Source organism: Desmodus rotundus, chromosome 5 (assembly GCF_022682495.2).
Source record: "Desmodus rotundus isolate HL8 chromosome 5, HLdesRot8A.1, whole genome shotgun sequence".
NCBI lineage: Eukaryota > Metazoa > Chordata > Mammalia > Chiroptera > Phyllostomidae > Desmodus > Desmodus rotundus.
In genome coordinates, this window is record NC_071391.1 from 29,720,532 (window position 1) to 29,792,620 (window position 72,089).

General features: G+C 39.4%; 1 long non-coding RNA gene across 1 annotated transcript; it reads left to right on the forward strand.

Annotated features, from left to right (window-relative positions):
* The first annotated feature begins 2,692 nt into the window (after window positions 1-2,692).
* LOC123479577 (uncharacterized) lies at window positions 2,693-22,030 on the forward strand. The gene is made up of 4 exons (XR_008427029.1): window positions 2,693-2,816; window positions 3,500-3,630; window positions 17,359-17,451; window positions 18,993-22,030. It is a non-coding gene; the product is annotated as an uncharacterized lncRNA (long non-coding RNA).
* Window positions 22,031-72,089: the final 50,059 nt, after the last annotated feature.

The window sequence follows — 72,089 nt, forward strand, 5'->3', positions numbered from 1 at the left end:
AGTATTAGATAAAATAGTCCATGATAGGTACAGGCACCTAATAAGCTTTCAATATAAGTTAACCGTTACTTACATATACATATAAATGAGAAAATTTCTAAATATATATCAAGATGCAGTGTCTGACAACTTATGTGCACTTAAAACAAAATAAAATATTTAAAATTAAAATTGACATGAAAATTCTGTGATTGGGATCACTCATACACACATACACGGCAGCTGCTAAGAAATGTATGATTTTGATAGGCATACATTACGTGCACATAAGTAACAATGAAGACCAATAATCATAAGACAATGTGAATAATCATATACTGAAATGTGTGAGATCTCAACTCTAAAAATGGGTAGTGAAATATGCAGCTTACATTTAGTAGATATAGCCCACAGTAAGTCAGCCCCCTAAGAACTGAGACCACATGTCTCCCATTCTGTATTTCCTATACAGTCCCTCAGCAGTGCTGATCACAGATCCTTGTTCAATATCTAATAACTGAATCAATGAAAAACAGTGGTTATAATGTCTATTGTAGCACCATGAGAGGCACCATGTTTATGTTACTCTATTCAAGAGAAAAGCACAATACAAATTCTAACTACAGATGATAGAATGCATTTATTATCCACAGACACTCAGAGTAAAAGGAGTTAACAGAAACACAGTGATATGTCAATATTGTCACAAGTTTTGTTTGGACCCACAGAATTTAAAGACATCTCAAAGAAATGCTGGTCCAATGTGCTCGTATAAGACAAAGAATGAGATCAAGAGAGAAGTGATTTACTCGAGTTTATCCAAGATTAAATATCAAATGGAAGGTTTCTTGTTTCTCAGCCTTGTGTTTTGCTTCGTTTTCTGCTAGGCCACTCTGCCTCATTCTGCTTTTTCCATATACTTATCCCCCCACACTCCACCATCTCTCTCTCTCTCTCTCTCTCTCTCACACACACACACACACAGTTAAACAGTTGCTTTTAGTGAATTTTATTTTTATCTTTTTATTCAAGATTTTCTCATAAATTCGGAGAAAATAATTCCTGTATATTACCCATCATAGTGTAGGGCACATGAAATGATTTCAATAAATGTTTATTTGAATACTGATTTCCTCTAATGGAATTAATAAAGTGTTCCAGAAGATAAGATTTTTGAGGTCTGAAAGAAGGCCAAGAGTAGAGGATATTTCAATTTATATAAATTCAGCAACATTTTCATAACAAATATTTACACCGCACTTATCATATTATGCACTAGGCACAGAGTGGTAGGCAAAAACTTACACTGCCCCTGTTCTCACAGAAATCTTGCGGAGTCTACAATTAATTAAATAGCCATTCCAGAATGTATAATTACAAATGGAAAACGGTCTTCTGAAGTAAGTAAACATGGTTTTTTAGAAGCTTACAGTAAAGGAACCTTCCTCCGGGAAGTGGTGCTTCAGTTTAAAGAACAAAGAAGAGCGAGGGGATGGCACAGTGAATGCAATGACATTCGATGTGAAGTTCAGGGAGGAGGCTCTCTGATTAGAGCGCTGGGGGTGTGGTGGTAAGGAGAGCGGTATGAGGAGGGTGAGGTTGCAAATAAAGATAGACGGAGGGGGTGTAGGCCAAATTATGAAGGACCTTGAAAATACAAGGAAAGAGGGATCGTTACATAATAGTAGTGAACATAAAAATAATAGAAGATATGTGTGCATATGTGCAGGGTTGAAAAATAGTAAATTTAGAGCTGCGAGTAGGCAAAAGCGTTTATTCTTGTATGATTACTTAGTAATTATTTTTATTTTCCATATGAACAACAGTAAACCTACTTTTGCTCATCCTGTATATACTTATATAATAAATAATATATATGTACATGAGCCCTATTAAGTACAAACGTTATATCCTTTAAGCTAATTGTCTGTGTGTTTACAAATAAGGAAACTGAGACTCGGAGACGCAAGAACTCACTGGACTATGCCAGTCCATCAGTGCTGACTTCAGCTTGTCTCGGTCTGCATTGGAGCGAAGGTTTTCCAGAGAAGTGATGACAGATGACGGTGGCTTGTAGAACGCGTTACAGGAACCAGAGCCAAGGGCTGTTTCTCAATCCAAATATGAAGAAATCTGGGCCTTAGACCAGAGTATTGGTCATGGGAACAGAAAAATAGGGTCAAAATCAGGGGGGAAACCAAAAACAAAAAACAGATGACCGGGTGGATTGAGGAATGCAGGCAAAAAGTGAGTTAACTACGGCCTTAATATATTGAATCTGGATGATTTGGAATAGGAGGTGCTATTGTCTCTGGAAGGAAATTGTGATAAAAAGCAGATTTTCAAAGAGGCAGGTGTTAAATTAGGGGAAAGAAGTCCATTGAAGTTTTATACAGAGATTGAGCTAGTAAGAATGTAAAACTGATTTAAAAAATAAGTTAGTGACTCAACATTCAAACTTGTCTGAAACGGGCTTTCAAATTTATGACTTAATGCTAAATGTATTCGACTAATACATATGTTAAAATGCACACTGCACGTCTTACTTTTGACTAATGAGATTTCAAATCCACCCTGATCCACTCTCGTTTACAAAAGGAAATTAAAAAATTGATTGGTTACTTCCTCTGCTCCGTGCGGACACCTTGATTGGCCAGCTGCTGGTGGCTAGGCAACCAGGCGGAGAATCTTTGGAACAAGTAGCAGACTTCATCACAGCAGGAGCCGTGAGGCAAGAAGCTCTGGGATCAATTAAAATGCCAGGCTTTTCCAGGCCGGTTTCCAGCGCATCTGTGCATGATTCCACATAAATTTAGGGAATTAGAGATCAGACAAAGGTAAACATTTCTGTGCTTTGCTTAGCGTTGATTTAGAATGAGAGGATGAAATATGCCACAGTCATTCAGTCTGGAGGGGTTTACACCTTCAGCTGATTTTTTGCCGCTCAATTGCTTTATTATTTTAGGTATGTTGTAATCGAAGCCTGCTTAAATCATCTATGTGTTCCTTTAAGGAGGGAAAGAGAGAAAGAAACAAAGGAAAAGCCAGTTCTTCGTTTCATAGACTAAACAGTAGAATATGACTCATTCTTTCTTGTTATAGTCACACCTCTCAAAGAAGAATTTATTAATGCTCTTCATTTTCAGTCTCCTGAGCGTGGGTTAGATAAAAAATTCATTCATGTCCCCTTCGAGAAGGGGGGACGTTTTCTCCCTAAGAGTCTGACCTTTGCAGAACCTTCTCCCCTTCGTTGGCTGTTTTATCTCTCCTTTGGAGTCTACAGTTCTGGCTGTTTCCCTAGTACAGAGGTCTGCCCTGCACTGCCTGCCTGTCGGGGAAGGGGGAACTCCATGAAGTTCTTTGTACCTGGGCTGAGGTAAGGGGCTAGAGGTGAATCTTGGAGGTAGTAAGCAACATAACAAAAACAGTTCACACAGGTAGGGAAAAGGCAGGCAAGAGGCTGGAGGGCACAGACAAGACAAATATCACAAGTAAAATAAAATTGTTTTAAATCCTCCAGAGAAAGACAATCCTCTGATATCACAGAGGCAGCACGGAGTCCCCTTTTCATTAAACAGCATGACAGAAGAAGCGGAAAGCCACCAGCTTTGGCCATCAATGTGATTTAGAAGTGGGGCTTCAAGGTAACTGGTGAGTGAACTTGACTGACTCACTCTGTCCTAGCCTCCACAGCAGTCTAAGTGTTGGAAAGGAAGATGTGCAAAGTTCTTTTCAGATTTATAGTTGTAAAATTGGTTCAAATTTTTAATTAGTTCTATAAATTAGTTCAAATTTTTAATATGTTTATTTAGACCAAGAAAAGAAATCACACAAATTGCAAATCTGTAATTTGTATGTGAAATACAATTTTAGAATTATTAAATCTTTCTAGTGAGTAGAGCCTTTTATCATTATGAAGCAACCCATTCCAATATAATGCTACCTTAAAGTCTGCTTATCTGATAATAACTACATCAGCTTTTTAAGTTGGTTTTTCTATGGTATATATCTTTTTAAAAATTCTTCTATTTTCAATCTTTTTGAAACTTTATGTTTTCAACAGTTCTCTTATAAACAGCCTATAATGGATATTTTATAAATTCTGTCTAAAACATCTTTGTCTTTTAACTGGAGCACTTAATTCAGAGTTTTAGAAAGGCAACATTTATTGAGCATCTAGGGTTGGGCCCAATGCTGTACATCTGTTTCATTTTCGAGTTCTCACAACTGCTGTGTCCTACGCTATGTGTATGCTACAGGTGAGGAACCCGATGTTCTGTATGTAACATGCCAAGGGTCACCCAGAGATGGATGACGAAGCTGTGTTTATGACTGTCAAGCCCATATTCTTCTGCTCCACCACACACAATTCTTTCACTCATAAGAAATCATATACAATGAGAATTGCTTGCCTAAACTTTGGCTTACGTTGAATAAGTCATTCATTCTGTATGTATTTAGGCCTAAGTGTACTCTAACATTAATCCATAATGACCATTTCCAGAAGAATAGAAAAGCTTTAAAAGATTTCAATTTAACTCTCTTTGGTCTCAACAAATAGCCTAAGAGACATGGCAATCTTCCAATAGAACGCAGTATGTGGGAAGGCTGGTGGTGGGACTCTTGAGGCTGGTGTTTCAGCTCGAGGTACCTTCAGAGTAATGTCACTCAGCTCTTGCCAAAGTACACAGTGCAACATTTTAATAAGAGAGCAAGTGGGGGGTTAAAAATCCAGCAACTTGTAAAGGAGTATTTTAATTTTCTGTCATCCACAAGTGTCTGTAATTAATACTGCTGAAATGCAGTTGGCGTATTTATGACTCGAGTTTCCTTCTTATATATCCACTCTCCATTTTTCCCTGCCTATTAACAATGCTCAGAGGCCTGGGAACACTGACGGCAATTCAGTGGAAACCGAAAAAATGTGTCTAAGCATGGTTTCCAAAAAGCAGCGATTACATCTGCATATTTTTTTGAGTTGATTTAAATATAATTTAGGAAATTCTTCATTTGTTTAGAAAAACTCTGCTTCTTGCCTTAAGGAATTACTTCTTATTGTAAATTCTGAATCTAGTATGAGATGAATGAGCTGATTATAACAGCATTAGCCACTGAGTCTTCAATGACTAGCCAGGGAAAGCCCACTATGGTTGTAGCTAACTTTGCACAAAATGAACATACAAAAATATGGAAGAGGAGACTTCTGATTTTGGCCACAAGAATAATCGATCTAACACAGGTTTTTTCCCCTCCTCAAAAACACATAATAATGCTGGATAAAATGCAACAAAAATAAGTAAATAAATAAAAGCTGGATTCTGAAGAAATAATGGAAATCTCAGATTCCAGAAAAAGAGAAGGGAAGTCATAGGGGAAAAGGTAAGAGAAAGCGCTGATATAGGTCCTATAATCTAGGTTCTAGGGTTTGTTCCTTACCTAGGAGCATAAGAGCTTAAAGCTGAAATTGGGATCCCAGCATAAAGCTAGGACACTACTACAGAAGCCTCCTTCATGTAAGTGGGACTGAAAAAAAAAAAAGCTCAGTCTCAGAAAAGGCAAGGAAGTCTGATTCTGACCAAAAGAAAAAAAAAAAAAAAAAAGAACACCGTAACATTAGAAACCAAAATTTGGGGCTTATGCCATATGTAAATGTAGCATCAAAATTTATTTTTCACTAAACTATGTACTAGTTCAGCTGCCATAGCAAAAGCATAAACTGAGTGGCTTAAATAACAGAAATGTATTTTCTCACATTTCTGAAGACTAGAAGTCCATCAATTTTCCATCTAATTCATTTTCTTCTTTTCTTAAAATTATTTTATTGTTGTTCAATTACAGTTGTCTGCATTTACCCCTCACAACTCCCTCCCACCCCAGCCATCCCCACCTCCCTCCCTTGCTTCCACCCCACCTTGGTTTTGTCCATGTATCCTTTATAGTTGTTCCTGAAAACCCACCCCCCTGCCCCCATTACCCCCTCCCACCTCCCTGCTGGTTCTGATTCCATCTAATTCATTTTCTAGTAAAGGTTCTCTTCCTGGCTTTGTCCTCACATAGTCTGGGTGAATGCACACAAATGAGAGAGAGAAAGAGAGAAATAACTTTATTTTTAAGGCACTAGTCCTATAGGATCAGGTTTCCACCTTTATAAACTTCTTTAATCTTAGTTATTTCCTAGAGACCCCATTTCCAAATATAGTCTCACTGGGAGCTAGAGCATCAATATATGAATTTGGGGGGACAAAAATATTCATCCATAACAAGCTATTCAAGCTAATAAATTAATGAAAATACTTCTCCCTGAGGATGAAAACCTGAGAGGCACCTGCCAAAAGCCTATAAAGATGTTATGTGGAGATATTCCTAACAGCTTGTGAACACGGGATGCCCACAGTGGTGGAGGGCAGGAAGTGGTTGAAGATGAGCTTACAATAAAAAATCAGGAGTGACATGAGAATTGATATGCCATATGAAACATTCCAAAGGTATGTTTAACCTAAGTATATATAAAATAATTAAAGATAATCATTTAAAAAATAAAGACCATAATAAAAATTATAGGATATTATAAAATAAAGATTAGATCTGAAAGCTAGTAGAACTTGTTTTAAAAGATTTTATTTATTTATTATTAGAGAGGGGGAAGGGGAGGGAGAAAGAGAGAGACAGAAACATCAATGTGTGGTTGCCTCTCACGTGACCCTCACTGGGGACCTGGGCCCACTGCCCAGGCATGTGCCCTGATTGGGAATTGAACCTGTTACCCTTTGGTTCACCAGCTGGTACTCAATCCACTAAGCCACGCCAGCCTCAGGTTGAAAAATGGTATAGTCAATTTGGAAAACAGTTTGGCAGTTTCTTAATGTCCGCGAACTGGTGAATGGAGAAACGAAATTGAATCTATCCATCCAATGGAATAATACTTAGCAAGAAAGAAAGAATGAGCTACTGACCATCTAGATCAATGGAGCAGAATGGGGAAAACAAAAATTAACCATTACATTTACAATCAGTTGATGTTCAACACAATTGCCAAGGCAATTCTACGGTGGAAATTCTACTGGGACAATTAAATATCTACAATATATGAAATTGAGTGAATAAAGAACCTTAATCATACATAAACCTTAACCCAAAATGGATCATAGACCTAAATGTTAGAGCTAAAACTATAGAACTTATAGAAGAAAACACAAGAGAACATCATGGGTTATGCAAAGAGTTCTTAGATAGGAAAACAACAGCAAAATCCATTTTAAAATGTATATACTGGACTTAAGACAACAAATGGCTAATGAGCATGTGAATAGATGCTCAATAGCATAGTCTTAGGGACGTGCCAATTCAGTAACACTTCACGCCCGCTAGAATATCTATAATCAAAAAGACAGAGAGCATCGAGTTACAATACTGGAACTTCCTGGTGGGAAGATAAAAATGGTATAGTCAATTTGGAAAACAGTTTGGCAGTTTCTTAAAAAAGTTAAACTTACTGACTTAGTTTGCAAGGGCTGCCATGAAAAAAAAAAAATACTACCACAGGCCAGAAAGCTTAAACAACAAAAATTAATTTTCTCCACAGTTCTAAAGGCTGGAAGTCCAAGATCAAGGTGTGGGCAGGTTTGGTTTTTCCCAATACCTCTCTGCTTGGCTTGGAGATTGCTGCATTCTTGCTGTGTTCTCATGTGGACTTTCCTTTGTCACGTGTGTCATGAACAAGAAAGCATCCTTGAAGAGAGTCACTCACACACATTTGTGTCTTTCCACAATGCCAGGTTTATTAGGGGAAATCTCCCCAATAAGCCAAAAGAGTCATATGCAGGTTACACACAGAAAGGGGGCACACACAGTAGAAGTTATCCAAGCCAGCCTCCAGCATGAAGTCCCAGTCACTAATGGCCTCCGCAGGTCTCAACGACACGCGTGTCTGGTGGAGTAGAGGTCTGGCAGGGCTTCAGGCATGATCTGTGCTCGAGCATTGGGTGATTGGAGTTCTGTGTTCTTATGGAGGTCAAATAGTCCATCAGGGGTGGAGGTCCCACTCATATCAGCATCCAGATATGAATCCTTAACCAAGTGTCCAGACTTGTGGTTTGGGGAATTCTGGGCCTCTTCCAAGGGCATTCCCATTACACCCCATTAACTTAGTCTTGACATAGCACTTGCCGTGACAGCCATGACAGCCGTGACTCCATATTGGATTGTCAAAGGGGTCCATAAAGTCTGCCCTGCCCTTCCTCTATGTACATGCATCCCTGGTGAGGATGCCCCTTCTTACAAAGACACCAGGCATATTCCATTAGGGCCCCACAGTATCTCCTCATTTAACTTGAGTTACTTCTCTAAAAGCATCATCTCTAAATACAGTACAGTCCATAATGTTTCTACCCCTAGTTATCTACCAAAAAGAAATGAAAATATATGTATACACTGAGACTTGTATGTGAGTGGTCACAGAAGTGTCACTCATACTGTGCAAAAACATAAAACAATTTTAATGTCCATGAACTGGTGAATAGAGAAACGAAATTTAATCTATCCATCCAATGGAATAATACTTAGCAAGAAAGAAAGAATGAGCTACTGACCCACCTCAACATAGATGAACCTCAAAACACTGTGCTAAGTTGAAGGGGCCATACACACAAAAGACTACATTTTGTGCAACTACATTTCCCTAAAATGTCCAGAAAAGACAAAGCTATAGAGATGGGAGAAAAAAAAATCAGTGGTTGCCTGAGGCTGAGTATGGAACTGGAATTAAACTGACAAGGTCACGAGGGAACTTTGGGGAATGGTAGAAAAGTGCTTAAAAACTGGGTTATGGCAGTTGTTGCACAACTCTGCAAATGTACTGACACTATTAAATTATGTCTTTACATTGAGCGCATTTTATGTTATGTAAATTATACCTCAATAAAGCTATCAGGAGGGAAAACATCTAAGGAAAGAAACAGTGTCAGGATTCATGATTGCGGTGGCCCGTGAATCCCCGCACTTTCTGCATAGTCACATTCCTTTATGGAAATGACACGTTTATTTTACAGATTTTTCTCATCATTTAAGAGAGAGCAAGGGGCAGGGGGGATGGGGATACCTGTAATTGAACAACAATAAAATTTTTTTAAAATAAAAATAAAAAGGCAGTTTGAAATGAACTGTTGATCTTGAGACCTTGGTTCTCAAGAGAAGTTGAACACAGTCAGACGTTCTATTATGGGAAAGCTTTGTTATTTGGAATCTATTTGCAGCACTGGTTTTGATTCAAGACCACAAAGCTAATTTCTTTCAAAACTTGAAAAGGATAGATGTTGTGAAACATTGTTTTCCCCCATGGTCAATTGGGAGTGAAATACAATGCACAGTTCTCATTTTCATTAAAGATTAAAGCTACAATAGAAATTTACTATAGATAAGATGTCAATTAATTTTCAACTGCATGTCAGTGATTGCACTAATTTATGAATTTTGCTTCCAGGATCCCCCAGCCCCAGGGAAAAAATAATGAAGAATGGGTTGTTCTTTATTCTTTGACTGATTTCTCATTTCAATTAGAATTCTTCAAGCAACTGTGGAAATTGTAATGTCACTCTAATGATTTCCCAAAGCCTAAAGTCTTCACAGTCCTTTTGGACCTGGTCCCATTTCCCAAGCCAGAAGTCATTTCCAGCATTATCCTAGGAACTTAATTGTACTTTTTGATTTGTACTACACCACTTAAAATTTCATACAATTTGGATATACTTTTGCATCGAAAGCCAATCTGTGTTTTAGGCCAAACCCTGAACTGCATTAACTTACCATAAACTCTGACCTCAGAGCTATATCAAGCCATAACACCAGTGCCCGGTTTGCAAAATCAAAGGAAGGCATGCAGTGAGAATGCCTCTCTGTGTCAGCTAATGAGGCATTATTTTCCAAAGTCAAAACCTCCTAGCAGACAGACGCTTTTAATCATCTCATTTTTATAGTCCAGGTTTTCAAGTTCAAATTATAATTGCCACAGGACAACCAGAGAAATCAGATCATTTTCTTTTTAATTTCTCAGAAATTTAAGGGGGGAAAATCAGACGGCAGGTGATAGAAAACCTTAAACAAACAAATAAAAAACTAGATATGAAGTTGTATGTATAACTGAAATAGACCAAAGTTGAACCCAGATTCACCTGAGTTTAGTTTCAGAGTTGCTTCTCATCAGTGACGTCACACTGAACAAATTATTTTCAATCTCTAGTCTGTTTCTCCATTGGTAGAAGAGTGTAATTATACCTACTTCTCGGGATTATTCTGAGGACTGAGTGAAATATCTGAGGAAATTCTTAACCTAAGGTATTTGAACACTATCAGGTTGACTGTGAAGTCCCTAAAACTGCAAGAGAACATTTTTATATAGAGAGTGCTTAGTTTTCATCAGTTCTAAAAAAAAATCACTGAGATGGGATATAATAAGAGTTTGGTAAATAAAAATTGGATAACTTTTGAGAATGTGATTATGATATCAGTAATCTCTTTTCTTCTTTCTGGACAAATGTTTACATTAAAATAGCAAATACAAAAAGATTGCATTCGGAAGCCTCTTTTACCCCACATTAATAGATGCACTCAGTGGATGAGAGGCGGTACGTCTTGGTGGTTAAAATGTGGGCTTTGGTTCTCGACCTGGCTCCCCAGTTTACTTCATTTGACCTTGAACAAACCACTTAACCCATATGTGCTTCAGTTTCCTCATCTGTAAAATAGGGACAATCATAATATCTAACTCGGAGGATTATTCTGAGCAAGAATGGGAAAAGTTTCGGCCAATGCCTGTCTCATGAAAGCACAAAAACTAAGAAGTAAATGATCTGCATTCTGCCTCCATGGAACTCAGGCTAGCAGAGCCTATTTAAATGACCCAGCCCAGGAGTTCCCCGACTCCCACTATGATTAGTTATGCTGGCCCCTGACCTTTTGCTATAGCTGATCCGACTAGGTGTGGAAATACTGCTATTTAACCTCTGTATTTTCCCTAAAAGATAATGCTATCTTCTCTACATAAGTAGCTTCTGTTCCTGTACTTGTTTATTGCCTCACAAACTTTTGCATAAACTTATTAACCTTTGAGCATGTTAGCAATTATTAGAAAATTTCAGGCAGACACAGCTTTATGCAGATGATAATAATAATTATTATTTAACTACTGCCATGTGTCATTCTTATGTTACAAAATTTATATATATGAGTTTGCTTAATCCTTGCAGCCATTCTTTGAGATAGATATCGTTATACCCATTTTACAGGTGAAGAAATGAAGCTGAGCTAGGTTAATGTGCTTTCTCAGAGAACAGCAATTATTTGTGGAGCCAAGGTTCAAATTCTAGTTGATCTCTTAATTTTTCAAGGTGGTAGTTTTACTTTAGGTTCTACAATCTAAGATATACCTTACAAAGTTCATTCCTATCATAAAATACTGCCTTAGAAAATTCCAGCAATATTTTTTTAGATGTCAGTCTTACTGTGAACAGGAATGTATTAGCATGTGTCTCTCTGTCTCTCTCTCTCTGTCTCATGCCTGTGGCCTTTCCCCACCCCCTTCTCAGGTACTCTCTCACTGAAGCACACCAGAGCCTTTCCCCTTCTCCTTTCCCCAGGCCCATACATCCTTGTTTTCTTTCTTCTGAGTTCCAAGGGCCCTCCTTTTGCCTCTGACTCTTGCTTCCTGAGCCAGGCAGCCCAGCTGGCTCCCTTCTCCCACGTCTCACTTCTACCTTTATGACTTTCTAAATAAACATTTGCTTGTATTTGGCTCTGAATTCTTTCTTAGCCAGAACTCAGGTACCAAGGTTGATGAACTGAGGTCCAATCACCACTAACATGCTGGTGCCGTTTCACTGCTAGCAGTGTCCCGCTTAGACTCAGCAGGCAAAGCTGTCTATAGTCCCCTTGGATATAAAGTTGTCCCAAACAAGGACAACCATAAAAATATAACAAAGAAAAAATAACATTAAATTACTAGAGAGAAGTATTAGTCAAGGTTCTCCAGAGAAGCAGAATGGAAATACACACATACACACACACACATATACATTTATATGTGTGTATATATACATATATACATACATTTATATGTGTGCATATATGAAGGGATTTATTGTAAGGAATCAGATCACAGAATTATGGAGACTGACAAGTCCTCCCTGCCATCTGTCATTTGCAAATTTGCAAGCTCAAGACCCACAACGGTATACAGTTCCAGTGGAAGCTGAAGCCTGAACACTGGGAGGGCGGGTCCTGTGCATTCTAGTCTGAGTGCAGGAGGAAACTGATGCCCATCTCGAAATCAGTCAGGTAGAAAGAGAGAACGCTCCTTTATTTTCCCCTTTGGTTCTATTCAGCCTTCCAAAAGATGAGATTCGACCCACCCACATTGGCAAAGGGCAGACTGCTTTCGGTCTGATTTCAATGTTAATCTAAGCCAGAAACACCGTCACAGACAAACCCAGAATAATGTTCCACCAAATATCCGGACAGCTGGTGACCCAGTCAAGATGACACATAAAAATAACCATCACATACGATCCTGCGAAATATCTGTTTTTATGATTGGAATAAACTTTGTAAGGTATCTCTTAGATTGTAGAACCTAAAGTTCTAGAGAAAAAATACCTAGAGGTAAAGTCCATACCCTTAACATAATTAACAGTTTTTAGTGAAATATTTTATTTCCAATATTTTGCCTCAGAAAAGCCACAATTAAAACACATATTCCCTATGTTAAACTCATCCATGTTGACTAAAGCTTGTTGATAATCCAGAGTTTTCATTTATTTTTTCTATTGTTTCCTCCTCTTTCAATTTCCAGTATCCAATAGAGTTTCACTTAGGTCAGTTTGGTCTAGTGAGTTATTTAATCTGCTAAGTTTGCATTAATATATGTCTATGGTTTCTCAGAGTTCTTGCAAATGGTTAAGCAATTTTCTAAAACTGTTAACCTATTGATTAATTTAAGACCCTCAAAAATACATTGTTACAGTTTTATGCATTGAGTTAATTTCAAAGTTAGTAACATAGAATTTAAAAATAATTTTCAATGGGATTATGTAAATAAATACAAAAACATGTAATTTTTATAGCATGTGCCTGTGAACATTTACAGGTCAAACTATTTAAAACATCCAAGATACGCCTCTTTGCATGTGAAGTAGTCCCCCCCATCTATGGCAATATATTCCAAGCCCCCCAGTGGATGCTTGAAACCAAGTACCAAACTCTATATATATTATGTTTTTTCCTTTACATACATACCTATGATAAAGTTTAATTTATAAATGAGCCACAGGAAGACATTAACAACATTAATAATAAAATTGAACAATGATAAAAACATGCTGTAATAAAAGATATGTGAACACTCTTTCTGTCAAAATACCTTGTACTGTGCTCCCCCTTCTTCTTGTAATGATGTGATGTGATTAAATGCCAAGCTCACTCCAAATCTGTGGAACTGTCCCCTACTTACAGTAAATGGCTTGGGGTCGCTCATTTCAGGGGATCCCTTGTTAAAGTCTTCAGTTAGGTGCAATGCTTTCTGGCAGCAACTCACTGCTGTCAATCAGAACACGTTTTCTGGTAATCCTTCATTCACAAATTTAATGCTCTTTACATTTTTTTGACTGTTTGATGCTGCTAAGTACTTTATAAACTCCTAAAATTGAGAATCTAAATGTAACTTCTCAGGTAAAATAAACACACAAAAACTTATTTAGCATTCCTATAGAGTACAAAAAGTATATTCTTGATAACTCAAATCTAACACACTATGCACATATTTTCCCATAGGCAGGGACAAGGAGAAGACAATAATACTGAATCTCAAGAGTTTTTGAATGAAATGTCCAACCTCATCTGCCTTTTACTTCTTAACTAAGGCACTTCTCACACTCTGTGATCATAACTTTTGCAATTTGACGCATGACAGCAAAACTAGCATGGATTTATTTTTCCTTTTCACAATTTCATGGATGGAAGATTTATTCTTACCATTGATCTTAGCAACCTCAGCAAATGATTTTTTTCTTTCTTTATTACACCCAGAACTTTTACTTTTTTACTTAAAGGAAGTACTTTATGGCTTCTCGTTGGCATATCCGAATTGCCAGCATCAGTACTCTTGAAAGTAGGGCCACTTTGAAGTAAAAAAGGATGACTTGAACACAGGCTCTGCGCTTCTGCAGAGTGGATCTGATGTCCAAGACGGTCAGGACGTGATGAGAGGGTGGGGAGCCAGGTGGATACACTGAACAGCGAGAGATGCACATCCCAGAGAGCACCGTGTGAGATTTCCCCTTGCTACTCAGAACAGCTCACAATTTATCACTAATGAATGGTTGATTTCTGGAACTTTCCATTGAATATTTTAAGACTGTGATTGACCTTGCGAAACTGAGACTTTGGAAAGAGAAACGGAAGATGAGGGAGACTCATGCACATTAGCAGTCTCACCTGGCTCCACCTAATAGGTTTAGGACTGGTTTCTCAGGGCTTTTGTTTTTACTAATACTTTTGTATAAAATATTTTTTCAGGCTATTTCAATCACTGACTCCTTCTTATCCATGAGTTCTTAGCTCAAATTTCACTTTTTTACTGAGGCCTTCCTAGACCATCCAATGGAAAAGCACTGAGCCTCTGTCAAGTAAAATTCACACATACTTCATAGTGTTGCTTCTTTATGTTCACTAGCATCGGAGTGCCTAATTTGTTGACGTAGTAAAACCCGCGGGCCCTAAAATGAAAGGACTTAATACCTGCTACACAGTAGCTATACCATAAGTACTGAATCCATAAGTGAGCTAATGGATTAATGCTTATGCTTTTGTTGCCTGAAGAGATCATATGAAAACTTTTGGGGATATGATCTAAATATTTTATTGCCTAAAATGAGTCTTTAAAACTTTTCTTCAATGTTAAGAGGGACTAAGTAAGTTGAAAGTCCCCAGGCCATTAGACAGAGGGGCACAAGCGTGGAACTGTGGTGAGGGGTGTCAGAAAGGGGGAGAAACAGAGCAAAGGTACGTGCTGTTAGAAGATAATTCTCCATGGGCTTGCCTTATTTTTGCACTGTTTGCAAGCAAAGGCACCGGCTGCCCTAGCACCATATTCACTCTTCAAGAATATTTGTATCATAAAGGGCCTTGGCAGATGGAGATAACATCTCCCTTCAGATCAATGGACAAGTTAGACAACTGCCTGGTATAGTAAAGGAAATGCCACCTTCTGGAGCAAAGGACGCAGAACATCTGGATGCTCAGTCAGAATACCTGGATATGAAATTGGCTCTGCCACTTATTTGTAAGGAATTTTGCCCACTTTGACTTTCTGATTTCTGATAATGTAAAATGTTTTTAACAAAATATGCCTGAACAGCAGCTCCGCGAAATCAAAAAGAAGACAGGATGACTTGCACCATGTAGCCCTTGACTTGTAGCCCTGTTGTGGGTATCCAATGCCCATCTGCTTCTTTTCTTTACTTCGCCTTCCTTCTCTGTATTCCATCCTGTGTTCCTCAAGTTGTCTTGAAAATATCAAAATGCTCACATTTCCTTGGGATATCTCAAGCCAATTCAAGTTGTAAAGAAACTATTATTGCAGTGTTATTCACAGCAAACAAGATTTGGAAGCAGTCTAAGTGTCCATCAGCAGATGAGTGGATAAAAACAAAAAACAAAAAAAAATGCGGTGGTACATTTACACAATGAAATACCACTCGGCTGTAAAGAAGAAGGAAATCTTACCTTTCGCAACAGTATGGATAGACCTGGACAGTATTAGGCTAAGTGAAATAAGCCAGTCAGAGAAAGCCAAGTACCATGTGATTCTACTTATATGTGGAATCTAATGAAAAAGATAAACTAATATACAAAATAAAAACAGACCCATAGATACAGATAACAGACTGACAGCTGTCAGAGGGGAGGGGGATTGTGGGGATGGGTGAAAAAGGTGAAGGGATTAAGTAAACAAACAAACAAACAAAACTCTCATAGTCACAGAAAACAGAATGGTGATCAGCAGAGGGAAAAGAGGGTAGGGGGAGGTAGAAGAGGGTAAAGGGGGATAAATGGTGAGGGAAGGAGACTTGACTTAGGATGGCGAACACACAATGCAATATACAGATGATGTGTCATAGAATCGTACACCTGAAGCCTATATAAATTTATTAACCAATGTCACCCCAATGAATTCAATAATTTTTTAAAAAACCGTTATTCATTTGAATATAATGAGCCTAAATATTACTGAACAAAGAGAAAGTAGACACCATAGAGCCCTAGATAGTCAAAGTCCAACTCTTCTACCACAAGGCCTGTGTTTCACCCAGATATTTCTCTGACTTATCAAATATCTATGGGGCACTCACCCAGTGGAGAGAGAAGAGGGAAATGTGTCCATGTCAAATAACAGAAACCCCAACAAACAGTAGCTTCAAAAAGTAAAGGATTTATTTGGCTCATACAAAAAGAAGCCCAGGCTGGTGTTAGTTTAAGTGCAGTGATGCTATCAAAGATTTTCCTAATCTGCCATATTCAACAGCCAGGCTCTCAGCATCAAGCTGTTCCTTCTTAGTAGCATCAGGTGAACTACTTAAACAGCCCACATTTAACTGCCCAGTAACTCCTAAACTCTCCCTTCAGAGTTCTTTAAAATTTCCTTAACAGGACTTTCTGATCGAATATCTCATGTCTTACTGATGTTTAGCCTCAGAGGAATTCTGCCCCGATGGACTGCATTTTAGTCCCAGGACACGGAAGGCTGCCACCAGACTTTTGTAGAGTTTTCTCTATCGGAAGGCCCTGGGCATCCCATGGGTGACATTTCTCATATCCCATTCTTAGGTAAGGATTAGGCACCAAGCTCGTTCATGTTTATGTGGCCTTCCTGGTAGAATGCTCATTAGATTCTTTGACTCCACTGACTAATATGTTTATTATGTTCAACTTCAAACAGACTGTCACAACTGATCTTGTCTTAGGTCGCAAGCCTTTTTCTTTCTCCAATAAGTCGAGAATGGTTTGCCCTATTCAAGAATAACAGTTACAATGAATGGAATGATGTGTGACTATATCCCCTACGTACAGACACCGCTAGGTGGAAATACGTCAGCCCTAAAAGTTGGGGTCACTCTAAGGGAGTAGGTAAGAGGAAAACGCACTGTGAGAGTATCTCCATCAGCCTCAGAATTTGCTTACATATCAAAAAGATGTTTTTCTTTTTCAGAAAACAAGAAGAATGCTGCTCCTAAACAGTCCAGGGTAGCTGCATACATGCTACAAAAAATCAAAAATTAATATCTTTTCCATTTTTCTCTACCACCATCATAACTCATTTCTCTTTCCCAACAGATGGCTGTTGATCCTCCAGGCCACCGCTTAGGAGGACTGGGAAGGAGCTGTCTTTCCAGAAATCCTCAGCCAAGTGCCACCTATATCTCTTTGGTAATAATGGTGTCACATGGCCACCTCTGGTTGCGAAATAATCTAGGAAATGGAATATTTTAGTAGCAAAATTTGGCTTCTGTAAGTAAGGAAGAAAGAGAGAATAGATACTGGGTAGACAACACAACATCTGTCACGTGATAAACTGGACAGTGAGGTTTCACTAACTTTCATAAAATACAACTGTTTCCATTTATTAGCTATTGTCACATTTTGGATTATTTTTTTACTGAATCCAATGAATGGACTTTAAGTCCCATTCAAGTTTTAAAGTTGAGACAAAAGTCCTATATTTCTTCTGTTACTCTCATCATTTTCCTCATATCCTGAACTCCTCCATTCCTGCCCCTGGGTCCACTGCCATTATGTCCAAAATCTTCAGCCACAACCCACTAAAACTGATAGCAGTCAAATGGTTAAAGTCACAGTTCCTAGAAAATTCACTTGTAGGTGATTAACTAAAGCAATCTGAAAAAGTAAGATATTTCACTGCCTGCCACATAACATTTCTCCAGCCCCAGCCCCTGTAAAAATAAAATATCTTTAATGGAAGCCAACTCATTACCCCATAAAATTACTACAACACATGTGCTTAAAAATGTAAGACAGATATTTTTAACTTGGCATTCCGTAGTAAACCACAAAAACATTCTCCAAGAAATGATTTCATTTTGTTGGTTTTATATTTAAAGTCACATCTTGGCAAGCAATCCCAGAGACAAAATTTTGATAGCAAGCCGGTCTATGGGCCAGGACTCAGACTTTTGGTCGTTCATTTGTTTGAATAGTTTCCCTGCACTGTGTACCTGACACGTTGAGCTGGGAATCTGGCTCTGTGCTTGCGGGCTGTGGATCTCCTCTTGCTAGCTTTCCCCTGTGCCCAGTGTAGTTCATTACTTTAGCATGTGTGCAGTGATAAAACAGTCTGATTCTGAGTTGCCACTCTGGCACGTAATAGCAGTATGACTCTGGACAAATTACATAGCTCCCCTTTGCTTCAGCTTACTCATATAGAAAGTATCACAACAATATCTATTCATAAAGCTGCTGTGAGGATTACATGCGTTAATATGTTAAAGTTCTTAGAATAGTACCCAGATTATAGTGTTATATAAGTGATAGCTATTATTATTATTATTATTATTATTATTATTATTATTATCATCATCCAGGTGGATGACAGGACATGCCCTAAACTAGTCAGCAAGATGACTCCTTAAAGTAAGCCTTTCAAAACCACAATGAAAGAACTCCATAGAAATATGCGCAGAAGGGAAGGGATAGTGATAGAATAAGGGACTCAGGAAGTTCAGCGACCTTAAAAAGTTACCTGGGATTCACATTCATCATTTCCTCTGGATGCTTAGGGATTATAACATTTTAGAGAATAGAAGAACCGCAGAGTTTTTCTTAGTTTCTTTATTTTACGAAGAAAAAGAAAACAGCTTTGTGAGTTAACACAAGGTTACTTAAGCAATTAGTGGAGAACTGGCGCTGTAATCCAAGTTCCCTGACGCCAGTGATCTTTCCTCTCCGTCAAGGCAAGAAAATTTCTTCATTCCCCTGGAGGCGAGAATGGGAAGAGGAAGAGAAGAGTAATGAAAGGAAACCCAGAGGTGTCTGCTTACAAAAAGGTCCATCCAAAGTTGGGAACGATTATGTAATATCTCGAAATTTTAGAAGTCTTTTGTTTGGCTCTCTACCGCCGTTTATTCAGCTAACTCTTTATCTCCATTTCTTACAGCGAAATTTGTAACTTTTTAAAACTAGTGTATGTGCAGTTGAAATCGTCCAGATAAGCCAACAATGGGAGTTAGGGCCTACCATTTGGAAGCCAAACTGTCAATCATATCTAGTTCCCGTCCTCCTTTCTCCGGGATCACAGCCACTGATTTCAGAATGAGTCCCAGTACCGCGATACACATTCGTGCCGCACGTTCCTTTCCCAGCGTGGCTCTGTCTTCCCACTGAGCGGCCTGCACCTGCCAGGCCCCTGCACAATGCTTTATCAGCAGCCTCATCAACCCCACTTGACCAATGAGATCAAGACTTAGAAGGTTCACTGATTCTCCTTCAAGATCACATGATAAAGAAGGGGAAGCCTGACTTTTTAAAAAGTAGGTTTTCTGGCTCATTCCCTCTTTGATTCAGTTAATCTACAATATTAATGTGAGCTTTCCATATGTACTGAGGATGCAATGGTAAAATAAAACAAAAGTCACTCAAGGTTCTTGCTTTTATGAAGCTTACCTTATAGCTAGGTCAGTTAAGTTTATTCCAACACACAGTAAAACTATTCGTTGCCATCCATAAGTTTACAAACTAGTCTAAAAAGCAAAATACACCTAAGGGACGAAGTATACAGAAATAGAAATACTTACAAAATAATAATATAAAACAAATCATAAATGGGCCAAGGTGAACAAAGTGGGAACCCGATGACCCTAACAGTGAAATACCTGAGAAAGGCCACTGGGGAAAGGTAACCTTACCGTTTCTCTCCCAGCCCCCTGCCCCAGGCACTTGTGCACCCCAGCCATGGCCACAGGCCACTGCTTGCCTTTCTTAGCACACCCCGTGCGATTTCACCCTTCCTTACTATTGTTCCTGTTCTCTCTACACCTTCCCCGTTATTTCTTTTTAAATAAGTGATTTACTTTTCATTTTACTCATTTTTTCAAGGCCTAGTTCAAAAGTTCTCAAGTCTGATAAAATTACTACTTTTTTATTATTGTTGTTCAAGTACAGTTGTCTCCATTTTCACCCCACCACACTCCCCTTGCCCCACCGATCCCCTCCTTCCACCCTCAAAACTACCCCCTTTTTGTCCATGTGTCCTTTATACATGTTCCTTGATGGCCCTTCCCCTATTATCCCTCTCCCCCCTCTGTTTAAGAATCTTCAAGTGGTGATTGGGGCATCTCCTCTGAGAATGTAAGACTCTAGGGAATAAAAAGAAAGCCAGTTTATAATATTTTGGCAATATTTTCCATCCACATGAAGTCAAGAGACTATAAGAGAGAGTGATATGTCTCAAGCTTGTTCATGAATCCAACAAATTTTTATTGAGCACCAACTATATTTTTTATAAATTTCTTTTCTTAATTGAGTCTAGAGAGAGGGAAAGGAAGGGAGGAAGGGAGGGAGAGAAACATCAAATTGAGAGAGAAGCATGACTGGGAGCTGGACCTGTAACCCAAGCCTGTGCCCTGACTGGGAATTGAAACCAAGATCTTTTGGTGTTGGTTGGATGATGGCCAACCAACTAAGCCACACAGACCAGGGCATTTTTAAAATATTTTTTTCTTTTGATTATAGAGAGAGGGGAAGGAAGACAGAAAGAGAGACAGAGAAATTTTTTAAATAAAAACACATTATTGAATAAGACAAGGGCCATCCTCTTACGAAGCTTCAATTATAGTGAGGGAAGCAGAAAATAATAATATATAACAATATAAATAGGTATATAACTTAAAATTGCAGTAAATGTAAAAAGATAATAGTTTTTTATGTGTGGAAAGTATGAACATTTAACTTATTCCCCAGCACCCACTCCATCTTCTCTTGACAAACAGCAGCAATGTGTGGTTTCAGGAATGGACCTCAGCTCAAAGGGAAAGGACTCTTATTATTTTGAGTAAATCCCACCCACTTTATTAATGATTGGTTCAAGCATATAATCATGTGACAGAATCACAGCCAATGAATTGTAAAAGATGTTTCCTGCCAGTATCTGAGAAAAGTTTTTCTCATTTTTAAGAAAGAGTCATCAGAAATGAGTACTTCTGTTGCATTAACAAGGATCGTATTGCCCAGATTTTTTCTGGAACCGTTTTAGAAACATGAAGGGAACCAGCCTTAGAAGGACGGTGATGCTACGGAAGCTAGAGTGCAGAGAAGGAAAGAATTTGTTGAGGTACCAAACTGGTCACCTGAAACACCAACCTCAGGACTTTCTCTCGTGTAATCTAATGCTTCCTGTGCTGAAGTGTATTTGAACCACATTTTCTTTTACCTGTAACCTAAAGCAAATGACACGAAAGGCTGGAATGTCAGCGAAGATCTCTCCAAAAATGTCGCATTTGAACTGAAACCTAAGCGATGAGAAGAAGCCAGTGGGACAAAGATCTGGAGGATTTCGACACAGCCAAGATAAAGACACTAAAAAAGGAAAGAAATATCTGTCATCTTTTTGAGGGACAGAAAGAAGCAATGTGTCTATGGAAGAGTGAATGGAGAACAGATTGAAAGACAGGCAAGAGTAGGGTCATTTAGAGTTCTGGTGGCCACAGTGAGAGTTTTTTAACCAAGACTTCACAAGATTTTTAACCAAGATTCGGCAGAGAATCACCACACCCCTTCTTTGAAGAGTATTGCAAGAACCGAACTTTCTGATACTCATTCTCTCTGAAGTGACAGGCGTTTCGTGGCATCTATGACAAAGAGCGTGCCAAATATTCTCTAGCTCCCCTAAGTATTTCTGGAGCTAAGACCCGCATCATGATTTTGAAGATCTTAAAATTATCCAATTTTGACGGGACACCAAGGAATATGCATCCTTTTTAGTGTTATAAATGCCCATAGAAAAGGATATGGGCAGAAAAGCTACAATATTAAAAAATTTTATCTTAAGAACAATGAAATGGAAAAAGAGAAAGTCAATATCCAGATTTCTAAACATATAATCAATTCTGCCTTAAGGTAATTTTCAAATATCCAGAGCTCAGTGGAGAATAAAGAGTATTAGGTGTCACTGCTTTCCTTCATAGTTCATTTAATATTTAAGAGATAGTCTCTAAATCCTGAACATAGAGTAAAAATGATTGCTCCCTACTTTATTTCAACAACATAACTTATTTTTACTTATCTATTCCACACCTATTATTTTACTTGTGTATGTACAACTCTGTCTTTCCCAGTGGATTTTAAGTTCCTAAAGGAGAAAACTTCAAAATCTTTTATATTCCCTCATCGTCTGACAGTTTTACCAATATAATAGAAGCACATACAGTTTTGATAAATTCATGGTTCCTTAATTGTTATTTAACTCTGCCAGAGATGCATGCTAAGATTATATTTTTCAATAACTGTATCACAAAAACTGCACATTATGTACAATAAGTTGATTCCAGCAATGTGACAAAATTTTATATAAAGGAAAGCTTCTCTTTTGGTTTTTGAATAATTGCAGTCTGTTACTATCATAGAAATTTGACAGCTGTCTATGTTTCCAAGCCAGTAGTTCCTTCATTCATTTCCTAGAAACAAATACTATAAATTGCAAAAATCTGTATAAAAAATGTCCTCTCTGTCACAGTATTCTACCAATATCAGCTTCCTTAAAGAATCAGTTCCTGGCACCCCAAATCTGGTTCTGATGTTCTCCCTTCGTATGTAATTCAGTTTATGTGGTTCAGTCTTACTCTGGTAGATACACACCACCTGTTTGGTTGATTGACTAAGAAACAATTGGTGACATCCAACTCCCTCCCACCTCCAAGCTCTTACCAGCAAGTTAATCAATAAAGTGTCTGCCACATACCTGTGATACAATAAATAAATATGCATGCATGTTGTTGATAAGTGTAAAGTAGCATACATTGTGCTAAGAGCATTCACATATATTATTTCATTTCATTTCTTCCTCAAAACATTTCCCTCCAAATCCAGCAATTCTTCCCCCATTTTCCGCTATTGCCAACTCCATCCTGAGGCAATGGAAACTGCAACTCAAAACGATAAATCTGGAGGACTCCTGGAATGAATATTTTTTTAAACTACTCACTTATGTTCAATATACTCTACTCATTAAGTCTAAAAATTCCTTGAGAACAAGGGAGATTATTTATTCAGGGTAGGCTCCTTCACCTCATACTGCCACGGCCAGCCGGTGCTACGTGCCCAATAAAGGGGCAATTGCATTTAAGGCAGGAGGATCATTTTTTAAAGCTAGATTTTCAGGAGAAAGGCTAGAAATGTAAGAAAAATGTTTGTTTCTCAGCCAAATAAAAAACTTTGCTTGCTCAGATATTTCTTTTCCTCTTCTGCTTCATCAAGATTATGCTGAAAAAAAACCACACCCATTAATTAAAACCAGGTTTTCTCTCAGACTAATATTTTTAGTTTCTCTTTTGTTTCTTCCTTAGCAGCTCTAAAGTTAGCTGTATTTTTTAATTCAAAATGTAATAAATCACCATGTTTATTCATGGGCATTTTAAAAGAACACTTGATTCATCTTCAAGCTTCTGACAGAAAATATTCGTGCAGCTGCTGAGTGCTCTTGTGTGAACGAGGACCAGCTCCCACAATTAATTTCTGAGGCTGTATACCTGTCAGAGGGGGACTGCTCATGACTTAACGTCTGGAAGAATGTCAGTGTCCCGGCGAATGATGTCCGCCAGGAAGCACTCTCAGTCCCTCTCCTCAGTTCCAAACAAAATAAAAATGAAGCATTCCGGTTCTGCTTCCAACGGTACCCACTTTCCAGAGAGAACACTGACTAAATTAATAAGGTCTCCACTGACAATAATGGATTTATTTTAAAGTGTATGTTCACCTTTATTTAAAATATTGCCGTACCCTTCGAGAGTTAATATTCCTTACAAAATTCTGTGAAAGTGCAGGTTTGAATTTTTGTCATTACTGGGTTACTTGACATTTTTAATAAGGTGGAACAAAAAGATTTTATCTGTTTTGAGCCAATGAAGATAGGAAAGCTGCCACCACTTTTTCTGATCCATTATGCAGTTGCTGTTACACAGAGAAATGAATTCACCATCTAACATCTGTACTTCAATGTCAACAGGCAGTTCAACTAGCAAACAGAAATGAATTCACAATTCATATGGAACGTGTGGATTTGAATCTTATGTTGAATTGTTTCTAGAATTCCTTCTGAAATTTGAGCCAGTCATTCTGGGGAAATTATTTGTGATGTAAATGATGAAAATAGTATATTGTTTTTAGTTTAGTTTTTTTTTTCTTCAATATCCTTGGGTTCCTAAAGAATATAAAAGCAGCCAAAGTCACAATCTCTCAGGGTTGAGATTCTTTAGCTCTAAAGCCAGTCCTAAATCTAGGGATTACACTGTTGAAGCATTCTCATTACGAGTAAGTCTCTAGTAAAAGCGGCCATTTGTATTTTTTTTCCTTGAAATCATTTTTTTAAATAAAGCTGTCTAGAGAGATTTTCATTGTTCTTGTCAGGCTTTATCTCAGGCAAGCTTCATTCTCGGGCTCCCCTGAAACATCTATGTCAACAGGCACACAAGAACCTGAATAGGTACAAACAATGAAATCAAGGTTGCACCAATCCCTCCACCACAGAATCACAGACTTTAATGAACTTCTGGGATCCTCTAGCACAATTTTTCATTTTAGGATGGAAAACTGAAGAGCAGATAGGTTCAGTCACTTTTCCAGGGCCATAGACTCCACTAGTGGGCTGGAAACCGTGGTTTCTGGCTCTCAGATCTGTGGTTTCTAAAGCCATTTGCCTTCAGGTCTTCTCCGTGCCATTCCTGTATTCTCCTGTGAGTGGCTGGCCTCTCCCACGCTCTGTTGGCAGCTACCTTCCACTGGTTTAGGGCACTGGAAGGCACTGGTGGAAGATCAGAAGGTGGGAGAAAAGGAGAGGCATAGAGGGTCTTAACCCATAATGATGAAAATCAAAATGTAACCTTTATTTATGGGACAAAAATCTTCAGTGCTCTAAAGGGCTGGCAAGATCACATAAATGAATGAAGCAGGCCCAGCAGGCATCATCAAAAAGCACTCAGCCCATCTACAGAGAACAGGCTACCCCACAGCTCTGGACAGCTGCTACCATGTTCAAAAGCTGGCTTAGGCTGCCAATTCTTCTGTTGTTTTTATTTATTTATTTATTTATTTAAATTCAAATATGCCATCAGAATTGTGTGTAAAATTCTCTTATTTTTAAACACTAGCATTTAGATAGCATCTCATTTTTTATTTTTAATACTATATGGCCAAACACAACCTAACTGTGGGAGGAGCCTAGCGAAGAGTTTGTGACCCTGGCTTTCAAGCAGCAGCTCACCTGGGGAGGAAATGCATGTTTAAGCATTTGCAACAAAGTGCAAAGTTAAATCACCTAGCTGGGTAGTTCATCTCCTCCCTGCCTTCCACATAGAATAGTTGGTTATTTCAAATGATCGTTTCATCTGAGCACAGTTACTTAAATATTCCACTACACACTGCACTTAGTGTGTTTAAACACAGACCAACCAGGGTCCCCTATCCTTTGTGGGAGTTACAAGGTAGCCTTTGATAAAGAACCTGAAGTGGAGTTGCTAAAAAGCAAACAAACCCTGTTGTAAGTGCATGGCATACCTTCAGTTATTATCTACAAATAAACCCTGGTAATGAGATTTGGGGTTGCTCTCGACTGCATGCTGATGATAAATTCTCTGTGGAGCGAGCGCAAAGCCATTAAGCATGCTTGCTTCTGCCACCGGTGGCTGTTAATTTGACAGGACACTGTCACATTAAGTAGAACAAACATGTTTTCGCCTAGTCGGCCAGCCAGAACCGACATGGCTGTTACTCCAACAACTGGATATTGATTGGAATCACTCACCCCTTCCGACCCTCCACTGGGAGGTGCAGAGCAAGCTTGGGCTGTTCAGGGTTTGCTTCTCAGGCACACATGAGTAGCATGCTAAGGAGAGCCACAAATTTTAGGCGATTTAGCTCTTTGTCATGTTCATCCTTCAGACACTGCCTGGTTCTCCTTTTCATCAGGGGGACAAAGGTTCTGAATAAATCACTGTGTTTATTAATTTTATGGATCTACACCTCCATCTGGGAGGGATGTTGTTTTTAGCATTTACAGCTTTATAAATACAAAACATCCAAAGGCACTAAAAAAGGATTCTATAAAAAGTTTGAAAAGAGACCAAGAAATTTAAAATCCCTTGAATTTTAAAAGGGAGGATGGACTCTGAACTCTTTTTAATCTACATAATTAGCAGACATCCACTTAGTTTTCAAGTGACCACCCATTTGCCACATATAATCTTAAAGTCCTCTTTAAGGCAAATTCACTAGAATACAACAGATACTTAACCCATTTTTAATTTTTGGTTATTATATACCTATACATGTACCTAACATTTAGCAGAATTGGATTTCTAACCAGTAACTGATTTATCATAAATAGAAATTGGCCTGTGCAATTGCTGGACTCTCATTTACCTGCTGCGACTTTGTGTCAGTTTGAGCTTATTTGGTGCCCTGCTCTGCGCATTAGATTCCGGGCTCAACATGGAATCTCCTGATTAAAAAGGACATTTTAGCCCTTTGTTTGCTCCCAACATTCCTAAGTGGGAATTTGGTATTTTCTTGAATGCCTCCAGTGATAATAAACTCATTATTGCCCTAGAGAATTCTATTGAAAAGTCATTGTTTTATTTGGCAAAAAATATTTTGGCATAAATCTTCCAATCATTGGTCATAGATCCTCTGGTCATATAGTACAGGTCAAACCCCTTTTCTACATCCAATTAATTAGATTATTTGAAAATAGTCACAGTGTTCTCCTTCTGTCTTTTCTGAGCTAAACATATACGTTTTTTTTAATGTTTCTCCTATGGCAGGGATCTGCAAACTTTGGTCTAAGAGCCACATTCAGCGTGCCACTTATGTATATGTAAATGAGCTTTTTAAGAATATGTCCATTCATTACGTATTGTCCGTGGCTTCCTTCATGCTACCATGGCAGCATCGAGTAGTTATGATGGAGACATCATGGCCCACAGAGCCTACAATATTTAATTGTCTGGATATATACATATATATATGTTCACCGGCCCTTGTCCCGTCCTGCATAGCAGCATGTCAAGCCCCTTCATCATTGTCATTCTTTCTTAGCGCCTTTCAGTTTCTCACTCCCCAAGACACTGGCACCCCAGAACTGAGAATTTGTCACTTTTTCTGAAGACTCTTTCTATTGATGCAGAGAAAAATCCATTAGCTTACAAAAATTCTCCATCTTAAGCACAAAGAAATCCTGAGTTAAATCAGTGAGATTAGCCAGGTTTGTGGTAGAAACATAAAAATTTTTGTAGTTTTGCTCCAAATCTATTCTTATTTCAATGTTTCACCATTGCTTGAAAATATATTTTCAAATACTTATTCTTGCATAGCCAGCGCTGCCCAACCTTTTGGCATCTCTGGGCCACACTGGAAAAAGAAGAGCTGTCTTGGGCCACACATTGTTAAGTACACAAACACTAACCAAAACTGATGAGCAAAAAAGGAGGTTTTAAATGAATTTATGACGTTGTGTTGGGCCACAGTCATAGCCTTCCTGGGCTGCATGCGGCCCATGGGCTGTGGGTCGGACACCCCTGTTAGATGCTGTATGATATGCTAAATAAAAGGCATCTGACTTCCACAAAAGAGCACATGTTTGGTTGTATGAGGGAAATATTTATGAATTAATGTACTTATTTTGTTTGTTTCTTTATCTCCTTTCAATTGATTATCTCCTTTCAGCTCCAAAGGGCACAGTGATTTGTCTGCTTGTTGTACTACTTTTCCCCAGTGCCTAGAACAGTGCCTGACATGTAATGGTACATGGGTTTTATGAGGGTACTAATTAAAGGAGGAAGACAAAGTATCAAAAGTTAACTAAATATTAAATGATGTGGCAAAGACTGTGTGAAAAATAGGAACTCTGGGTAGAGACAGACCCATGTGGTCTAGACACCGAGCTGAATGGAAACTCCGCATGTACTCTAGCTTCTCTTCTGAAAGTAGGAATCCCACGTGTAGCCTTCAGATGAATGTTTCTCACCTACATCGGAATCTTCTAGTCCACTCCTTAAGAACAAGAGATTCTTGATACCTATGACTGACCCAAATCAGCATCTTTGGATGCCAAGTCCAGAAATATGCATTTTTGGCAAGCAGTACAAGTGAATCTCTTGAACCTAAAATTTGGAAACTACCTCTCTCAACAGGAGGTGACATAACCTCTATGTGAATGTGTCTTGTGATGAAGCAACCACACGACCACAGGCCAGCTTCTGTTTTTGTTAGCTTTAGCTGTTGGGGGGAAAAATATTTATCAAGCTGCAAGCTGCCTGCTATAATTCTCAGTCATTGCTCTAAGTTGCATCCATTAAAGTCACATGGAACAAATTTTATTTTTCCTCCTCCATATGATAGCCCTTCAAATGTGTGAAAATGCCTATAAAATTGCTTCTCTAAGCTAAACTTTCACTAGATGCTTTTATTTTTGTTGTTGTTCACTGGCAGAACTACCTGATATCTGTCCAGGATTCTCAATCTGTGCTGCCAGAGGAACCTGGCGGCCACCAAAGAGAGTAAGTGCTTCAGGAATCCAGAGAAAAATCTCTCCTTTTTCCACTCTAAGGAAAACAATGTACCACAGCTCCTCTCCTCATCCATGTATGAAGCCACACTATGTGCCTCCCAATCTAGCACTTGATGTTGAATCTCGGCATATTCATCGGAAAGGGGCAAGGGGAGCCGTGCTCATAGATCATGGGTTCCAGCCTCCACACTATTCTTGGCACCCTCCTGACAAGCTCCTTATTTCTAACATCTGTCTTAAAATGTGTCTCCTGCCCTGGCTGGTGTGGCTCAGTGGATTGAGTGCCGGCCTGCAAACCAAAGGGTCGCTGGTCTGATTCCCAGTCAGAGTACATGCCTAAGTTGCAGGCCAGGTCTCTTGTTTGGGGCGTGTGAGAGGCAACCACACATTGATGTTTCTGTCCCTCTCTTTCTCTCTCCCTTCCCCTCTCTATAAAAATAAATAAAGTCTTTTTAAAAAATAGCAAAAAAAATATGTCTCCCAGCATAGACCAAGAATAGTTGTCAAGTGGGGTAAGTCATAGAATCAGACTTAACCATGAATTAGTTCTGCCACCTTGGGTGACTATTATTTGGCCTTCCTTAGCCTCTGCTTGTTTGATCTGTAAAATAGGGTAGTAGAATCAGTGGTAATATGTATAAAGTATTTAACATAGAACCTGGTATAAGGGGAGCTTTTAATAAATGTTGATTAGTATTACTACTCTCCAGGTAAAATTAGACCATTACTTGCCAGAAATCCTGTGAGTGCTATAACTTTTTATTTACATTCTCATCTTCTCTTACAGATGGTGAACTTCTCAAGGCAGGGACCCTTTCTGACTTGTCTCTAGCTACAGCTGCTAAAGGACCACTGGGGAGAGCTGAAATCATCTATTTCCCTTCAGCTGATTCCCTGGCCTGGCACAAGGTTTTAATTCTGCACTTGCCTTGTGAACATAAGGATAAAGTTCAGTCTTGCTCCCTGTTTGTTCCTGCTTCTACCCCCTGGGAATAGCTGCCCTGCCTACCTTAATTGCCATTCCCACAGTGTAGAGTTGCGTGGACATCAGGTCAGCACTCCAGCCAGGCCTGCCCTGTCACCCCAGAGAAGAGCAAAGGAGGAGAATGCGAAAGATGCCATGTTACAGGGTGGGTACACATCAGTCTGGTCTGACCATGTCATTTTGGTTTCAACTGCTGTGCTATGCAGATAAAGAGTAAAAGTAACACATCATTAATATTTCATTTCACTATCAGTGATGAAGTGTCGATAGGGCTGGCTCAACAAGACATGGGATTCTGTGGGCATACCCCTGGAAATTGCATCAGCAACAGCTCTAGAAATCAGAAGGAATGATGATGGTATCATGTCTTAAAAGCAAAGCGCAGGTGCTGAGTTTGACCTCCTTTGTCTTTGTGGAGGTAACTCACCACCCTATCAATCTTAGAATGGGAGTGCGAGGCTTTGCACGGGAAGAGGCCGGCGCAATTCAGCTGAGTGGGCGGGTTGATGGAAAGTGACTCTGGCATTGCTGAGTTCAAATGAAATTAAGGATTCATGAGTGCACACAGGCAGGCAGGCAGGCAGGCATAGAGCCCTGGGTGAATGCGGAATGAGTCACAAGGGAGGCCTGGCTAGGCTTCAAATCCCAAATAAGCAAGGAATTGCTTTTTGATGATGCCAAACTATAAATATCATCACCTCAGAAAACCAGGCTCTCCTTTTACAGCATCAGGAAGGAGCAAAAAACACTATGAAGCCAAATGGGTGTGTTTTAGACGGCATAACGCTTTGCATAAAGAACACTGCCACTCCGAAGCCTTTCTTGAAAGAATTTTTAAGACACATATTTTGTAAGCTATTATTTTAATAGTCTTCTAATCATATTAAAAATCACACAATTCAAACAAAATCAGTTTCTCTGGGCTACTTACTAAGCAATAAAATTAAAAGCATTTCCTTGGGTCCTACTCGGAGTCTGGTTCTGTGATCGCTGATGTTAAAGTATCACACGTCCTAGAAATGACCATATATTTCAGGTTTGATGGCAATGCTTATTTCTCTAGCTCCTTATGCCCTTTCAAATTTTGTTCTTTCAACTAAGTGCAGAAAACAGAGCAATAGCATTTGTATTTTTGCCAGAATTTTCTTAAACACATTGAAAAGAATGTGTCCGGAATCCTTGGGTTTTAAATCTTTGACTCCGCTGCACTTGCCCTGAACAGCTCTTGCAGAGTCCCTTCAGGACATAATGAGTTAGTGCAGATCTTGCTCACAACCTGGAAAGGTGTTAAGTGCTGGCGACCTCTCCAAATCTGCAAGGGTCGGTGGACCCTACTTTCAGCAAAACAGTGCCCAAATAATTTGCCAAAAGAGAGGAATCTGAAATCCTGCTGATGATCTAACCCTGTTCTGTATTCATTGTGTGCCTGGGAGAAAGTGACACGTGTTAACACTGGCGCCACGTGTGTGGCAACATTAAATACACACCTACATGAGCTTGTTACAGTGCTGTGGTCTTACCACTGCGGCTTTCAATATAATGTGTCAAACACAGAGAAATAAAGACCTAATTTAGGGGAAGTAAGCAAGCTGTGCATGTAGGGGCCTGGATCAACATGGCTATGTGCACTCTAATGTTTGGAAGCTGATTAAACTAAAGCAGGTCTGAGCTCTGGAGCACGTGAGCAGAATTCCATTAAAGCAGACTGGGCATCATCTGGGAAGAACTCATCTACTTTCTCTGCTCTCGTCCAATTTCTGACTGGTGTCTCTGTGGTTATTCGTGAACTAAATGGGAAGAGGTAGAGCTGCTGGCTACTTCGTGTTCCTATCTTTACAAACATCTACTAAAATAGTTCCAGCACCTAACCAGACAAATGCAAATAAAATAGTATCTATTTGATTAATCACAGCAATATCACAGAACATTCATCTTATATTAAAAAGATTCATTCGCTTTCCAGAATATTCCGGGAAGTTTTATTGTTTCCTCCATTTATATGGTAATGTGAAAGGAAGTTATATTATATAAATCCAACACTACTCTTTTTCTTCAATGAATTTACATCATGAAAACTTCACAAATCCCTTTCCATACTTTAAAATTACACTGTGGGCTCCACAGCTGGGATTTTTATTACATAAATATAACACTGTCTGCGCTTAAACTTAAATACATATATTTTCTCTTCTCTGAAAAGTATTATAGCATGGAGTGCACAACACTGACATATTTTTATTCTTTCAATCCTCCCTTACAATATGCCTGTACATTAGAACCAGGTTTGGGCTCCATTAAAATCCACCTGTAAGTGTGATATATATTGACCAAAAAAAAAAGGATTAATTTTTTCCTTAGAATAAAAGCACATGAAAAATGACTTGGAATCAGTGGATGAAAATAATAGACATGTTAACATCTATGAAAGTGCATGAAATATCAGAATAAGATTTAGAAAGAAAAATCCTCTCCTTCAGGAAGGTTCAAGCCGTATAGACCACTCATAGTCTAGCTTCAGTCTGTCTTTTAGGCCTCCCTCTCTTCTTTATGCCCTTTACTAACCTACCTCTCTAGACGTATTTGCTTAGTCTAAACTCCCTGAATGTATATACTCCCGTGACACCTGGCATTGCCCCTCTATTCCCTTCATCATCCCACCTTCTCATTCCTTCTCTCCCTGTTAGGAGCTACTTATTCTTCCAGACTCGGCCCACATATTATCATGTGCACTTTGTTGAAAGTCTCCCCCTTGCCCAGCTCAAAAGAATGTCAGCCCATGGCATTGTTGGCACAATTTATCTCTAAGTTCCTTAGTCCCTAGTATATAATTATTGGCATAAGCAGTGAATGAATTACTATGTCAACCAATCATCAGTGAATAAAACCTGAAAACCTTCTTCAGCTTCAGTGACCTCCTCCTTCTGAATCACATTTCCCACTTAAATTACACTTGCCCTAATTTTCCAGTGAACCTTCATTGGTGAGTGAAGCTCCTGACCTGTCCTATCAATATCTGTATTTCTCCCATCAACAAGCCCACCATATTTTCTTTGGGACCTCCTAACATGATTTAAGACTAATTTAAATAGAACACCAGACTGGGTAAGAATCAGGAGACTAACAGTCTTGTCCCAGATATTTTATTAACTTACTGTAAAGCCTGAGCAAATTTCTCTTCCTTTCTGAGTCTCTGTATGCTCAGTAAAATCAGGAGAGTACACGAATACCTTAGGTCCCTCTCAACTTGAGAAAACACTGTGGTTGACAATGTTTTTGAAGAGTTGCACCCCCTACAGGGATAACTGCAGTTTAATAGAGAATTCATTCAACAAATATTTACTGAGTTCCTGCCTCTCCAGGTATTTTTCTAAGATCTGGGAATACAGTAGTAAGCTAAACATAAGCACCATTGGCATAGCTTACTTTACAGTGGGATAAGAAAAAATAGATGACAACTTATTTATGTATATGTATGTATCTATGAAATCAGGTGGTGATAAGCAGTTAGTGGTGTGGAAAGACTTAAAAAAGAGATTTATATGGAAAGGGACTGCTATTGAGGTAAAAGTAGGACAGATGGGTTTATGATTTTATATAGTATGTTCAGTGATGGCCTCACCTATTAAGTGACAACTGAGTTGAGAGGGGGAGAGAAAAGTGATCCAGTTAAAGGGACAGCAATTATAAAACACCTGTGGCAAGAGTGTGACTGGCTTGTTCCAAGAGAAAGAAGTCAAATAATGCAACAGAATTGGAGAGAGGATGAGAAATAATATTGAAAGTTTTGAGGAAAAGAAACAGATCATTAGGGCCTTGTTGGCCATGATAAATGCTTGCCTTTGAGTGTGATGAGAAACTATTGGAGGAATTAAAGGAAAAAGCATGAGACAATTTGATTCAACATTTTGGGATGATCACCGATAGTTGCACTGAGAACAGATGGGAGATGGCCAGTGAAGCACATAGTTAAAGTTATTGTAACAATCCACATACAAAACAGCAGATGACTCGGACTTGAGCAGAAGAAGTGGAGATGGTGAGGAGCTTTTGGGTTCCATATTTATTTTGAAAGAGCTGAGAGAATTTGCCCATTAATTAGTCTTGTGCAGAGAGGGACAAAGAAGCATTACAGATCAGTGTTGGTGGCCTCAGCCAGTGGACTGACAGAGCTGGCACTCCGAGCAGACTGCAGGAAGATCAGAAGAAGCAGGCTTAGTCTGGCAGGAATATTCAGGAGTTCAGATTTTGATGTGGTAAATTGGTAAAGCCTCTTAAAGTAGATATGTCAAGTAGAGAGTGGAGTAATAGCCTAGAATTCAGGAACGAGGTCTGGGTTAGCAATATACATTTTGGAGTGCTCCAGATAGAGATGGTTTAAAAGACATGGGAATGAGATTACCAAAAGAATAAATGTGGATAGAGAAGAGAGGAAGTGGCCCAAATACTGGGTACCAGAGAATACTAAGAATAAGAGATTGAGGTGATTAAAGAAAACCAGCAAAACAGTTTGAGAAGGAGTGATCAGTGAGGTAGGAAGAGAGCCAAGAGAAAACAAATCCTGAAAGCCAATTGAAAAAGTGTTTAAAGACTGTGTCAAATGAAGCTGAGAGATAAGATGTGGTAGAACTTGAGCCAACTTTCAACTATTGGGAGTCTGTTTCTCATTCTGGTCATTCTAGACCCTGGGTCAACCTGGGATACCATAGTCTCATCATGGTGTGTGTGAATTCATGTGACCTGGAGTTTTACTACACAAAGCCTGAGATGATGCATATAACAGCCTGAACCTACATTAAGGGCCTTCTGCAAAGCCTCCTAAATCAGCAATGGTAAATGACTAGATAAGAGTAAGCATGTCTGTTTCAGATGCACACAAGCATTTCCACTCTACCACACCTGCCCTCCTGCCCAACCCACACACTTGGCATGTGTCACCCTAAATGCAAAGAGAGGCGCATTCACCATGATCTTCTGAAAAGTAAATGGGCTTTGTCCGAACAATGGCACTAGTTGTTGATATTGCTATTACTAGTAACTCCTTATATTTATTGAATGATTAACAAGTACTAGTTATTATTTTAAACATTCTACATATATATGACAAGGTCTGTCCAAAGTCCAGCCATGGTTAATATAATGAGAATTGTTTGCATGACATCGATGTAATCTGGCAGCCAAGGAGAGTGGACTGGAATGAGTGTGAAAAATGAATTCACTGTACTAGTCAGTGGGGGTGGTAGACATCATTAAGTGAACATGTGGACTGTGTGGTCATCACATTCAAAATGACTGAGTAGAGCAACTAATCTGCATCAAATTTGTCATTAAGCTTGAACATTCCTCCACAGAAACTGTTAGGATGATTCAGAAGGCCACAGCTGTGGGCAACTGATTATCAGTAGCTTCATCACCACAACACACCCACTCAGGTATCACATGTCTCGTGCAGTTTTGGGTGAAACATCAAATCATCCAGGTGACTCAGCCCCCTCCCCTACAGCCCAGATTTGGCACTCTGTGACTTCTGGCTTTTCCCAAAACTAAAATCACCTTTGAAAGGGAGGAGATTTCAGAGTGTCTATGAAATTTAGGAAAATATGACAGGGCAGCTGATGGCAATTGGGAGAATTGTGTGAGGTCCCAAGGTGCCTACTTTGAAGGGGACTGAGGCATCATTGTCCTGTGTATAATGTTGTTGTATCTTCTTCAGTAAATGTCTCTATTTTTCATATTACATGGCTGAATACCTTCTGGACAGATCATACATATATATGTGTATATATGTATATGTATATATATGTGCATATATATGTGTATATATATATATAATTACTATTATTTTTTTAATCCTCATGGTATCATCTGAGTTTGGTATTAACATCACCCTGATTATCAAATGAAGGTATTAAAAAGCCTTAATAGGTGAAGTCACAGAAAGTAATGGGGGATTCTGTTTCTAAACCCAAGAGTCTTTCTCTGGGGCTCTCTGGGTGAGAAATAAGAAAGGAAACTTTCAGTTCTTTTAAGCATCCTGTTCCTTGGATAACTCATGTACTTTGAAGTCCCTGTTACCAATTGTTCTTTTTTGTGATTTCCAGAAAGGCTGAGTTACCTGGAACCAACCCCAGACTTTTCTTGAAGCTTTAAATGCGGACAATAGATGAATTTGCCATCCCCTGAGACCATTAGCCACTGATAAAACAAGGTGTCTCATAGCCAGAATGACCAATAAGTAGCCAAAAGCCATCTGAGTGGTAGACTTCCATCCCTTCAGGACTATAAAACTGACCCCACAATGGCTATTAGCTCTCATTTCTGCAAGCATATCACCACATGGCCACTGGCCTCTGGGTTCATGTTTTTGGTCACACTACAAAGGTTAGATACCAGACTTCTAATGACTGGGGAGTAGTTGAACTTGCTTCATCCTTGTTATAACAAGTATTGAATTAGCAAGTAATAATATAATTTTTTGTTTAACTGACTGGTGGCTGAGACGGCTGCTTTAAAAAATTCATAAGTTTGAAATGTCAAGTCATTTGTTAGTAAAGAGAATCCTTCAAATTCCCTTGTAGACAGAACTTTTGCAAAGACCTGTATACACAACAACTCTTTGTGGTATTGAAAAAAAATTGTTTTCGAGTCCCCTCTCCTCCCCCTAAAAAGACACACATATAAGTATAGGTAATAGGTTTGCCTCCTTGTTCACTGAACAAATATTCTCGGAAAAATCTTATTTCATGGGGAACATGGTGAGAAGACACTAAATCTCTATGTTTAATGGATACCAGAATACTTTCTTGGACTGTTTCCATTATTCTCATTCCTTTCCATTCCCTATGTCAACCTTGATCACTTCAGGTAAATTTGTGAAGTGTCGGGGAACAGAAGAAATGACTGGCTCATTCTCAGCAAGCAAGGTGTGCTCTGGAATTGGACTTCCTAACCATCGTGGTAGCCTGCACTGAGTCATCCATAGCCTTATCTGCCTCCCCCTATTCCTCACCCAGGACCTTCCATATACCTTTGGAATAGTCACATTGAGTCAGGCATGCGGTCTCTAGCTGTGATCTCATGTGCGCTAGTGTGCTTGAACACATATGCATTCAGGTCCACTGGCCCCACCGGAAACAAGCCTAAGTTCCCCACTTCATTAGCCGAAGAGTCGTCCGAAAAGAAAGTTTCCTGATGAGATTTAAATCTGAACTCTGATCCCATTTTCCCTTTCTCAGGGGCATAAGGTAACAAAAACACCAGGTTTGAAACCACATAAGGCCAGGTTCAAATTCCCATTCTACATTCTCATTCCTAAACCATCTTAGGAAATCATTCACAGTCTCTGAGCTTTGGCGTTCTCGTCTGTTCTAGGGGAATGTGTACTTACATACCGCAAGTACACATATGGTCGCCCCTTTAATTCGGACATCAGTGCAACTTGAATAGGAGTATCTTCAGTCACTTTCTTTACCATTATCATCCTATTCTCGAAAAATAAAGTATCAAGCTGCACTTTATAAAGTGAGAGAATTTAAATCACAGCTGGCTCTGAATTTCCAAATTCACCTCACAACCAGGTTAAAGCTGCACCATAAAATATTTTGTCCAGCTTTAGCCATCTGGAGAGTCTTAAAATACTCCAATTAAAGGATGAATATGCTCATGTGCCTCTAAAGGACCTTCACAACTACTGAGAGTGAGTGAATAATGACAACAGCTACCGTTTATCAAGTGCTTAGTCTCACTGTGGCATAACATATTACCCCCAAACTTAAGGCAACAGATACTATCTCACGCATTTTTTTGTTGGTCGGGGTCCAGAAGCAGTGGCAGGTGGTGCTGGCCCAGTGTCTCTCAGGAGGTTGCGGTGAAGATGACTGTCAGGTAAGTTACGTGCAGGCTAGAAGACCTGTTTTTAAGCTCCCTCACATGGTCCTTGTCAGGCAGATTCGGTCCCTTACTGGCTGTTTACTGAATGCCTTAGTTTCTCAATCTTTCAGGAGCTTACCTGTCCTAGCAACTTGGCAGCTGGCTTCCATGTGACCAAAGAGCAACTAAGACACAGTACACGGAAATGACATATCATTACTTCCCTTATAACCTATCCATTGGAAGCAAGTCACTAAGTCCACCCTGTATTAAGGGGATGGAATTTGAACTCTACGTCTTGAAGACAGGAGTGTCAGAAAAATTTGTGGACATATTTTAAACTCACCACAATATGCGAAAAACCATTTTAACTATGCAAAGCAGATTATTTCTATTTAGTTTACATCGTAAGTCTGTAAGGTTCAGAGTTATTACATCTTCCACTTTACAGATGAGACAACCGAGGCTCAGAAAGTTTCAGATACGTAGGGATGTGGTAGAGCTAGGATTCCAAACCAGTCAGAGTGAATGTAGAGCCAACATGGTTTATCAAAAAGATTAATTTCCAGTAAAAATTGTAATACTTTTCTTTTAAATCGATAATCTATATAGCCTATTTGACAATGCTTTAGTAAATAGAATTTTAGATTAAGCAGACTATATCAACCTCTGACAAATAATTAAAAATTTGCTGCTTATGAATCGGATCGATTGTGACAGGTAAATACGAGTTCACAATATTTTGCTGTGATCATTGTACCTCCTTCTGAGATACCATTAATTTCAGAACATTTTTTAAAATATAAGGTTTTGGCTATTCATTTTATTCAGCCAGGATGGTTAAATTTTCTAAGAAATACCTACAAAACCTGGTGTGAAATTGTCTTAATATCTTTTTCACCCCCTGTATTTTCTTATGGACTCAGATTTATTTCCAATTATCTCATAAACACGAGGGGCTGGGTGATGGGTGAGCCCCAGTGAGTGATAATTTACATTGTCGTTTAAGAGCTTCATCCCTGCCAACACGTTTTTTTCTGTTTAATTTGCTAGGAGATAAAATTGCAGTCGTTCAGCAAGTCAAAGCAGAAGGCGGGAGAGTCAATGATCCAGAACACAGCTTCAGTAGTAACAGCAGGGACAAAAATGTCAGCTAGATATTAATCAAATAAATAATAAATGAGAGGTGGAGGGAGAGGAAGTAAAGGAAGGAGAATGAGTAGCTGAATGAATGAACAGAAGAATGAATAAAGAAATGTGTGTTGGAGGAAAAAGAATGGCGTAGGTAAAATGCTTTGCTGTGGCAAGGAGAATAACAGTGTCACAATTTTGTGCAAAAACCTTCCACAGTTCTTTACTGTCTGCAACAAAGATAGACACACCACAGCCTACTGCCTAGCTCCATCTGCCTGTCCCCAAGAGGGCTGGTGGCTGAGGGCAATAGCCAGAGCCTCCCAGAAGCTTGGAGAGAAATTCTTCAGTTCTGAATCATGAGTGTGGAAGCACAGCACAGAGCCCCTTCCCTGCCCCCATCATCCTTTGCTGCTTTCGACAGTACAGTTTGAATGCTGGTATAGCAATAAAGGGAAATATTCTAATGAAAAGATATGGAACCCAAATCTCAATCATTTATCTGAAAGCTAAAGATAATATATATGTCCATCAACACTATTATAATGAGCACGAAGTGAAATAAAGCAATTAAAGTCTCTAGCATGCTATTAGGTAGTATCAGCTGCTATTATTATTGTTGTTGTTGTTAATTATATTTCAGGCTTTAGGAACTCATTATTCTAGCAAATAATCCTCAGTTAGAAAATGAATATGTAGCTTAAAAGATATAAAAATTCAGGGGTCCTGGCTATTGAGATCATTAAGCACGCTCAATGAATGGCACCTCTATAACTCTCCCAAGGATCTGAACAAATAAAAAAATAAAGCCAAAGAGTGGCAGATGGGTGTCCAAGTATCCCATTTTGACAGATAAAGGTCGAGCTGGGCCAGCTAGTGCGTATATGAGGGAATCAGGCAGACTTATCCACCCAGCCACAGCCACACTGAACTGGGGCAAGCTTCCTATCCTGTTCTCTGCAGGGGCAAAACCAAACCCCCAGAGAAGCAGAGCAGGAAGACTGCATTAACAGAAGGAGTGGCTGAAAAGGAATAAGTAATCTTATTCCCATTCATTTGTCTCGAGTGTATTAATCAAAGTCCTTCTTCCTCCCCTAGACTGGAGAAAGGAAGTGGCAGACTAGGTGAGAAGATATGATCACTGAGCTCCTCTCACACCGAAAACATCTAGAATCGGAGAAAAGTGTTTTTCCATAACAACGATTTCATAGAGAAACTTGGACTATTTCAGCCCCTGATCAAGCTCCATCTGGCAAGAACATTAGGCCTGGGCTGGGAACAAAGACACAAAAGATAAAGTTGAAGGTTCTTAAACTCTCTAGGATATAATATGGTGTGTACTCTATACAAATATTTTGTTTTAGTGATGTATTTTTATATTTTGCAACATATTTTATCAGAGAGTTTATTATCTTTTTAAAGCCTAAGGAATTACTTCATAAACAATACCTAAAGCCCATAAATAGGGATTTAATTACATGAACAATTACAACGATCAGGGAGAGCCCTAGACTTATAAATTAAAAATATGATTCTCAGTCCCCCTTCAACAATTTTCTAGTTATATATCCTTGATCAGTCATTTAAACTAAATTCAGTTATCACATTTCTTAAAATGCAGAAGATGCCAGGTTGCTTAAAATGTTTCCTATGATGCTGGCCAGATAACTACAGGATGGATGCGAACCACTTTGAAGGAGCTATGCATGTAGGTTTGGCATCTCTAAGGGCTTCAAACGTATTTTGATTTAACAGAAAAATAAAAGGATCTTGTACTTTGGAAAAAGAGGCAAAGGAAAGGACACCATCAGTCTTTGAACAGTACGTGACCGCCAAGCAAAAAAAGAAAAGAAAAAGAGAGATTGTGTTTTCTCCCACTCGTAAATCCATTAATATTTCACGGTAGGCTCAGCCTTGAAGAGATTTTCACATATAAGAGGAGGTTTTCATTTTATAGTCCAAGGGCCAAATATTTCAGAATCAGCCAGTTCCCAAACAATTGGATATTTCATATAGATGTAACGCCACTATATCTATTCTTTTTAAAAAGTCAAGCTGAATCTACAACGAGTACCTTCTTGTAAATGCTTTTCACTGAAAAATGAAACAAAAGATGTACTGCTGCTAAGAGCTTCAAGGTCTAGAATGTCTCTGTGCTCCTTATTATAATTCCTTTCTTCAAAATAGGCATTTTGTGTCCCTGAAGGGCAAGCCTTGTGTTCACTCCACTCTAGGAATTGATTAATGGCTCAGGATGTGATGTATATTTAAGCCAGACTCATGGCCTATTAGCAGCTCACAAACCATGACTGTGCACAGTTCTGTGCTCAACTCCATTTTGCATTTAAAAAAATATTTAAAAATCTGCCTCCATTCCCAGAATGGTATATAAACAAATCGCATGTGTATTGTGGGAAGGGAGGTAGAAGGTTATGAATTTAACATAGCCTCAGGCCATTCTGTGACAAATTAAATATCACTCTGGCCACTGAGGTCCTTCCCAGGCGTTTGGTCAGAAACGAGCTCTTGATAGATTGAACCTCTTTTATTGCAGAGAAGTCAGCGGCTCACCCAAACATAAACTGTAGTCCCCACATTAGAAAGAAAATTACACCATGCTAAAAGTAAGACTCTCATTTCTACAAGACTGCAGTCTTTCGATTTCCTTAGAAGACAAAGAGATTTTATGGCAAAAGAAAAGTTACGAGACACAGGTCAAGAGCAGGGAAGAGGGATGGTGGGGATATTACCTTAATTCTAGTGCCAGCACCTGTGAGGGAGGTCCAGCTTAATTGAATATCTGTATTATCTTCACACAGGCACATTCTGTTTCTTGAAGATGAATTCTTCCTGCTGTCATTTTTAACATGTCCCAGGAAGTGGCTAGAAAAGTAGCCCCCAGGCAAAGGGCTCACAAATTTGCCAGGACCTCACCCCCCAACGCATAACTATCTAGATTCTAGTTTTCAATTGAATTTAGTTATAGGCAAACCTTGTTTTCTCTCTCAATGTAAGGGTATGCAATTGGACTCAAAATGTAAGTGGTCTCTTTTTGTTTGTGACTGGTATAAAAGCATGTTTTGATATGGATCAGCTGTCCTAAAAAGATCCTACAAGTCAATTAAAAGCTTCATCTCTTTAAGCTTTAGCTTATAAAATAAGGTGTTTTATTTTATGTTATACATTCTTTACCACAATAAACCAGAAAAAAAGATATGAGGTATTTTCTCCCAGAAAGACACACATATTAACTAGAAAAGGGAAAGAGTTTTTGTGACTAGGTTGTAGAATCATAGATTTTCAGAATTAGAAGTGATCTCAAAAAAATTCATCCGCTAAAGAATTTCCCAGAATGTAATTCTACACTCATTACAGCTTTTACAATAAGAAAGGGTTCCAAAGTCATAGTGGTCATTAGTTCTGCTCCCCACCATCCAGCCTTCCTCCCCTCCGGGCTCTATCTGTATCTGTTAGAGCTGACTAGGGCCATTGGACTAGTTCTGGCCAATGAATTGGAAATGAAAATGATGTGCATCATATTTGGGCTGTAACATTTAATGGCTGGCTTGAGATCCTCCTAAACTTCCTGTTCTCTTTCTGGCAAAATGAATTGCAATTTTTATGATGATGTCTACTCCATTAGCTGGTATCCCTTAGTGACTGTGAAGAAAAAAGTCCCTATCCACTGTCATTAAACCATATTGGATATGTAATGAGAAAGAGAGAGAGGGAGAGATTGAGAGAAAGAGGAAAGAGAAACTGTCCCATCTTTAAATCTATGAGATTTGGATGCATTTTTCTCTCATCATAACCCAGTCTATCCTGACTACTACAACAGTTCAGATAAGTTTGAGGAACACAGGTTCACACAGAAACGGTCAAGGCTTTCCAATGCTAATAGAAAATAGGAATCTTCAAGAGAGGAATATATTGGGAGCATTTTTCACACCTATTCAATAATGGAAGCTTTCACTTTGCTTCATTTTAGTTTTTGTGTGTTGTGCAGAATATTTATGACCACGTCAAAATCTCAGTGCTTCAGAGAACAATCAGGCAAAATACCTTTGGTCCAATCTCTGCAGTTTACAAAATAGTCAAACAAAGCCCTAAGGAATAAAGGTCTTCTCCAAGTGACCAGTCAGTTAGTGGCAGACACGGGAGCTGACACCCAGTGTCCATGTCCTGGACACTGAGGACGCTTCACAAGTGAATGGAGCTTTTGTTAATGTTCTAACCCTTTACATGAGTCTTTAAAAAGCTAGTCCAGTGGAAACACCCGCACCACCTTGTTGAAATGTCATGCACATTAAAACCAACACAAAGTTACCATTTGACCAAAGATAATTAGGTAAAAGGAAAAAAAAAAACATAAGAAAAGCTCACAAATTTCCTAATCAAGACAAAAGCCAGAGTTAACATTTTTTTGGACATGTGAGGGAAAATCATCTTCTGAAGCAGGACTCCACAGCCCTCTGCAAAAAAATTAGTGTTCTTACTAAAACCTTGGCAATGAGAACCTCAAGGACACACTGCTCTCCTTTTCCTTGGGGAAAGCTTTGGCTAAAAATAAGATTTCAGCCTGAAATGAGGTGGGAGATATCTGATTCACTGAGCTTGTTGTTAAACTGTGGAAGACGCTGCTCTGCTTTGAAACAATTTATTTTGACTGGTGCTGGAGGCTCTAGTAGAATTTCTTTCTCCCAGACACAATCACAAAAGTCAGAGTGATAGCTTTCAGGTTGTGGAAGTGGGGATCTACTGAAATCTCATTTGGATTTAACCACAGTATTATAGGAAAAGAGTAAAAGATGTTTGAAAAAAATCCCCAAACAAAAAAGTAAACTGCTACATGGATGTTGCCAGAAATTGATTAACAAAAGCTATAAGACATTTTTTTAAGTTATCTTTTGTAGCAATTCCAAACTTAGTCTCTGAGCTTCCCCAATGCACTTTGTTCCACAAATTAGACAAGGTTCTAAGTGGTACGCTGTGTCTTTCTGGAAATAGGATCCCCAAATGCAGGTTCTCTGTGGCTGCTTTGAAATTACCCAAATTGTACTGGGTTCTTCACTGGAGTGAAATGAGATCTCTAGTTAAAAAATAATGAAGTGTAATTGGAACATAAATAATTTTTAAGCATTTTGGTGCAGACCTGAATACCAGCATGTAAATAATTTTGAGTCATGCCCCTGGGTGTATACTGATAGGCACAGGTGGGGAACATGGATTTCAAATAGTGCCTTGAGGGTGCCAGACATAATGGCTAGGGAAGACAGACCTCAGAGAGCCTTCATTTTAAGTACTGCTTACCCCCCTGTGAACAGACAGCCGCAGCCGCTCCCCTCAGCTGCAGAAGCAGGAGCAGCCCAGCTCAGCAAAGCTCTCTCTCCCTCAGCAGACACAAATGACTGCAGTGCCTAGCCCGAGACTCCTGCAGAAAACAGGAGGTGAAATTAGGATAAACAGGACTTGGGAAAGTAATGAATTTGAAGGTGCCATAACAGCCTCCTTGGAGAAAGGCATCCAGAGGGAGGAACCAATTAAAATGCAGATGGAAGTAGGAAATCAAACCTGGAAGCTCAGGGACCCTCCTTCACCTGTCACTCATGTACATAGCCCACTCCTCCAGAAATAGAACATTCACACTTGGTAAAGAGGCTACTTGTCAAATCGCAGAAACTACACAATGACTAAGCATCATTGCCTGTCTGCAACATTAAAACAGTGATTTTAAAAATCTGTCGGAAGCCTCTTTTGTGGCTCCTCAATGGTCTAAACCTGACAAAGAGGTTCATCTCTAAGTTTAAAAAATGTATTGTCATCTCACCTTCTTTCTGTCCTTCTTTCATTTTCTCTTTGTCTCTAATTTGAGAAATACATTCTCAGGAAAATGTTCTTGATTTATCAGCTTATTCTTTCCAGAGCTGTGGCTGCTAAAACTATAGCGAAAATCATGATAGTACAAAATAGTGAATCTCTGATGGTGGGCTCTCTACATTTGCTGTCATTGACTGACAGCGGAAGAGGGGAGGCCGGACTGCTAACCATTAGCTGTGAGCACGAGGTGTTCACCAGTTACATTCATGCTCTCATTTATCCAGTCATTTAAAGATTTGATTTATTTAATTTTTTAGAGAGAAGGGAAGGGAGGGAAAAGAGAGGGAGAGAAACACTGAAACATTGATCCCCCAACCTGGGGACCTGGCCCACAACCCAGGCACGTTCCCTGACCAGGAATTGAACTGGAGATGTTTCAGTTCACAGGTCAGTGCTCAGTCCACCGAGCCACACCAGCCAAGGCTATCCATTCATTTAACAAACGTGCTATAAATGCTGATAAGCAGAGCACTGTGCTCATTATTGACCCAGGTTCACAGACCGAAGAGATATACCCCTGATTTAAAGAAACTTACAGTCTGGTAAAAAAGACAGGCATCTAAACAAATATATGTAAAGCAAAGGAGAAGGACCTAACATATATGATAGAGGTGCCAGCAATATACCACAGAATACAGAGGGGTGAATAAATAATTCCCATAGGAAGACACAGAACTAACTCAGGCCTCAAAGTAAGTGTAGTGGCTTCATGCATGGAGCAGGGCGGTGAGTGCAGACCTGCTGGGCTGAAAAAACAGCATGAGTGATGGACAAGCAGAGTCCGCTTTCATTCCCATTAACAAAAAGCCTTCTCTAGGCATAGAGTGCCTCTATTTAGGGCACGCTCTTCATCCTGCACAATACTTTTTTAAAGTTGCCCATTCTCAGCATTTTTACTTCTTGACTTTACTCTTCTATCCCCATTATGCTGCCTTTTACACAAACATGTGCTGCAATTGCCCCTGCCTGGCTCATCAATGATACGTCCAGAGATGGCTCTGACATTGGTGGTGTTTGACAACGGTGGCCTCTCCTTCCTTCCTCACTGCTGCTCACTGTTATGGTGGTTGGAAGGATATTATTCTCTTCTGGTTTTCTTCTTTACCTCTGTAGTTTCTCGTGTTCCAGTTTCCTTTTTTTTGAGCACGGATTTCTCTGCCCGTAATTTAAATTAGTGATCACCAAACAGGACATTATGAATCTCTAATTACCTGATGCCATGGAAATAAAGATTTTGGTAGGTGGCCTCAGAGAGAACTCCCAATGATTTCTGCCTCATGCTATTCCTATTCGTGTGTAATCCCCTCCTCTTGAGTATGGGGACATGCCCTGGACTTACTTCCAATCAACAGAATACTGAAAATGTGATGTGATATTATTTCTGAGATTAGGCTATAAAATGACCGTGGCTTCCATCCTGAAAGGATTCTTATTGCTCTCTATCGGATTGTTCAACCTAGAGAAGAAAGCTTCAGTGTCTTGAGGCAGCCATATGGAGAGGCCCAAGTGACAAGGGACAGAAGCCTGCCACAACCCATGTAAGTGAGCTTGAAAGAGGATACTCTGTCAGTCAAGCCTATGGATGAGACCACAGGTACAGCTGACAACTAAATTGAAATCTGTGAGACCCTAAGTCAGAAGCCTCACCCCAATTTCTGACCCCCTACAACTGTGAAGTAATAAATGGTCATTGTTTAAAGCTGCAAAACTTTGGAATGATTTGTTATGCAGCAATGGATAACTAATATAGGAACCCTAACTGTTGGGCCTCACCGCTCACCCATAGATCCTGTCCTCATTCCAGTCCCTTCCTGCAGCGTCCAGCCCCCATCCACATCTCCCTTTCTCCACCACTATCACAATCATTTTACCAGGTCAGTTCCCTTTGGATCTCTCCTATAAATTGATTTTCTTCATATAATTTTATTAGTACAAATATTTCCACAGCTAAAACTTGGTTGGAAAGCCAATGATGTAAATGTTGGTGTTTTTCAGGGTTTCATCCTTGTCCTGTTTCTCTTTTCACTTCACTCATTCTGCCTTGGAAATCATGCACATGTCCATATCAGCAGCCATGCCCCCTGTGTTTATGGTTCCCAAAAGCACATTTCTAGACTTACTCCACTGATCCTTGGCCATCTCTGCTTGTATTCCCCACAGGCACCTGGAACTGAAAATGTCCAAAACCGAGCTTACAAATTTTCTTGCAAAATATGCTTTTATTCTGTATTTCTCCACTTTAATAAATGGTGCTGCCATCACCAGGATCATCCTTAATTTTTCCCTCTCACCACTCACTGTTCTTTCAATAACTACTTAAAATCCCATCAAATCCACTTCCTTAATATGCCTTGGATCCATATCCTATATCTCCACTGTTACTCTCTTACTTCATTCCACTGCGATTTCTCATTCATTATTTCAACACTCTTGTAAAGTAATTTGCCCACATCCTCCACTACAAGGTTGAGAGTTCACTCTTCCTTCACACTGCCTCATCCAAATCTTGCCTCTGTTACTCACTCACTGGTTGATACTGTAGCACAGTATCCTGCAACCTTTGTGAATTCACAAATATCTTGAGCTTCATCTCTCTCCATTCTTCCTTCCTGAACCTTAAACTCCAACCCAACTAAGCTACTTGACCTTCTTCAAACGGGCCATGTTCTTACATGTCTCTCTGTCATTGCAAATTCTGCCCATTCTACTTTGCTTCCTACCCTTTCTACTCTACTGACCTGGCTAACTCCCACCCGTCCAGTTAAATTTAGCCAATGACATAAGCTTTCCAGGAAAATGTTACCAACCACCACTGACACCCATGGACAACGCACATACACATGCACTGACACACCTGTGCATGCAGGCAGATCCTCCCATAAGAACCCAAAGCTTTCTGTGCGCATTCTTATGTCTCATGTCCAGGAAGGTGTAACTATCCATGTATGTACATTTCTGTCTCTCTCCACTAGATGTGTGCTGTATGCTCCATCAATGTGCAGAAACACATGGAACACGTTAGGCCCTCAATAAATGTTTAAACAATGAATAAATGAGCACTCTAATCTAACATGTTCTTGTTTTCTTTGACACAGTATATGAACTTCCTGTATTAGGTTCCCATAGTTGACTTTTAGAGCACTACTTTGATGGACTGAGACAATAACTAGGGGGATTCTTAGTCAAGATCAAACAAGAACATTGTTTCCATACAATGAGGAATCAGGAGAGGTTCCAGAGGCTTTGTACCCATGTACCCAACCTGCCCTGAGTGAGTGAATTCATAATAATCTCTTCAAGCCTATTCCACAGCTGCAGGCAAGTGCATACCTGGGCAGTGTCTATTTTTAATTCCCCACTCTTACAAAATTCCCCAATAATTACTATGAAATTGAAAGTTTTTGAGTATTTCAAGCAAAATCTTCAAACCAACAGCTCCAATGAGGTAGGTTTTGTCTCTCATCTTTCGGCAACTCTCTAAGTATTCAGGTGCCTTGAGTTGGGGCCCCATTAGTCAGCGTATTGATTTCCTATTGGTGGGAGGGTCAAGGTCGGAATCACTTCAGTAAATGCCAAGAAAGGTAAGTGAAGAGACCAAAGAGTTTCCTGTCTTTTAGACTTAATCAAGGAACTGCTAAATTCCTGGTTCTTAACAATATGTAAGAATAAGGAAGTTATGATTTTTCTGCCCATACAGTTCTCTCTTTTGATATACCCTAAAGAAGTAAAATAACTGTGGAGAATGACAAGGATTGCTGATAGAAAGGGGAGACGGTGTCGAGGTCTCAATAACAACACAAATGAATGAGCTGTGTCTGTATTACTAAAGAGACCTTCTCCTGAACCCACTCATTTCACGGAGGTGAAATATGTGAGGTAGTTTTCTCAAGCAGGACCTTTTTCTGCAGCGAGGAAAAAGGAGTGGAAAGAAAAGTATAACTACAAAACCAATTAAGAGGATAAAGAAAGAACTCCTTCTATTTCTAACCAAGACAAATGGAGTCATTTTTTAAGAATGTATTTTCATTACCGAAGTAAAGCAGCATTGATCAGGGTCAGAGGGAAAGAGAGTATTTTTAGTCTTTGTAGGGTACACATATTGGAGTTTTGGCATTTCCTTTGGCACAAATAATTTTCCCAGAGATGTTGGCTGGAAGTTTCTATGCTTCTGCAGAAATAGGAAATATAAGCAGTAAACAAGTGATTGGAATACTTTGTGTAAAAAAGTACTACTCATAAATAGTGGTAGCAAATAACAGAGTAAAGTGTTATCCTAAGAAAAGAGATGCCAATTTCGGTTAACGACTGAGAAGTTCTATGTTCTACAAATGTGAGCCCAGTAAGTGCAGACAGGGCTACACGGTATACTTCAACTTATCTGGCACCATAAAACCACTCTAGAACTCAGATGAAAAGGAGTGAATGCTTTTCAAAAATTGTTTTGCAGTCTTACCTTCAAATCTGTGCTATATGCTTGTTAGATATCTCCCAGTAGAAGATAGTGACTTTATCAGTACCCAAATAATGTATTCATAAAAGACAGCCCCATAACCCCTGAGAGAGGGTTTTGTCAATGTGTACATCTGGCAAGGGGCTAATATCAAGGATGACAGAAAGAACAGTGGAGGCATGGATAGGGTCTTTGGACAGATACATCACAGGGAAGGATATGTGGATGTCCAATGGGCACCAGAAGGAGTTGCTAATTAGGAAAATGCAAATTAACTAACAATGAAATACCATTATGTACACACAAGAATGGCCAAAACCTGAAGAACTGACTATTCTAAGTGTTGGTGAGGATGTGCAGCAACTAGATCTCTGATACATTATGGTGGGAATATAAAATGATACAACTACTGTGAGGGGAAAAAAGGTCTGATTGTTTCCAACACAGTTGAATATACATTTATTCTAGGATCCAGAAATTCTACTCCAAGATAAATAGAAACATATGTTTATTAAATGCCTTGCTAAATATTGTTTATATCAGCTTTATTATAATTGGTCAAAACCTGAAAATAGTCCATTTTCCATCAATAGGAAAAGGAATAAACACATTATGATATATTTACGCAATGGAATACTACTTCACAATATACATGCAACAACAAAGGTGAATCCCGAAAACATTATGGTGAGAGAAAAAATCTATACAAATTAGTATTCCCCAGAGAATATATACACACACAAACATAATGATATGTATCTTAAAATTTGGCTTACGCAATTATGGGCCAAAATCTGAAAGGCAGGCTGGCAAGCAGAAAACTCAGACTGGAATTAATGCTGCAGTTTTGAGCAGAATTTCTTCTTTGGTAAAACCTCAGATTTTACTCCCCAGGCCTTCAACTAATTAGATGAGGCCCACCAACATTTATCAAGCGTAATCTCTTTTGCTGATGGTAGAGATGAACCGCATCTACAAAGCACTTTATTAGCAACACTTAGATTGGCGTTTGATTAAATAACTGGATATTATAGCCTAACCAAGTTGGCCCATACAATTAACCATCCCATAAGCCTTACACATAAAAGACTATATTGTCTGATTTTATTTATATGAAATTCTATAATAAGGAAGACTAATCAAGTAGGTATAAAATTATGATGGAGTTTGCCTCTTGGGGTTGGGGACAGAGTGGCAGGAGAAAGCTTTCTAAGATGATGGTGCTGTCCCACGTGTAGGGAGGGGGTATGAAATACACCAATGTGTGCATTTGTCAACAGTCAGGGAATATACTCTTTGGATTTGTTCATTTTACATATGTAAATGTAATACCAAAGGAAAAATCTGTAAGCAAATATTGAACTCTATTTAACGACATGTATGCTGAAATATTTAACAGTAAGTACACTGATGTACTTTTAAATGCTTTGAAAAGTGGGATTGATTGATGTACAAGTAGAGGGGTGAATATGTGGATGGATATATGATAAGGCCAGTATGGAAGTGTTAATAGCAGAGTGTAGGTGACATGCACAAAAGATGTTTATGGTAATGTGCTTCTGGCTTTGCTGGATGTTTGAAACTTGTCATGCCAAAATGTTGGGAAAACAAACCAGTCTCTCAAAACAAGTTACACATAACTTTCCTCCTTCACTCAACTACCATCCAGCTTCCTGGGTCCAAGTATCCTCACCAAGACCACCGGCTTCTACATTGCTAAATCTGGAGTACTCTCTTCTAGCTGTAGCATATTTTATAGCTCAGAGACGTGTCTGAACTTAAAAGCTCATTAAATATTCCTTGCAAAGGAATATCACCTCAACTTGAAATCCTGGCATGTTTTTCTTCACAACCACTGATTCCGTTTCTTTTCCCTGAGCAGGAAACTATCAATATTAACCTTTTTCTGTCATCTGCATCCTGGAGCCTGGCTATTCATGGTGTGAATCAGCAACATTGATGTTACCTGGGAGTTTGTTTAAAATGCAGAATCTCAGGCCTAACCACAGAACAGCTGAATGAGAATCTCTATTTTAACAAGATGGTGATTCATATGCATATTAAAGAATGGGAAGCACTGGCTTCTCACTTAGTTGCCTAAACTGCATTGGTCCAAGACTCCACTGTTTTCTGGTTGACCATCTACTTCTGATTCCTCCCTCCAAGTCTCCATCAAAGGCTCCTTTTCTTCTTTCCAACACAAATAATTGGAGTTCTGTCCCCAATGTTCTCATGCTCTTCTACCTTTGTGCTACAAGTCACCCTCCCACCCCAGTTTGGGAAATATTGTCCACCTAAATGTTGACACTTCCAAAACTCTCTATTCTCTCTTGAAGCCCAGGCCTATATATCGAATCACCCCCTTGGCAATTTCTCTTTGAATGTCCCAAGATACCTCAGGCTCATTATGTCAAAAACTGAGTTAATCTTTTTTCCCAAAGTAGCAACCCCTATCCCACTGAATGGGGCCATTTTCCATCCAGGCCACCAAGTAGGGAGTCATGCCAGATTCCTTTCTCTTTACTCTGTACAATAACCAGGTACTGTTCACCCATCTTTCTAAATATCTCTAAGATAGGTCCTATTTCTTCCTTCCCTCAGGTTGCCACCAATAAGCTTTTCCGCCACCCCTAGACTACTGGAGCCCCTCGTTAAGAGAGAAGCCTTGGTGAAGCACTTGTCCAGTCAACTGCTGCCAGAGTGGTTTACCTAAAACTAAATTTTTGTGTCTCTTTTTTGTTTTTAAAATCTTTCAACAATGAGCCCTGCTTTCAATATAAAGTTCAAATGTATTGGCTCATCTTTGCACCTCTCACTCACCCTAAGCACAGGAAAAAGACCTACAGTTCCTGAGTTCTCTCTTATACCCTTGTACTTCTAAGCCTACAATTTTCTCTTCTCAAAAAGGAGTTTTTTGAGAATGATGAAGACCACCTCATCTGGTGTTAAGTGACCAGCTCTCAAATTCCAGCTCTGCAGTTATACTTGCTGTGCAACCTGGTTATTCACTGTCTCTAGGACCCGTTTAATCATGAAATGGGAATAGCAAATGGGATCCGTGTGTGTGTGTGTGTGTGTGTGTGTGTGAATGACGTTGTTAATGCATGCTAAGTATTTAATGTGCTTTGTGGCATGGTTATCATTCTCTTACCCAAAATGCCTTTACTCCATGCTCTTCTGGTGACTCTGAAGGTCTTAATGTTCCCCTCAACTTGACTAAACTTTAAATAGACTTCTTCCTGACTATAGGGACCTGACCTCTTTTTATTTATTAATGTTTTAGAGCATTTACTTTAGAAAACTTGTCATTGTAAATCCTTTTTCTGTCTACTTGAGATGTAAATCTTCTCCCAGTCTCTTATCAGTTTTACAACTCAACACTATCTTCCTTAAGAACCTGGGAGCCATCCCTTTGGAATGTAGTCATCAAGGCAGATAGTGTCTCCCTGTCTCCTAGCCTCTTTGGGAGAGTAGGTGCCTAACTTTGGTGAGCACCTTGATATAAACTGCAAAACCTACGTCCTGCCCTGAAGATGTGAGACATTTGTTTTTCCTTTGGACAAAGTCAGTTAGGGAATATAGATGGCCTATGAGTTACCCCTAATGTCCTCTAGTACTTTTCCACTAGCTCACTCAAGCACTTAAAAATTCTGCTACCCTTTGTTTTAACAGAGTTGAGCTCAACAGTTCAGTAATTCTCTCCCCTATTGCAACTGTCTGGAGTAAAGTCACCCATGCCTATTTAACTCTGGTGAAGTTTTTACTGTGACATTGGTAACTGTTACTCATCCTTTGAAATGTCAGCTTAAATGTTACCTTTTCAAGAAAGACTTAATGACCTCCAGGCTCACTTTCCATGCAAAGAATGGGTTGCCCTTCTTCTGAACTTCCTCAACACTTGGTACTTATCACAAATAAAGTACATGTTCTCATCTATCTCATCTCCCAGACTGGTTAGAACTTGTGTTACATCTCTGCCTCTCTTGCTTCTAGGACAACCTTTAGTCCATAATAAACGTCAATTAATGGTGATTAAATGAATGATTAATCAAACGAACAAAGATATCAGATCCAGATCTTGGTATCTGGAAAACAGTATAAAGTTCCTCAGAAAATTAAGTATAGAGCTACCATATGACCCAGAGATCCCTCTTCTGGGTATCTACCTGAAAATCTTAAAGGTATAATATGTACAGATTACCTCTACATTCTTTGTAGCATTATTTATAATAGCCAAGACATGGAAACAACCTAAGTGTCCTTTGATGGATGACTGGCTAAAAAAGATAAAATAGATATCTGCAATGGAATACTGCTCAGCCATTAAAATGATGAAATATTGCCATTTGTGACAACGTGGGCGGATCTTGAGAGTATCATCCCAAGTGAAATAAGTCAGATTGAAAAGAACAGGAACTGTATGATTTCACTCATATTTGGGATGGTAAACAAAAGCAACAAAAGAAAAAACTGAACAAAGCAACCAACCAAATTCATGGATAAAGACAACAGAATGGTGGTCACCAGAGGGAAAGGGGGTGGGAGGAGGATGACGAGGGCAAAGGAATCAAATACATGATTCCTTGTGGTGACATGAGGAGACTAGACGTTGGGTGGTCAGTACAGAAGGGAGTATACAGATGTCATAATACAAAGTTGTACACCTGAAATTTATATGTTATGAGCCCATGTTACTCCCAATAAATTTAATTTAAAAAGAAAATAATAAGAAAAAGAATATCCTTGGTGCAGCAGTAAAATGTGTTGATTTTATTACACCCTGACTCTTGAGTACACACTTCTTCAGCACTCTGTATGATGAAGTGTGAAGTACAAGAAGGCATGTGTGAGGCACACCCACGCTGGTGACGATCTTGGAGTAAAGCACTGGCGTGACTGAGTTGAGAGCAGAACTAACCGTTTTTCATGGAACACCATTTCTATTCAAAAGAACAACGGATAAACTTGGGTATTTTCTTTAAAAAAATAAACAAAGCGAGCCTGCTATTTCAAAGAATACAACTGACAATATTTGTTGCCAATAATAAAATTTGAGCTTTCTAGGAAAAATTAAAATTTAGGAAACTTTGTATGGGTTCCATGAGCTTGAAAACTTCCAAATACAAAGTTCTGATGAGAACTATAGCAATACTGACAAATGTAATTTTTAAATATCGTTTAATGATATATGTCAATACTTGGAAGATGCATAACTCAATTAACCAATATTTCCCACATGACCAATGCATGATGTTACAAACTCATGAATGGATAAAAGATCCATTCAAAGTGCAGGACCGAGATGGCTTTTATTATAACACAGCATGCAATGTTCACTAATGTGATTTTAGATTTTACAGTGCAGTTAATATTTAAGAAGCTACAACTTGTCAAGTTTTATTCACCAGCTTCCATTCTATTCCATATCTTAAATTACTCTTTATTGTATACCTTTATCAGATTATTAGCCATAAGCAGAGAGTCTGCATCTCTCTTGTTCATTCATGTCTCTGTGCCTAAAAGACTGCACCTAAAAGAGCACATATTGGGTGCTCAATAAATATTTGATGGCTGAGTCTTAATGACTTAAAATTCTGTATCCAAGGTCACAGATCTAGTGAACACCTAGGAAGGGATTCAAATTCAGCTTTGTCCAACTTCAAATCCCATGCTGTGATTTAAATTACTCCAAATTGCCCTTGAAGATTTAGAGGTGATCTTGTCACATTAACATCTAGCTTTAATATCAACAGATTTTTAGCCTTTGTGAATTTTTGTAGCATCCTTTGTTTGATATGAAATTATTTTAGAACTACAGGAAACCTTAGAGAGAATTTAGTCCAACTTCTCATAGACTTACCCAGAGTCAGAGAGCTAATTATTCATACACAGGAGTAACAGCTCTGGAGCTTCCATCCATACCCATTAGGTTAATATACATGGAACCAAAGCCATAAAAATTAGATGAAGCAGTTCCCATTGCTCCCGCCTTATCCCAGTTCTTTCTTTTCTAAAACACCTGATGATGAGAATAAGGCACAAAAGAAATGGGGCTGGCATGCTAAGTTTAGGGCCTTGACTCTCTGACTGAGCAGATATTTTTCCACAGCTGATGACTAGCTCACACATCTTTTAGAGGTGTGCCCTGATGAATGACACCCATGTGCCCGCTTTCACAGAATGCAGCGTCTGATGTGGAGCACATTCTAGCAATTCCACACTTGCCTGAGGCACAGCGTGCAAGTCCTCAGAGAACAATGCCCTTTGGAAAGGCCCCTGCCAAGTCTCCTTTGTAACCGATTCACTTTTCATTTACATATGACTCTTAAAACAAACTGACAAAAACAGTTTATTACTAAATCATTTCAAATGCTGCAAGGCAGCAACCAAAGCAAGTGTGCCTCAAGCAGTCACTAAAGAATATGTTCATAAGTCTCCACAGGTAACATAGCTGGGCAGTTGGGACACAGAATAAAAAGGGCGCATGCGTCCTACCCTTTGTCCTAACGGAGCTCAGGGCAATACTTACTCCACATGCATTCCAACGCTCAGGGAATAAATTCCCTCCATCGAAGTTGGCCTTATGCACTGAGTGGCTTCTTAGGGCGGTAAGCTCACCAGCTATAGCAGAGCAGATGATCAATAAATAGTCACAGAGTGACTAATTTTCCACAATGCCAGTACATATTTCGTGCTTTCACCCTGAGTTCCTCTAATCTGGGAGCACTGTGGTCATACTGAAGGCCAAACAAATCCTGCTGTCTGTAATAGAGAAGGTTAAATTCCTGAATCATGGAGTTTTATGTTTCTGTTGGTAAAGATGATGATATTATGCCTTTAGAGAGATATTATATTCAGATCACAGCTGTCAGATGAAAATACCAACTTAGCCTACAGCCTGGCTACAAAATTTAAAACAGTAACATCTACCCCTTCCAGAGAAAACAAACACATTACCATTTGGAGGTGGGGGTAGGGAGGATATTAAAGAAGCCAAATACTTAACTCAAATTGAGTAATTAACCAAGGTTTAAAATTATCCTAATCAATGCATTTCTAATTATTTTCCCTAACCTTAATAATATTTACTTTATTTCTGGATTTTTATCTATATTATATTTAGACAGTAGCACAAAACAAGTGCTTAAAAATTTTTTGTTGAGTTAATTTGATACAGTGATTTTCAAAATATGGTCTGAGGACTCCTACAGGTGGTAGGACGCCGGAGCAATCACCGTCTACCACCAATTGTCAAATTTTCAAGAATTTTATGAGCCAGCTGTCAACTATATACCATTGCTGAAAATTAAATTATAAAAACCTACAATTAAACAAATTATATTAAAGGTGAAAACTCCTCACTCCCTAAATATTTTGCTATTCATAGGTTCTTGAGTTTATTTAATCTATTTTATTTACAACATAGAAATATTCCATGATGATGTACTGCTGTGCCTTTCTTCCCAACTCTGCATTGTCAGCCATGTTGAAAATATTTGCACCAGGGAAATTGGCAAATGCTACAACTTGGGCTTTTCTTTCCTCCCTGGTGAGCTGCTTCTCAAACTATTTACCAGCACGCACCACTTTCTGAGAGTTTCCAAAAACTTTCAGGTGGTCTGCCAAGTCTTCCCATTTAATGTGAGAGGCCATATTTTCTGCATACTTGTTAACCAAAAGAACATATTAAAACAGACTGAATGTAGAATCAGATAGCAGTTCAATTGTAAACTGGATATTAAAGTAATTTTTTAAAAGATTCTATTTATTTATTTTTAGAGAGAGGGGAAGGGAGAGAGAAAGAGAGGGAGAGAAACATGGATGCGTGAGAGTTACCTCTTGACCGCCTGCCTCCAACTGGGGACCTGGCCCGCAACCCAGGCATGTGCTCTGCCTGGAAATCCAACCAGTGGCCTTTCACTTTACAGGTTGGCACTTAATCCACTGAGCCACACCAGCCAGATATTAAAGTGATTTTCAAAAAATGTAAAACCATGCTCTTCTCACTAATTGTTTTCAGAAAAATGTGTTAACATGTAATGTTTTAATTTCTATTTTAAATATTTTAAGTATTTTTATTCTTAGTTTTAAATTCTAATGTGATAACTATTGATAGCTATAACTCACAAAGGCAAAAACTCTTTGGCATCCTCAATAATTTAAGAATGTCAAGGAACATGGGATCAAAAGTCTGAGAACCACTGATTTCATAGTGGAGTGCTTGTTTGACAGTGTAGTCGAACTAGAAATGCAAGTCTGTATTCCTCTACCTTTGTGACCTTGGGAAATTAATTTTGACCTTTTCAGTTTTTCATTTCTCCATTTGCAAAAAGACAGGGCTAGACAAAATGATCTCAGTGCACCTTTTTTTAGCTCTTAGATTCTGTACCTATGAAAATTACAAGTGAGCTTTGCCTAGTTTGAAGGCAGTAGAAATGTTTTTGCTTTGTCATCTTTTTCACACCTTGAAATCACATCACCCCTGTCTTCAATAATTTTTCCACCTAAGCTCCTGACCCAAAAGGATTTAACATTCAATTACATCACTATAATTACAGAAATCACTGCTTCCAGTTTCTTAAAATTTGGAGCAGTCTTGGATTAAACTCTATGACATGCAGCAGACACAAAAATGCAATGCAAACCAACAAAATGCCGTGGTTCAATGTCCATCCATCAGGTAGAAAATGAAATGCCTAAAACAGGCACTGAAGCCGAATTTAATTCAGGAAACTATTATTGCCCAGGCCCTGCTTTGCATCTCTCCACAGCGGCAGGGTAGAATGGAAAGGCATGTGCTGCCTGGGTGTTCCCTATTTTCTGTGCAAACACCACAAATTCGTATCTGCTTGGCGTCCGTAAGACTGTGAGAATTATCCATCTTAATTCCAGGCCAAGTCCACGAAGGCTTTGCCTCCTAAAGCAATGCGGCAAATGCAAATGATGTGAAATAAAAGGCCTGGCCAAGTGCGCCAAGCCCGCAGCCTTCACTTTCATATCATATCTGCGTTTCCTTCCCTCTCACGCACCCGCAGTCAGAGCGAGATGTGAATTTGCTTCCCAGGCCTCTGGGAATGCGATTTCCAGATCCTTCCCAACACCAAACAAATCACCAGAAAAAGCTACAAGCTTGGTGCAAAGTTGCGCAGGAGGTAAAAAGGAGAAGGTGCGCAGAGGTGAGCGCAGACTGCGGGATGTACGCCGCCCACTGGGTGTCGCCCACTGGGTGTCGTGGACCGGTCTGGGCCCCACAGAGTCCTGGCCCCACAGGGGGAAGAAGAATCTGAGCTGCGCTAACATGGCTGTCACCATCGGTGCTGCGGGGAAGGGAGCTGCCTTCCCTGAGCCTCCCGGTGCGCCCTCGGTCCCTACCGCTAGGGAGCGTCTGCCTCCCAGCAGCAGCTGAGGTGTGTCCAAGACTCCCCGCTTAGGGGGCACTTCTCCAAAGGCCAACGCCAGGAGATCACCACGCCTTTATTTAATTCTGAAGAAGGTCACCTCTGCACCGCCCTCCTCTATGCCGCACGTGTGGCGAGGCATCCCCATGGCAACCTCCCTTTCTCGCTCTCTCATTATTGAACAGCTGAGACAGGGAGTGTCCCTGAACGTGCTACTGCACAAGTTAATGCGGTCCGCTGAGGGCTTAGTTTCCTAACTATTGTTCTTTGTGCAACTGATTGCTTCCTGAAGCTGGAAAAACCTAGCCTGTGTTTCCACCCTTCTCCCCACCACGCCTGGACCAAGCATGTCAGTGTATCTGATCTTCCTCCTCCAAGGAAGCATAACAGAATACATTAGAAAGAGCAGGATTCAATTCCAACCCCAATTTATTGACACTAACCTTGGAACCATTTTAACGTTTGGTGTGAAGAGATATAAACCATTAATAACTAGGTATAATTATTATAGATTATATAACATATATTAGGTGTGTTAATAATTATAATGACTACCTTATCTCCCTCTCCCACTTATAATTAATGTTGAAGGTACAATATTTTCTCTAGGCATGGCCCATCAGAATACCCGGTGACATGGCATTCAGGGGAGTTAAATGGTAAACAATTATTCCTTTTAATGGTGAGTGATCGAGCCCAAAAAACAAAATCATATGTTCTCATTAATAAAGAAATGCAAATTAAAATAGCATGGGTATGCTATTTAGTAAGGATTTTGTTCATTGTTTTTAATAACAGCCACTGCTGACAAGGGTGTGGCAAAGCATTCATATATGGCTGATGAGTAAATTGCTACAATCTTCCTGGAGACAATTCTTTTTTCAAGATATAATTAGAGATCTCAATATACATCTTAAAACACAGCTACAAATGTAACAAGGGATAAAGAAATTAATATTATGAGTATCTAATGTTATGAGAAATGAGAGAATACATAATTCCTTGAATGATAAAGAATTATTGCTAAGTGAAAAGTAGATATTAAATGGTGATGAATTTGATTCTATTTTTCTTTTAAGTATATTTAACAAGGAGAATGTTAACAATTGTTATCTCTGGGTGGTGACTTTATCTTGTTCCTTACTTTTCCTTTGACAGCGACAGGCATCATTTTATCACAGTAAAAAAACAAAACACATCTCGTGTGTGTGTCAATAGGGCCTGCGTGTTTTATAAATACATACACATATGTACAATAATACAATTATAATCTACGTCGATTATAATTAAATATATTTTCCTCAAAGGAAAGGATGATATTGTAACAGAGAAAAGAGCTCTGGATGACTCTGGTCATTTGGCATTTCCCTTCAGATATCCAAGTGCAACACTTGGTAATGGCATTTGGTTTGGAAAGAAATTTTTTAAAAATTTTTACCTTCTACCAAAGGAAACAAAAATGAGTTTCCACTGAAAACACAACACTCAAAAACCTTTTAGTATCGTAAACCTTCATTAAGGATTAAGACTTTCATTTTGTTCTCATTCTCTGGCTGTAGAACTGCAAACTGAAAAGCAGCTGTTGGTTTAAAGTGGAGACTCATCGGTAAGGACCAGCTGTGGTGCCAGGTGCTGCTCCTACCTACGCGCATCCTCCGAAACCACCTTCTCTGTGGGCCCTGCACCCAGGCCCCAGAGTAGCAGGGAACTGGCCTATCATCTCATTCACACACGGCTGCTTGATCTTTCAGGGAAACTCTCCTCCCACCCTGGTGAGAGTGAGCTTGGCTGTAGGCAGCCTGTGAGAAGCCCTGCAGGTCACCTCATCTCTGAGGAAGCCTCTGAAGAACCCAGGCCCAATGGTCGCAATAAAATTGGGCCTTTGTAAAACTTGAGAACTGTGTCCTGTGAATTGTCCTAAAGAAAACATAGCATAGACCCGGGCAGAGACACAGCTAGAAGAATACTTGGTTTTATACTGTTTTCAGTAAAATTCTGGAAGCCATGTAAGTGTCCAAGAGTTAGAGAAATTATATTATAGCTGGATGATAAAACCGAATGCAGCCGTTGAAAGGGAAGACGGAGAACATCCGGTGATGCAGGGAAGTCCTCCCAGTGCAGTGTCACGTGAAAAGAAAGGCTTGTTACACACAGAATGCACAGCGTGGGCTCCCTTTTAGAACGGACTTTCCATTACACACAGTACTTAAGGTATTGCCTACATAATTGAAAATTAAAGCTCCAAAATTAAGGGTTGGCAGTGATTTTCCTTTTAACATCTCTAATAAATTCATTAATAATTAGCTATTAGTGATTAAATAATTGTGAATAAGGTGTTCGTTGGAGAAAGTGTGTTGTATTAGAGGCCATAGAAAGGTACTACCGGCTCTGATGACTTTTTAGGTATGCCTTTTGCAGACACCCGGAAACACTTTCAAGGCATAGACGTATTTAGCTCAGCGATCAAAGGATGATGCTTCACCTGGGTCACATTAGCTCCCTCACCAATCCATTCATCTGGACTAAAGTTCTGGACTCTGTTGTTCTCTGTAGCCTAACTGTTAGAGCGGAGAAGACACCATTTACCTGAGGACATCTGCTTACAACACTGAGAAGATGAAATCAAGCTAAAGGTTGCCCAGGCTCTGAGTAAAGAACATTCTATGCACTCTCAGAGTTCGCACATGCTCTGGTCTGAATTTCCACAAACTCCTCATTGAAAATGGAGAAATGGTCTCTAAATGACAATCCCCAAGGACCACCTCATCGGGGTGCGTGGTCAAGGCGTGGATGGCCATGATGCCTGGTCCGCGACAACCACTGGAGCCTCGAATGTCAACCACACCTTTTCCACCTCTCGTGCTCAGCCACAGAGAGACTATAACAGCTAACACAAAGGCAGTCTTATTATGTACTAGACATGGTTCTAATTCCCCCAGCAAACCTGTGGCACAAGTATCACTCTACTATTTTTATTCCCATTTCACAGATAAAGAAACTGAGGCACACAGAGGTGACACAACCCCATCATCCACGGTTGCCACCATCCACAGCTAACAAGCAATAGAGTGTGAACCCAGGAAGTCTGGCTTCATCTCATAACTGTTATACCACCACCAGATGTACGGCTTGCCAAATGAAGTCATTAGTTGTCATAAATCTTGGCCTTAGCCCTGCCTCTTCCCTCTGAAGAGAAGGCCCATTTAGTCAAACTCTGACTCTCCTTTCAAAATGCAGATGTAATATATCTCCTCTTCAATCACTTTAGGCAGGCTGAAGAATTTTCCTCTATGCTCCCATAAGTACCTCAGTAATTGTACTTAACGCACAGCTGACAGGCATATTTATTTACCTGCTTCCACCATTAATCTGCCAGCCCTTCAATGCCAGGATTCAAATTTCTGTTAATCTTTATACCTCCATTGCCCCCATAATGTATCTGAAACACAACAGGCTCTTAGTAATTGATGTATGTATAAATGATTGTGAGGAGTACCATATAGCTCTGCATGCTCAAAAGTACGGTCCTCAGTGTCCCACCATGACAGCCACCATCCCTCCATTAGAGTAGGTGCCATGTAGATGAAGGCTGGACTGGTGGCCAGAAGGCCACTGAAATACCGGCTTTGCTCCTGAAGAGCAAATGTTGCCTTTCTGGGTTCTTAAATGTGAAATGTGATCCTTTCCTAAGGGAGAGAAGGGAGAATGTTAAGAGGACCTATTAAGATATTATCAAATATTAATTTTGACAATTTGCCAGATATTCTATTAGGAAGAAAGCCCATTTGGGGGTGGGACAGGGATGACTAAGTCTGATAAAGGGCCAAGGGCTCAGCACAGGGCCAGTGTGTGCAAACCTGGATTAGCTCTGTACTCAGGGGCCTGAAAACATCACCAGATCTGTCTGCTTTGCGCAGTTCACACTTCCCCTACCTCACAGGTTTCACCAAGACAGGATTGAAGCTCTGGTCTATCAGCTATCGGCCTCAATGTTCCTTTTTTTAAAATTTTTTATTGTTATTCAATTACAGTTGTGTGCCGTTTCTCTCCATCCCTCCACCCCACCCCATCCACACCCCCCTCCCTCCCCCACCTCCACCCTCCCCCTTGATTTGGTCCATGTGTCCTTTATAGTAGTTCCTGTAATCCCCTCTCCTCACTGTCCCCTCCCCACTCCCCCCTGACCATTGTTAGATTGTTAGATTGTTCTTAAGTTCAATGTCTCTGGTTATATTTTGGTTCCTTTTTTTTTTTCTATTTATTATGTTCCAATTAAAGGTGAGATCATATGGTATTTGTCCCTCACCGCCTGGCTTATTTCACTTAACATAATGCTCTCCAGTTTCATCCATGCTGTTGCAAAGGGTATAAGCTCCTTCTTTCTCTCTGCTGTGTAGAATTCCATTGTGTAAATATACCATAGTTTTTGGATCCACTCGTTTACTGATGGGCACTTAGGTTGCTTCCAGTACTTGGCTATTGTAAATTGTGCTGCTATGAACATTGGGGTACACAGGTTCTTTTGGATTGGTGTTTCAGGGTTCTTAGGGTATAATCCCAGCAGCAGAATTGCTGGGGACGTCAATGTTCCTTAATAGTAAAAGGTTATTCGTGCTGGTTTCAATCAGGCTGCTGGTAGTACTCCTTGAAGCAGGGGAAGGTGACTAATATTTATGCATCACAGTTGCTACATAATGAATTTTTAACATAAAGATATGTTTCTATTTGCGATGCCTGCATCTTTATTACGTTATCTCAAATCTCTTTTGGAACAAACCTGGGAATAAACAAACATGTAAAATGAGAATAAATGGCGTTAATTCACTTTGAGGCTCTGGTTTGACCTTTGCTTTGGGTTTCTAGGTTTACTTGTGACTACATTTCTCAGGAAAGGTAGGATATCCTCACAGGTATCAAAACAAACCACTTTGAAAGAGAGTCAAAATCCCAGGAGCTGCTTGGCCACTCACTTGGAGGGATATAAAACCAATTTCACCCCACAATATTTCCAACATTCTAATTATAATATCGAGGTTTGGCTGTTTAGATGTTCACTTGACCATCACGGCAAGTTTTGGTTTGTGTTACAGTACCATTGCATTTTTAACAAAGGGTTCTTTTTTGAAGTTTTGCAAAGTTCTCATAGATATCTAGTGACTCCTTGTGGACTTTTTTCTCTACATGTAACAATTCACTAAGAAGTTAAGAAATTATAGACTCTCAGAATCGAAGGAGCTGTAGAAGTATGTAATGGTAACTTCCATCCACTTAGCAATAACCACGAAAGGAGGTTGGGAATCTCAGGCGTCAAGAAGGCATCTTTTGGATTACTGCCTCCTCTCTTGTCCTCTGACGGTGAAACGGATTTATGAACCGTGCTGCAGTGTTCCTGGGGTTTTGCCACAGAGCTAATCATTTCCACAGGGCTCAAAATGAAAGCAAACATGGGAGAGAAGGGAATTGCCCACTGGTCCAGGCAGGGGATTTCTAATGTGATTCATTCTGTGGGGGAACTAGAACCTCAAGATGATTTTTTTTCATTTCATTTTATTTTGCTTTTAATTTTAATTTTTATTTAATCTTTATTGTATTTTTATGCATTACCATTTGGCCCCCTTATACACCCTCCCCCCATCAATCCCCACACTGTTGTCCATGTCCATGGTTTGCTGTCAGCCTGCTCTCCATCTATGAGACTGTTTCCATTTCTCTTGTTAGTTCGGTTTGTTCATTAGATTCCACCTATGAGTGAAATCATACGATATTTGTCTTTCTCTGACTGGCTTATTTCATTTAGCATAATGTTCTCCAGGTCCACCCACACTGTCGCAAAGGATAAAGTTTTCTTCTTTTTTATGGCCAGTAGTATTCCGTTGTATAAATATCCCAGTTGTTTGATCCACTCATCTACTGATGGACACTTGGCTGCTTCCTTGTCTTGGTTTTTGTGAATAATGCTGCAATGAACATAAGGGTGCGTATATTCATTTGAATTCATGTTCTGGGTTCCTCCGGATATATTCCCAGAAGTGGGATCGCTGGGTCAAAAGGCAGATCCATTTTTAATTTTTTGAGGTATCGCCATACTGCTTTCCACAGGGGCTGTACCAATCTGTATTTCCACCAATAGTGCAAAAGCATTCCCCTTTTCCCACATCCTTGCCAGCACTTACTGTTTGTTGATTTATTGATAACAGCCATTCTGACAGGTGTGAGATAATATCTCATTGTGGTTCTAATTTCCATTTCTCTGATGATTAGTGACATTCAGCATCTTTTCATATGTCTATGGGCCATCTGTATGCTCTCCTGTTTCACTGGGGGGAACGCCAGGAAGCCTTGCTGGAGTTTCAGCATTTAGTGTGCACATGTGTGTAATGTCATGAAATATTTACATAGTACATTACGCCATATGAACTAGACATAATTTTTAGCAGAAAATGTGACAATTATATGTCATACGGTCATAATCACAGGTATCCTAGGGTTGGGAGTGGGGAAGTCAAACAGTAAAGCAAGCATGATTTTCCATTTCTCGGTTTTCCACATGTTCTTCCTCAATCATTCCTTTTTCTTTTTTAAGACAAGCTATAGAAAGTATCAACTATCAAGAAATATATATGGAAGAAATTTTAAAATTTGAGCCAATGTTTTTCTCAAAAAAAATCATTTCTTACTTTTGGGAGCAGCTTAGTCCAAGGAGCTCCTAATTTCCATACCGGGATAGCTGGAGAACCACTGTGCCCACACCTCAAGTTCAGCATCCAAAAGCAACTATTCTCCCTACATTTTTTCCTTAAAATGAACTGCAAATTAAAATAAGATGGTTTTACTCAGATGGAGATTAAGATGCTAATATTTCCAAAAAGAATGAATCTACAGTTTAGCATAAATACATAACATGCACATTTCTCATTTTTAATAGCCTTTTAAATGTTGACATAGAACATTCACACTGCACTCACTCATGGAAATGATGCCTAATCTGAAACACACTTTCCATTAGGGAGACCACTGTATATAGAAAAGGAAATAACTCCCTGAGCCCCTCTGCGCATATCAAAAGAGAAACCTGAAACCATTATATAGTTTATGCTTAGGTTTTGATTAAAAGATATCATAAAATTCCTATGAGAGCTCAGCCCAAGGAAAAGGATTTGATTTGAGCATATTGAAAAAAGATTGGTGCCCAAATACCAGCTTTAAGTGTCTTTTCTTACTCTACTATATAATAAACAATCCACATGAATATAAAACCCAGCAACTTCCTGAATAATGGTCACATCTGTTTTCCAGGCAAACTTAAATCCTCTATCTCTGAATTTAGTGAGTAATTCCCTTTAGAGCTGGAAGAGAATTTGGCCCGATCCCCCCATATTGTACTTGAGGAAATTGAGGCACAGAGAGGTTTCTGCTTAGTAACTCCTACCAACGCTTCCAGTCTCAGCCAAAGATGAAGTGCCTGGAAGAGCCTCCACTGATTCCTGCCACCACCCAAATATGAGCCCCCCTTTTCTCTACTCAAAACTTTCCCTGTGCTTTTCCCCCCTGGCACATAACATTACCTGTAACTACACCATTGTCATGACTTTTTGGTTTAGAGGCTGTTGTCACAAGTGAAAGCTCCAGAGGCTCCGCAAGCTGGAGGCTCACTGGCTAGCACATGCCGAGCACACAGAGGGTGCCCAGTAAAGAGTTCACAAATCAGTGTTTAAGCAACATGTAATGACAGAGATATATGCATTACTTCACTGGTAAAATGAGGGGTTGGACTAGATGATCTGTAAAATGTACCAACTCAAAAAAATTATGAATGCTTAAATCTAGCGTTCTTTCCACTGTGCCACAGTCAGGTGAGATGTGTCTTGTTGCTATTCACAGTTTCTCCATTTGCCGTTTGTGTGCCTTTGGACAAATGTATTCTCTACGCTGAAACTCAATTTCTTTTATGGAAAAATAATAATAAAAAATCTCTCTTCTGACACATTTTTGAATGAATATTTTTAATTGTGGGAAAATTTGTGTGACACAAAACTCACCATTTTAACCATTTTTCAGTATTCAGCTCAGTGTCATTAAGCACATCCACGTGGCTGTGCAACCATCACCACCATCTAACTCCAGAATGTTTTCAACTTCCCAAGGTTTTATTTTTATGCTTCCACTTTACCATCCTTCCTTCTCCCTCCAGCTTCAAATCCATTTACCATTTCTCACTATCCTTCACTCACCTTGTATCAATTGTCAGTTGTTACGCCCAGGCCATTTATTAAGCTCACAAATCTTCTAAGTGGTTCTTCTGGTCTAGTCTGGGCTCAGATGACCTTAGCGGGGCTTGCTCGTGAGTTTGCAGTCAATCGGTCAGTTGACTGGGATTTGGCTGGTCTTGACAATTCTCACTCACAACTCTACCAGTAGCTTGGCTGTTGACAGGTGTGACAGCAGTGAATGAGTCACGTGATTTTCATTTCGCCAGTAGGATTATTAAAAGCTCACTCATATGTATAGTGGTGATAGAAAAATCTCGAGAGCTCCAAGGCGTCTGGCCCCAGTGCTCACATGTTTTTCAAGCCCTTGTTTCTATCACATTTGCTCACATCTGATTAATCAAAGTCAAATGTCCATAATCTGTGTGGCAGGAACTATTAAAGGACATGAAGCAGGGAGTCGAGGACAAATTGTGGGACATCACTGCAAAAATATATTCCATCCTTGTTAAACAGACTGTATTTCACACTCTTATCGTTATGGTAATTCCTTTCTAAACACTATCAAGTCTTTTTTCTCATTTTCTCTCCAAAGTACTCAATGGAAAACAATATCCAAACTCTAGTCAAACCCCCAAATCTGCCTATTCTGCCCCATATTAGAGCAATTGTATGTCACTGAAGAAAATCACCCAAACCTACTGAACACTCTTGTTCATAATTTATGACTACAAATTTCATCTGGGCACTGAATATTACTTATCAGTTCCACTTATTTTTCTGAATAATTCACTTTGTTGTTTTCCTAGATGATAATCTTACTTCATAATATACATCACAAACGCACACAATGAGAGAATATGAATCAAAGAATCACTCATCTTTCTAATAACAACTCTAACATCTTGCATCTGTTGGCATATTCATTACCTCCCTTCTAGATGCCTTTTAAATTGACTTCTCCAGGCTCAATCTCTTTCTCATGCTCTCTTCTCATACATCCAGTTGCCAACCTAGCATCTCGCTTAGATCTCCACTAGGCAGATCAAACATTGCAGCCCAGACAGACACTTGACTCTGTTTGTTTCTCCACCACCACCCTCCAACACACACATCTCATCTCTCTCCCAGTTTTTCTTTATTTATAATGGCCCTTAATATTGCCCAAGGCATTAATTGGAGTTGATTCTTATTTCTCACTACCCATTCACAAATCCATTATCAAGTCCTGTTAGATACCAAAAGTCTACATCAAAACCTACATGTCGTTTTAATATCTCTGCTTCTACCACCTCAGCCAGGCTATCATCATCCCTCATCACTTGCGATATCTTCCTAACAACTTCCCTGCTTCTGCTCTTAAATGTTTCAGTCTATTCTTTGCACAGCTGCCAGAATCTTTTAAGAACATAAATGATCATATTACTTCTCTGCTTAAAACCCTCTAATGGCTTTCCACTACACATAGATTTAAATCCAAATTTTGAATGGTTGTTTACAAGACTCTGATGTGGTCCCTGCCTACGGCTCTCCACCTTGCCTCCCATTGCTCTGCTCCTCCTTATGCCTCAGCCACTCTGTCCTGTGTTCTACCACTTGGTCACCCCAGGCCTGCTCCTGCCTTGTGGCTTGGGCCCTTGCTATTTTCTCTACCTGGGATGCTGGTCCTATGGTGAGGCATGGCTATAAGTCAGGCCTCACCTCAGATATCACCTGGCCACCCTTTCTAATGCTGCTTCTCCTCCTACTCCCACACACAGTCCAGACATACCTCTGCTCACACTCCGTCACCCTATCCTGCTTTTTCCTCATAGCTTTTGTATTACTTACACTTGCTTCTTTATGTGTCTGTTCCACTAGAATGTAAATCCACAAGTGTTAAGAACTCATCTTGTTCACTATATTATTCCCAGCTTCTAGGACAAAGCTTGAAAAATAGTAGGTACTCAATAAATACTTCCCTAATGAAGAGAATAACTAAGTCTTTTCCATTGCATGGTTTCTGTGGGAATTTTTTTAATGCATTTGAAACACTCTGGTTAATATTAGTCAATGTATAAGTGTTGTTCTTAAAAACACAAATATGGTTTTCCAACTTGTACCTTGGCACCTAGCAGCTTCTATAAATAATATGCACATGATACGTCTTTTTGTACCAAATCAATGATGCCACAAAAAATAGCACTAACTCTGGTTAGTACAGACTCCATAGAATATTTCAATCAAGGCTTTTTTTGGTGGCAAGTAATAGCAATCCACTTACACTAACTTATATACAATAAAGAATCAATAAAATGATCAAAATGTCACCTTACGGATGTGCACAAAGGATAGCCATAACCTCTCAGGGACTTAACGCCAGGAACTAAAAATTCATCACATTGTGTGGCTGTTTCCTTTCAGGAGGCAGGACAATGTCACCTGCATCGCTCTCTCTCTGCATATCAGATCCCTCTAGCGTTCAAGCAACGGCTATCCCAACTCTGGCTTCATATCATAGTTCATAGTCCTCGTGAGCAAAAGAGAGTAAAGTGGTGTCTGAGGATTAAATTTCCAAGTCCCTGTGCAGAAAATCTGATTGAGTTAAGTACTTACCTCTATGTGAACATGTGTAACAAGGAGTTGTGGTCACATATTATCAGATGACTTTGAAGATCCATACCTCTGTGTATACTTGTGTGTGGAAGGGGAGGGACAATAGAGTTCCAAGAAGAAGTGGAGAGAGAAAGGAATGGACAAATACCCTCTAATGCACCTACCTCTCAAGGCCTATAAGTTCAACTTACAGGGAAGTGGAGAATCCATTTCCAATGGCAGCTCCAGTCTTCAGGATTACAAGGAGAGAGGACACTTGGCTCAGACCTGTGTGGGGATTTTCCCTTAGTTTCAATCACTAGTGGGAAATTCACACTCCAGAGGCCATAGGGTGGGCCAGTGTCTGACTGGGGTAAATCATAAGTCAGATACACAAAGCACTCACAGATGGGGGCGACAAGTCTTATCCGATCACACCAATGGAAAAAAATGTAATTGGCATTTGGATAAGGACACATGTGTTCCCAGGAAGAACCATTTTGAAGCAAGCTACCGAGTAGAGATTGAAGCTGAGATGCAAATAAACACGGCTTTTATCTTTGACCTCCAAAGACGCTTGATTTATTAACAGCGTAGAAAAGCAGAATGACTGATTCCTGGTGTTGCTTTGCATAGGCATCACAGTCGACTCATCCAAGAAATGGAAAGTGGATTTATTTTAATCCGTTTTGCCTCAGCCCTCTACAGGCAAGCCTACAGGTTTCTCATGCATGGGAGAGAAGTGTTTATTGAATTTTAGGACATCATTCTTCTGCCTGCCACCTTCCACTCTGTGACTCTCGTATGAAGAATGAACAGCATTTGAATGAAAAGAGAGATAAGAGTGGGAGAAAGGAGACAAGTGAACGGACTTCTCTGAACCTGAAAAAGTCCGAAAGTCAAAGATAAGGGTATGTGACTGAATGCTGCCTTGATTGTGGACAGTCCCGATTAAAAGAAAAAATGTTTGTTATGTTTCTGAAGTCCAGCTTCTTCATTACAACAACCATCAGGGAAAAGTCCAGTAGTCTCCCTTTATCCTTTGGGGATACATTTCAAGCCCCTCAGTGGATGCCTGAAATCATGGATAGTACCAAACCCTATATACACTATGTTTTTTCCTATACATACATACCTATAATAAAGTTAAACTTATAAATGAGCACAGTAAGAGACTAGCAATAAGTAATAATAAAATAAAACAATTATAACAATATACTGTAATAAGTTATATAAATGTTCTCTCTCTCTCTCTCAAAATACCTTATTATACTGTACTCGTCCTTCTTCTTCTTGTGGTGATGTAAGATGACAAAATGCCCAACTTGTTTCTGAATCTGTGGAACCACCCCTTACTCGCAGTACATGGCTTGTCTCAGGGGATCCCTTCACATAGGCTCAACGCTTTCTGGTGCAACCCACTCCTGTCCATCAGAAAGCACTTTCTGCTAATCTTCCACCCACAAATGTAATGCCTCTTCTATCTTAATTAAGACATTTATCACTCACTCTGGACATAACTTTTATAGTGTGAAGTATGATAGCAAAACTAATATGTTTTTTTCCTTCTTCACAATTTCATGGATAGAAGATTTATTCTTACCACAGACCTTAGCAACCACAGCATACAGTTCCTTCTTTCCTTATTAAGTCAAGGACTTTTACCTTATCGCGGAAAGGAGGCACTTTACAGCTTCTCTTTGGCATATCAGAATTGCCAGCATCACTCCTGTTGTACCTTGGGGTCATCGTTAAGTAAAATAAGGGCGGCTTGAACACAGATACTACGATACCTCAACAGTCCCTGGCTACTAAGTGACTAACGGGCAGGCAGCACGTACAGTGAGGACAGAAGATTTGTGTCCCCAAGGAGACAACGTGAGATTCCACCATGCTACTCCGAACAGCATGCAAGTTAAGGTTTATGAATTGTTGATTTCTGGAATTTTCCGTTTAATATTTTTCAACCATGGTTGACCATAGGCAAGGAAAACTGCAGAAAGGAAATCCCTGGAGAGGGGAGACTATTGTACTTGAGAAAGTATAACTGTTGGATATATTAAGGCTATTTTTTCTCTGAGCAAGTAAAATAGTTATACTGAGAATACAGTACTTACCACTTCTTCCTCAGATTTCAAATGTTTTTTATAACCTTTCATTAATGCATGGGCTTGTGGACCAGGACAAAAATACAAGATATAGACCAGGCTATTTGTCACTATCTGTTGTGCTCTCTAGCCAAATTCATCGGCCTTAACCATGCTAGCCATTTTGAAGGGTCCATATATCAGCTGTTTGCCAGTAAGTATATATTTAGTCACTTATTCATATATTCTTACATTTCTCTATACATTCATTTTTCCCAAAAGATGTTTTTTAGGAACTTTCAATTTGTAGGTTCTGTTCTGGACGTTCAGGTTATAATAAAGCAAAAAAGAAAAATAAATTAAAAAGAAGGAGAAGAAGAAAAAGCAGAAGGAGGAGGAGGAGGAGGAAAATGAGTTAGGACCTTGCAGAGTACTTTATTTTGTTGAGCACTTACATTGTGTGTGATGCTGATCTCGTCCCGCAAGATCTGCTGTTGAGGTTTCAGTATTCAAACACACATACACACAGACTATAGAAATCTGGTGGGGGAAAAGGGGCTACGTGGCCATGCTCCAAGTTAGAGAGAGACCTCTTCACCCTCGCCTGGACAGGCTTTATTGTTTTTCTAGGCCTCCTACATCAAAGATGGTCCTCATTTATTATTCATAGGTTTGTTTGGGGTGGTTATCTTTGCAGACAC